Here is a 71,321-nt window from a genome sequence, read left to right as displayed (position 1 = left end):
TCCTGACGTATATTTCTTTGTTGTAATGAATCCAATGTTACGATACCTTTCGCATTATGATTGTTTATATATACTACATTATATTGCGATACCTGTAGCATCAGCATATGATTCATGAGATTATTCTAATATAAAAGTCATAGAATCCATTCTTGATGTCAATAAAAAAGACTGCAAATAGTACTAGGATAGAGGAATTGATGAGAATACGTCCTTTTCGATGAAAATGCACGCCCAGAAACTTTATTTGCGACTGTACAATTTGCATTGCTAGCATCCGCTATTGAGAATATATTGTACCGAATACATAGAACTATAGCTAGCTAGAAGGAATTTTAAACTGCCAGCAAGCGGCAGCACGTGGGAAGCGGGCCCACGAGGGAGTGTGGGAGCGTGCGATGCAGGCTCACGCGGGGAGCGGAGTGGAACGCAAGAGCGAACGGGATTTTTTGGAACAGAACACTGGGCGAACGGAACAAGAAACCGTAGACGTTTTTTTAAGTAGTACAGATTATATTGCTATAAGAAGACGATGGAATAATAGGACAAGTATATATAGTACTTAGCTTACAATTACAAATCTTGGACAACTGATGTAATATCAACTTGCTAATTATTTGTACTGTACATGAGTAAGTTGCTGGAATATATTTCATAGTTGATTTGTGCATTATAACAAGTGTAGAAAACGTGCAGTATTGGTTCGGTTATTGATTTTAATTTGGCGATGTCTTTTAGTTCCCGAGAATATTATTGAATGCTATATCACACACTCATCAATTAAACCAGCTATAGCTCTTTTAGCTGATAAATAAATAAAGGTGTTGCTTGTAGTACTCGTGATCCCTAAAAAAAGAGGATTAAGAGGGACAAGTGCCGACATCTCAATGGAGTTGTTTGTTTAATCAGGCGCATAGCAAACTAATCAACATTATAAACCTCTCACATTGATTAATAATATAGAGGGCGCCCAAGTATTCATGAGTCAGCTTCTAGAAGCTAGCAGACACAATCTTTTAAAAAGTATAAATTTAAAATATTTCCTGTTGTTTAGAAGACAGCAAGCTGTAGCATCTACGAAGGACACGGATTTGCTGCAGCGGTGCAGGGTAGCAGACAGGTGCGGCCTACGGGATCTAGATTATTGACGGTCATATTAATCACAATTTTCTAAATGTATACCACCTCCATTACCAAAATATTGGTCGCTGTCATTAATCAAATCCCAAGTTTACTCATTGTGTGTCTTATTAAGATAGGATTTTTTTAATGATATGCGATATATCCGTCAACAACGAGACGTCTGTAATGATTTCATCAATCTATAAGCTTTGTATCTCTAGCCTTTAATGTACCTTATGTGAGTGCGTGCATATGGTGATATAATTATATGCGTACATTTACGAGTTATATTGGTGTTTTAAAAAATATATATCGGTCATCATGAGATCTATCCCATATAACTTTTAAAACTTTAACATTTAATATGCGTAAGAATGCATAGACCGACTTCATGAAAATATAGAATGTACTTTCGGATGTAAATCTTATTATTATTTTACTTGTATAACTTTGTAAGAACATGGTCAAATTCTTGCATTTATGACCATAAGGCAGGAAAATACAAGCTTCTTACGCTTGATATTATGATCGATGGCTCATAATTTGAGTTTTCACTACTATAGAAATAGTTATTATTATCGATTTAAAATTAGTATCATTGCTAGTTTTTGAATCGATAGTGAATTAGTAGTGATTTAAATCAAAAACCGACAGTGACTATCTAACTATCGCTGCTGGTTCAAGCTAAGAACCAGTAATGATAAATAATCCATATGTAAAATATATTCTATCGCAAACTCTTCAGTATGAGAATGAGCCTAAGTTTGATCTCAAACTTGGACAGACCTCATGCTGAAATATTTATGGTAGAGTATTTTATATCTAAATCTACATTCACAATGATAAATATGAACTGATATTGCGAAGCTAATGTACCATAAGCTCTTCTGATGTTCCAAGTCAAATATCTCCTGATACAGTAGCCCTGCACTATCCATTTTACATCCGGCTCTATGCAAGTGATAATAGTAAGTCTAAATGAATAGCGAAAACACAATCATGTTAAAGCGAATGTGTTTTCTGCTATTCATTTAGATCTATCTATTGCTACAATCTTTAATACTCAGACTTAATGCAGTTAAGAGAGGGTAAAAACATTTTAACTTTGTGAGTTTGGATGTCATATTCACCCCATGGTCATGTAACACGTATGCACACAAGAGGCTCGCCCTAGTCTAAATTGGGACTCAAATAAGTCGAATTATGGTTTGTTTGGCAGAGCTCTAGATCTAAAAATTTCCAGAGCTAAAGTTGTGAACAAATTAGGAATGTTTAAGTGAGCTATCTTGTTCATATTTTATACTAAAAATAAATGCATCAACCACTCTCCTTTAGCTTACAACTCCATATTCAATATGAATTCTAGGGTTAGAATTTTACTAAACAGACCCTTAATGTTTGGCTTAATCCTCTTCCGGAGTTTGTTATCCTATGATGAATTAATAAATTAAATGATCGAGTTTATTTGAATGTAAAAAAGAAAAACATTTAATTTGCAACCTTAGTTGCCGTCGTGGTATCAATCAATTCTACCTACAGCGGATCTGACTCCTCTATGATTGAATTCCATACTTCCCGAGTTAACACCTTCCTGCGACGATGTTATTTAATTTAGAGGTAGAATCTAACTTTATAATACATAAAGAAGTGTTAATGTTTTATAAGGAGCACATATTCCCAAAATAACCTGTGGGCACGACGAAGCCATGAGAGACTGGCGTTGACACTTCGAAGTTGTATATGCAAGCTACAAAATAAAAAATAATAGCGCGATCATTTAGTCGAATTAAATACGAGTCTGTATATCAGGAGACTAGGGGCGGATCTACAGCCTACAGAGGGGCTGGGAGGCTCCACACAAATCCGGACCGGTTGAGTGAAGGAGAAAGAAGGGAGAGCTCTTTGCTTACCGGATTAATTTGCATCCATCACTGCAAGAGACGTCGACTATCTAGCTAGAGTGTCACCACCTCTTGCGTTTTTATAAGTTGCATGGATTAGTTCTGGTCGTAATTTCATGCATGACATAAGTCACGTACCTCCTATCCATCCATCCCTATTTGACTACTTTATTCTAGAAATAACTGATCATTACAAGCGGTATCTGGTCAACTATACATTGGAATTAACTTGTTTATGTCAGGTCGACGGCGGCATGCCTACTGGTTAATATATATATACACACACATGGTGAGTCTATTCTGCGCCTAGATGTATTATAATTTACTACTGCGTACACCCCTAATTTTTAGTTACAATCCGTTAGGTAAACTGGTTATAACCGCACGTCCAAAAATACATAATTACAATACGAGAAGCTAACAAGTTACAATCAGATACAATTAGTATATATATATATGTAAGGATCGGAGTTACATTTTAGATTATACTACGATTACAATTGTGTTTCTTAGGTTATACATCATTAGGTAAAAAATTCATTAGAAGTTATGTCCATCCATAACATAATTGTAATTCAATTTTTTTTATTTACGTCTAATTGTAACTCTTTGTCTTGCAGATTATAACTCTACTATTTTCTTTAATTGTAACTGCCGAAGGCACAACAATAATTAGAGTTGAGGCTAGACACACATTATATATATATATATATATATATATATATATATATATATATATATATATATATATATATATATAAAGTTGCTGATGATCAATTAACAAATTATTAATTGATCGCAAATTAAGCAAAATTCTGAAAGGCCATGCACTGCCAGTGTGATCGCATCCGTGCAGAAGAAGAAGAAAAAGGCTAGTAGTTCTATCCGATTGGAAGCTTTACACGCTGATCGATATGAGGTTGACACTACGGGAGGGCGGCAGCAAAGCCAAGGGATGGATGCATTTGATCTCATGATTGATCACTATTAATTAATATATCTTCTGCAATCGCAGCTGTACCCACCACACCACTAGCGAGCGAGTGTGAGTGTGAGTGTGAGTGTGTGTGTGCGCGCCCGGCCTCCCAAGCAACGTCTCGCACTTTAGTTGCACGCTTGCATGTCCTCGAAGTGTATTGGTCGATGCATTAGTTGACGTTGATCGAAGATGGTTATGCGGTATGGATCGAGAAAGAGACCAAGGAGCACGGATGGTGGTAACCTGGAAGAAGAATGTGGGGGCAGGCTTTGTGCTGATTTGCTCCATTGTCGACTTGGTGCTAAGAATCCCGGCGAGGCCGTTAACCGGTGGCTAGTCCAGCTCGTATGCATGCCCTAGTTTTTTTTTTTTTTCTAGAATACGTATGGGAGCTACGTATTTTTGTACTAAGAACAGGAACAATATAAGGTCTTTTACAACACGAGACTTAAACCGCTCGCCAAGTTTAATTTCAGGATCACATGAAATTGATTATACTAAGAAACTGAAACAACTCAGGGAGCGATGAGGGGATTGTCATGAGGTGATCATTGCCTGCCTCAGCTTGCTCAAGGCTTTGGCCCAGAGGTCGGCTTCCTCTTTGATTGTGCTGACGACCTGAGCTGCGGTTGAGGCCTTCCCGTTGAAGGTGCGGGCGTTGCGTTCTTTCCAAATGGTCCAAACTGTCAGCATTACCAAGGAATTCGACCCTTTCTTCTGTCGTATCCCTAGGCCTGCAGTGATGTAGAGCCGCCAGCAGATTAAGGAAAAGTGTCAGTAGACGGCGGGGGATATGGCCGTCCCACCCAACATAGCACATGGTGCCACACTTGCTTCGCGAAACTGCAGTGGATCAGAAGGTGATCAGCAGCAGTCTCTGGTTCTTGATCACAGAGAACACTACAAGTGACCGGACCCTGTAAACCTCGTCGCTGCCGACGGTCAGCAGTCCACACTCTCCGCTGAAGTGCCAACCACATGAAGAACTTCACCTTCAGTGGCGCCCAAGATTTCCAGATGGGTTTCGTGCCCTCGAAGCGGATGGCTCCTTGAAAGAGCATCTTGTATGCCGAGCGTGCGTGCCGAGTAGTCTTGCATGCGGTGCTGACCAGCGCCAGGTGACCTTATCGTCTACTCCAGGCTGAAGTTGGATTGCCGCAGACGCTGCCATAGATCAATGTGTTGCGTAAATTGCACGAACTGGGAGGCCACCCGTGATGTCCTGAATCCAGGGCTTGTTGTGGAGTGTGCCTGGTGGACTGTCCTCGATTTCACAGTTCACGGGCGAACCAGGCGGCAGAGGTCAGGTGCGATTGCTGATATATATAGAGGTGCCCTCTATCCAGTGGTCCAACCAGAACAAGGGTAAGAGTATGTTTGGTTTTTTTTTTTCTCATCCTTGTTTACTAGTCTTGCTTGGCAAGGTTATGCAAGGCAAACCTTGCTAGACTCAAAAGCAAGAAAATCATTGCCCACTTTATCTAAATTTAAACTAAATAAAAGAACCAAACATACCTTAAATTGCCATCGCCAATGTTCACTTGGATGGAAGCAGCAAACATTGCCTGAGTTATCCGATCCCCGCCCAGGTCAAGGTTGCGCCGTATCTGTGCGCTGCAACCACATCCATGGCAGCCGTAGAGCATATCCTATTAGTTTCTAACCTTGATCTCATTAATGCTAACCTCGATATTAAAAACCTAATCATCACAGCGGAAGCTTTAGCACATACCAGCGTTCGGAGATGCTATCAGATGAAGATGTAGGGTGTGATCGTGTCGGTGTAGTCGTGGATGGGTTGGTGTAGACCGTTGGTGGAGCTCGCTTGTAGTCGATGTGGTGGTGGCCGGCTCGGTGAAGACAATGACGATGCGGAGGAGCTCGGTGTAGTTGCAACGCCGTTGTGGTGTGTATGACGGCGGCGGCATTCGCTCCACTGCAGCACCCAGATGATCGGTCTAGAGTTTAGCAGCATACCCCCTTTATATTATAGCACTGTGTGGAACGAGACCACAACTAAGAGGTTGGTTGGCCCCCGATCAGGGAGCGTGAGAGGAAATAGACTCTCCCTCTTTCTCGGTCACGTTAGAGAACACGTCAAAACATAAGGCTAAGATCAATTCCAATATTCTCTCCCTTGATCATAATACTAACATGATAATCCCACTCTCAATGAAATAGCACACCAAGATAAAGCATTACAGCGGCTAATTAAATAACACTGAAACCCAAGTACCTATAGTACACCACTCCATCACAAAATAAAAATTCGTTATGCTAAATGGGAGTTGGTTTGCTTAATGGTCCTCTTAATCTAGAATTATAGGCTTTCTAATAACCGTATACTGGCAACATGATCACGAAAGATATGGGGGTGGTAAACCTTTAGTGAGCGGATCCGTAGGTATTGACTTAGTACTTATATACTTGATACTTAATTTTTGATCTAGATTCTATATTTCACAATATGATACTTATAGTCAATGTGGTTGACAGCACCACTCGACTTGTTGTTACTCATATAGAAAACTACGAGTTGATTATCGTAGTATAATGTAAGTGGTTTTATAATATTGTCAACCACTCTTAATTCTAAGATAAAACTGTTTAGCCATACAACCTGTCTGGTAGCCTCATAGCATGCTACAAACTCAGCTTGCATCATTGACGATGCTGTAAGTATCTGTTTGGAGCTTTTCCACGAGATAGCTCCTTCAACGAGGATGAAGATATAACCTGACATGGATTTCTTAGTATCCACACACTCCGCAAAGTCTGCATCCGAATAGCCAACAACTTCGAGGTTATCGGATTTTCTAAATATGAGCATGTAGTTCTTAGTGCCTTGCAAATAGCAAAGGACTTTTTAACAGCTTTACAGTGGTCCAGTCCTGGATTTGACTGTTATCTGCCAAGAATCCCGGTCATGAAAGCTAAGTCAGGGCGCGTACGTACTTGAGCATACATAATGCTTTCGACAGCTTAAGCATAAGAAACTGACTTCATCTGATCAGCTTCATACTGGTTCCTCAGATATTGAAATGTCTCAAACTTATTGCACTTAAAAAAGGAGCAGGCGTGGCAGAGTACTTATGTATATTGTATTTCTTCAGTTCTCTATCAATGTATGCCTTTTGAGATAAACATAATACTCCTTTGAACCGATCTCGGTGAATCTCAATGCCAAGAGCATAAAATGCTTCACTGAGATCCTTCATATCGAAATTAGATGAAGAAATCTCTGGGTCTCAACCATCATATCCTTATCGCTACTGGTTAATAATATATCATCCACATAAAGAACTAAGATAGTGAATTCCCCCCTTTAAACTTTACATAAATACAATTATCAAATTCATTTTCTTTAAAACCAAAATTTCTAATGACTTTATCAAACTTGAGATACCACTACCTAGACACTTACTTTAGATCATAAATTAATTTCCTAATTCTACATCCCAAATGTCCCTTGCCTTCCATGACAAAACTCCGATTGAGCCATGTAAACATTTTCTTCTAAGTCACCATTAAGAAATGTCGTCTTTACGTCCATCTGATGTAACTGTAAATTATAATGCGCTACAAGAGTGTAGGAAACATGCCCTTAGATTGATTGCCTAAATTACATAAGGGCATGTATGTGATTTTGGTGATTAATGACAACATAGTCAATAAGACTAACATGTTCGTCAAGTATATGCTTTAGTAAGTCTCATGGATGCAACAAAAGAGAAGTCATCGAAGCCGGAACAAAGAAAGGAATGAATTGGACTTGTTACATGAATTTTGATGTGATCAAATGGGTTGGATTTCTGTATAATTTTGTAGAGTTCTTCACAAGCTTTCAATAGAGCCCAAGATCATCAAAATCGGAGTTCGGAGCGAAAAGTTATGCCCAAAATACAAAATGCAGTTGTGCTGAAATTTGCCTCACCGGATTATTCGGTGCTCACAATGAATTTTGATGTGATCAAATGGGATGGATTTTTGTATAATCTTGTAGATCTATTCACAATCTTTCAATAGAGCCCAAGATCATCAAAATCGGAGTTCGGAGCGAAAAGTTATGCCCAAAATACAGTTGTGCTGAAATTTGCCTCACAGGATAATCCGGTGCTCAAAATCAACATAACTCCGGTGCTTCAGAGGAATATCCGGTGCTCAAATCAACATAACTCCGGTGCTCAAATCAACATAAGTCCGGTGCCTCACAGGATAATCCGGTGCTCACAAAATGAACTCACCGGACTAATTTTTGCAGAGAGCTCCAAAATGAACCTATGGGCATAGGATAATCCGGTGCTTTTGTCCGGTGTTAACTAACTCATCACAGGATAATCCGGTGCTCACAGTTGAGTTTGAGTGGGTTCCAACGGCTAGTTTCTCTGATGTACTCACAGGATAATCCGGTGCTCACAAAATGAACTCACCGGACTAATTTTTGCAGAGAGCTCCAAAATGAACTTATGGGCATAGGATAATCCGGTGCTTTTATCCGGTGTTAACTAACTCATCACAGGATAATCCGGTGCTCACAGTTGAGTTTGAGTGGGTTCCAACGGCTAGTTTCTCTGATGTACTCACAGGATAATCCGGTGCTTGTACTACTATCATCACAGGATTATCCGGTGCTCACAATTTTCTGAGCCGTTGGGGCAACGGCTAGTTGGCGGGTTTGAGGCTATAAATACTCCTCCACTCAGTCATTTGAAGGTGCTGGAGTCCAGAGAAGTTCATGTACACTTGAGAAGATATCCAAGCCACCAAAGTGCTTAAGTGATCAAATCCAAGGCGATTAAACACACCATTAGAGAGTGATTAGTGCTTGTAGGCCTAGAGAGAGTGTAGCTAGTTGATAGCTGCATAGAGAGTGGATCAAGGAGTGATCCTAACTTGTACCAAGTGGTACGCCGGCACCTTGGAGTCTTGGTGACTCGCCGGTAAGCTTGTTGACCCTCCGACTTGGTGTGGAGAGGCGGCAAGGTATTTGTACGGGGACGCGGAGACCCTTGCCTTTGTGGCTCAAGCTCCGAAGTGATCACGGCGGCGAGGAACCGGAAGAGAGACTAGTGGTGAGACCTTGCCTTGGTGGTTTGGTGGCTCATCCGGGTAGAGGCCTTGTCTTTGTGACTTGGTGGCTCAAAGGCCGTGACCGGGTGCCGACCGGGAGCATATCCTTTGTGGAGCTCCAACGTGGACTAGGGGTGGCTTTCATGCCATCGAAACCACGGGATAAAAATCCTTGTGCCGAGTTTGTTCTCTCTACCCTCTTTACACTTCCGCATTTACATTCTTGCAATTTAACTTACTAGATAGGTTGCAAGTTTCTTTAATCGGTAGAGTAGACACGCTAGATAAACCTAGAGCACATTTAGATAGAAATTGATATAGGTTTATCTTGTGTTATTTTTTTTAGCCAGTTTAGTTCTAAGTGTCCTAATTCACCCCCCCCTCTTAGGACGTCACCGATCCTTACAAAGAGCCATAATTATTCTGACGGAATCTTTATTTGATATAGGAGAGAAAGTTTCATTATAGTCGATATCTTCTCTTTGCGAGAAACCCTTAGGTACGAGCCTCGCTTTGAACCTTTCGATGTTACCCTTAGAGTCATTCTTGGTTTTGTATAACCATTTACAGCCTACTGTTTTGGCTCCATCGGGGATTTCTACTATGTCTCATACATCATTATCGCTCATAGACTTTAATTTGTCCTTCATGGCATTAAACCACTCAGGTGAATGTTCATTCATCATGACCTCTTTATATGAGTTGAGATCTTCTACCTTCCCTGTGTCATTAACATCCTTATTCATGTACACAATGTAATCATTCAAGATGGTAGGTCTCTTGTCATGTTGTGATCTCCTAATCGGTTCGTTAGGCACTGTAAGATCAAGACTGAATACTATAGGGGACTGTTGAGGCTCATCGTTAGTTGTATCGTTATGAATTTTAGAGACCTCAACAAGAGATGCACTAACGTTAGTTTCTACGGAAGGTGCAACCACCTGAGTCACAGTGATGTAGGGCTCTTGGATCAACGGTGTAGGAACATAAACTCGCTTTTTCTTGAGATCAACTTTCCTAGCCTCCAGATCCCTATTCTCAAGAAATACAATGCGTCTTGCTTCAACGAACTTAGTGATCCTATCTAGACAGTAAAAGCGATACCCCTTCGATCTCTCGAGATACCCAATAAAGTGACAACTAACTATCTTAGAATCTAATTTCTCAATATGTAGATTAAAAACTTTAGCTTCAGCTGCACAGCCCCCCCCCCCCACACACACAAATACTTCAAAGAGGGCTTTCTCCTAGTCCATAATTTGTAAGATATTTTTGGAATTGATTTACTAGGAACCCGATTAAGAATGTGTGCGGTTGTCTTAAGTACCTCCATTCACAGTCCAACTGGTAAAGTAGAATAACTGAGCATACTTCACACCATGTCCATAAGTGTGGGTTGCGTTGCTCAGCTACCTCATTCTGCTGAAGTTCACCAGGTGTAGAATATTGGGCTAATATGTCATTTTCCTAAATGAATCTAGCAAAATAACCAGAAATTTGACCGTAAGCTCTCCACTCGATCTGATCTCACTACTTTAATCTTTAGGTTGTGCTGATTTTCTACCTTATCCTTAAATATCTTGAATTTATCAAGGGACTTAGATTGATCCTTAATGGGGTAGATGAAGCCATAACGGGAGAAATAATCAGTAAAGGTAATTAATGAATCAAAATCATCCACCGATGTTCCAGTAAAAGGACAGTAGATGTCCATGTAAATTAATTCTAATAATCCTATACTCCGAGTATACCCTTTCTTTATTTGCTTAACATATTTTCCTTTAATGCAATCTATATAGTGGTCGAAGTCAGAGAAGTGTAAGAGTTGGAGAATCTCTTCCTTAATAAGACGCTCTATTCCCTCCCCCCCCCCCCCTCCAAATGTGGTCTAAACGACAGTACCATAGTTTCCAAAAAATTTCATTAATTGTACTTCTCTTTCTCTTATAGATTACATCACATACATCTATAGACACATATGATTTATTAAGAGGAAGCATATAAACTTTGTCTTATCGGATGACAAGACCAATAACATCTGAATAAAACTTAAGAATGCAATTATTGTCTCTAAAATTACAATAAAACCCATCATCATATAACATTGAAACTGAAATGAGATTCCTCCTCACAGTAGGAATATAAATTACATTATTTAGTCTAAGAGTGAAGCCACTATCAAGAACTAATAGAGGGGATCCGACACCTTCAACTTCAGCTTCCTTCCCATTAACCACTCTAAGACTTCGCTCCCTCTTTCCTAATATTCTCATAGTAAGAAATCACTGTAAGGAGTTGGTAACGTACATAGTGGCACCTGAGTCAATCCACTAAGAATTAAGGGAAAATCAGTATAAAGAGATTCATCAATGAATATTATCAATGACCAACGCAATATCTTGTAGTGGTCCTTTTTTGGCAGAAGTGGCATATGTCGTCCTTAGGTTATTGAGAGGCAGGAGCAGGTGCCTTATGCGCCCTCTGCACTGTCTTGTCGTACTTAGCGACGAAATGCAACTTCTTCTTAGAGTTAAAATCAGCAACGAAATGCAACTTTTTATTAGAGTTAAAATCTCCTTGGAAATTCCTTTTGTTCTTGGAGTTGCTAACTTAATTAACAAAATCTTTCTTTTTAGCCTTCAGCCTCTTTTCCTCTTGGACACACATCGTGATCAAGTCACTCATGATCCATTTCTCTTTCTGAGTATTGTAGTTAATCTTAAAGGGAGAAAATTCAGGAGGGAGAGAGGTTATTATGAAATGGACAAGAAAACCATCAGAGATGTCCATTTTCATACTCTTGAGTTTGGCACCTATGTCTGTCATCATCATGATGTGTTCTCTTATACCGTCAGACCTATAATTATAGGTAGTGTTGAGGGGCTTCTAAATCAATATACTGACATAAACCTTGGAGGTGTCTTTGAATATCTCCTCTATAGATGTCAAATACGTCTTAGGTTTTTCTGAGGTTAGGATTGCTCCCCTTATAACTTCTAAGATGGAGTTCCTCATAATCATTAGTGACATACGGTTGGATCGCTCCCAGTTCTCATAAAGTGTATCATAAGTTTTCTTTAGTTTATCATAATTTTGCACGCCAATGGTGGGAGTAATGAGGGCGTCAATCCTAAGTGCATACTCGAGGTACAAAACTCCAAGAATAATAGTCATTTTAGCTTTACAAGCGAAAAAGTTATTCCCCGTAAGTTGCTCTATGTCGTCAATTGTGGCGGCAATTGAGAAAGCATTAAGAGCTGGAGAGAAAAATTAGGTTAGATTAGAAATTTTATCATAAAAAAATAATTTGCACGAAAATAACTCTACATTGATCTGATTAAATTCATACAAAAATTAAAATTCCAATCTACATCACCATTGGGCAGAAATGGAAAAGAATTTAAAGGAACGCGTAAAATGATGCATAATTACAGTCAACGTTGGTTAGAAAGTAATTACGGACTTGCATAAATTGATCGTAAAATTCTCCGAATTTTTTTTCCTGTTGGTTCCAATTCGTCCAGAGAATTAATCGTAATTTGTGCATTAATCATTATTAATTTTTGGCCATAATACAGTACATAAATAGTTAAACGTTAAAAAACATTGGATAAAACATTAGGAAATGTAAAAGTCCAAAAATTAAAGAAAATGACCCAAAGGACTGCTTGGCCTGGCTTGGCCCAGAGCCGCGCACGCGCGCTCACGCGTTGTGGCCCAGTCGCGTGGCACCGACCCGATCTCTCATGCGCATGCCAGCAACGCACTCTGGCCGTTGATCAAGATCCCATGGCCCCTCGCACATTTCACCTGATCAAAAACGCAATGCGGGGCCGTTCGCCCTAACCCTAGCGTTATTTCTCCCCTCCCGTCCTGAGACCACCGTGCGAGAGAGAGAAGCGACCGAGGGAAATCCGACGATGGCAAGACACCGGCAGAGATGAGAGAGAGAGAGAGAGAGAGAGAGAGAGAGAGAGAGAGAGAGAGAGAGAGAATGAAGCCCCCATGGGTCGGTTCGCCAGAGCACACGTGTGTTGGCACACGGCTCTATCAAGTCGATCTTCGGTGGTTTCGTGAGAGCAGCAGGCGCGCATGGTGGAAAGGAGACGAGCTCCGGTAGATCTGCGACACAAGCAAAAAGAAGGTGCCGCACTAGGAGATCTGGGCCAGAGGATCCTCACACGACCAATACCGAGGAGGGAAATCTACTGGAGGCAAGGACGAAGCAACTCCGGTAGCCTCGACGGCGACAAAAAAAAAACACGAAAACGTAAGTAAACCCACCTTCATTAGCTTTAGGGTTCAGGATTTTGGGTTTTTGGGCTCGGATTGGGAAATTGGGGATTTTATTTAGGATTTGCATTAGAGTTTTTTTGTTTCCCCAATTCCCCTCCTTCTTAATGCTACGTAAGGTTTATACATGTTCTAAGGCCCACAAACCGATCCAAATAGTACAAAAGAACACACATATATGTATAAAATACATCTAATGCGAGCCTAAAAAACCCCTAATACAAGTCTACTTAGGGCTAAGTTCAGTTGATCCGAGACATAAAACGCTAAAAAACATGATCATATGCATTAATCCGAAGCAAAAGTACGTTAATTCATCAACATTAATCATGAACCTAAGCAAAATTTGGCATAATTGCATCTAATGGCATCAACAAGAACTTAGTGCGCATCTAATCATGACTAATTGGGTTCAATTCGAGATTAGTCCGGCTATGATGGCAAATATTAGTTTCTAATCTTGATCTCATTAATGCTAACCTCAAGATTAAACACCTAATCATCACAGTGAAAGCTTTAGGACATATCAGTGTTCGGAGATGCCATCAGATGAAGGTGTAGGGTGTGATCGCGTTGGTATAGTCATGGATTTGTTGGTGTAGACCGTTGGTGGAGCTCGCGTGTAGTCGATGTGGTGGTGGCCGGCTCGGTGAAGGAGCTTGTCGGAGGATGAACTCCACAAGTGGGGATCCGGAGGGACCCCTTTGAGATTCGGCCGGGGAGATAATTCTGAGTCCGCCTCGTATGTGAAATAAATGGGAGTAAATGAGATACATGTGGAGTGGATGATCAGATGCCAGAGGAAATAAATGCTCAGGGGATTTTAGACAGGTTCGGGCCGCACGGAGCGTAATACCCTACTCCTGTGTGTATGCTCAGGGAATGCCTCTCTGAGGATCTCTCTTGTTACAAGAATATTTGTCTAAGTCTAGAGCTTCGTACTTCTTCCGTCGTCGTCGTCCGGAGTTTGTTTTTGTGTGTTCCGTCTCTCTTCTCCGGGGAGCTCATCCCTCTTTTATACCCGTCGGGGCGGTTAGCGTGCCCAGAAAGGATGGCGCAAGTTTCAAGGCGCCATAAATGGAAAGCAACCATCATGGGCTGAAGCTTGAGGTGACGGGGAGGGTTGAAAACGCGCCCCCGTCCGGTCTTTGTCGTCATCATTCCGCTTTTCAGCAGGTGCAGCGGGGAGGGCCCGTCGGGCAGCCATCGAGCAGCCCCGTGTGCCCGCCCGGTCAGAGCGAGCCTGACACAGCAGGGCGGCAGACGTTACGCCTCGAGCCCTGCGACGTTATCCCAAGGCGCGCCGGATGACGCGCGATGGGACCCGCGCATTAAATGTCCCCACGCCTCCCTGCCAGACCGTGGCAGGGACTGACAGCAGGCGTGGAGGGAGTGGTTGGAAGTGAGAGGCCACGCACCCTCTTAAATGCAGCATCGGGTCTCTCACCAATTGACACCTCACCGCTGAGCCCTTGTGGGGACCACCGGCGAGTGACTTCTTAGGCCCTCAGGGAACTATGAGTGCTCAGGGACTATTGTTCATAGCTCCGAGCACTCTCTCCTAGATATGCCCTTTCTTGATCCTCGGGGAACTTGGGTGCTCGGGGACCACTGTTCATGGCCCCGAGCACCTTCTCCCAGAACTGACTTCTCTTGTCATCGGGAGACTCGGGTGCTCGGGGACCACTGTGTATGGCCCCGAGCACCCTCTTCCGGGACTTGGTCTCCTCGGACCTCAGGGAGATAACCCTCGAGGGAGGGTGCCACGTGACACTCTGCTATTCTGGCCTCGGGATTCGGAGATCTCTGGTTCCCATGTCACCGACAGAGCTCGGTGTAGTTGCAGCAGCACTGTGGTGTGGACGACGACGGCGGCCTTCGCTCCACTGCAATGCCTAGATGATCAGTCTAGGGTTTAGACGTGTAGGGGTGTATGTTACCTACGTGAGATTAATGACACACGAGCCTCGGCATACCCCCTTATATTATAATGCTGTGTGAAATGGAATCATAACCAATACGTTGGTTGGCTCCCGATCATGGTGCATAAGAGAAAACATATTCTCGCTCTTTCTCATCATGTTACAGAACACATCAAAATATAAAGCCAAGATCAATTCCACCATATCCTACTGGCTACAAGTTCATCAGACCAAACCCACCAAACTCCAAAGGTCGACATACAATATTTTTTTAAATACTAATACAACTCACGAACCCACACACTCAAACGACATACGGCATCGATCACCACCTCGTCTCCTTGCCGGCCCAGAGGAAGCCACGGCAGTGCTTGTCAATCTCTTGGACAACCCAATCTTGGTCCTTGATTGAGATGAGAGTGTGGATTGGGATGGCCGACATGACCGACTTGACGCAAGTTAGACGACCCGCGCGATTGCATTATTTGCATATGTTCGAGGTAATGTATGGCTGAGTTTCACTAACTACATATCAGGTGGGTGACTTTTTAATCACTGATGATAAGCAATTGTACCTTGGGGGAAAAATGTAAATATATATAAACTTTGCTACGCCAAGCTAGAGGCCATGCAAGCATTTTTTTTTCAAATCGCCAGCGGACTTTTCATTGCACTATGGTGTGCCATAATCTACAAAACATTTTTCAAATCGTAGGATGGCAGGACCAGCTCGTGTGCCAAAACAATTCAGAAAACGAAATAGCTCCAGCGCGATGGAAGACCAAAGAAAAAACGAGGCCCAGTGGTAGAATCACCTGGGGCTCAGACAAGGCTCATAACACAAATTGCAAGTTGGCAACTTCCTTATTTTTTTATTTTTTTGCAAGTTTGCATCAGTGCAAAGGCGATTCCTGCTGCTCGATAATGCTGTTTGTGGGATCATTTTTTTCTTAACAGTTTTTTGCAAAGGCAAATGCCATTTTTGCGAGCATCAGTGCATGTGCTCTGATCAGTTTCAGAGTTTGGTTCTACACTACACTCTTTGGGCAAGTCCATGTGTACCAAACAGAACCATTGGGCCTAGCTGTCTATGACTGCAGATTGACACGCAATACAAGTCAGCCTTGATCCACGGGCATCCCGTGTAAGAAAGGGAGCTGCTACGAGTGCGAATTATTCTTTTACAGAAAGTTCAGTCTGATGCAAAATTCACGATCTATACTTTTATAAAATACACGAGTATAATTATCATACAAAACTAGAGCTTATTCCTCCTTCCAAAAATACATTTAATCTCCTATTTTTTTTCTTTTTTATATAAACATCTAATATTTATCTTTCATATATTCTAAAAATATATTTAATATCCTATTATTTATCTTACATACATAGACATCTAATATTTATCTTCTATATATTCATCGTTGGATTTCTCTAAAGGGTGCGTAACCTCTCGCACTTCGCCTACAGTGCCAGGTTTCTCTAAAGGGTGTGCAACCTCTCGCACTTCGTCTACAGTGCCAGGTTTCTTTAGAGGGTGTGCCGCCTCCCGAACTTTGCCTATAACTCTGGCTTTTTAGAGAAGGTGCATGGCCATCCGCATGTCGGCTACCACGGAGGTAGTTTTTGCCGTGCTATCCGCACGAGAATTGTTTTCATCTCCTCACAAAATTATCCTCCATCTTGATACTCCTCATAACGTTGTTACGTATGGCTAACTCTGGACGATACGGTCACATCCATCCTCCCGTCCAGGTACTTATCATTTTCCTCACTCCTAAAATTATATGATAATATTGTGAATTTTATGTATATAAATATTTTTTTATATTATATTCTTTTATTTTTTCAGATTGTTATATTCTGGATTAACTCCGTAGGTACGAAACACAGTGCAATTGCTAGTTTGGTTCAACCCACGGGATTCAAATGGTTTGATATGAATTATGTTCGCCAAGTCCTGAAAGATTTTTCTTTCTTCTAATTCTTGGATCTGGTGGCAGATCCTCTCAGGGAGATTTCTATATATAAGTGGTATTTTTCTGCATAAATTGACCAAAGGGCAGGGCACTGAATAACAACAAAGTGAGCACTGCAACAAATTGACCATATACTATAGGGGAAAAGCAAGCATTATACTAGTATTTCTGCACACCCATGTTTCTGAACACTCCATCCATGATGGTACAGTGCAAACAAGCAGTGTCAGGGTTTGATCATTGGATCAGGCCGCAACAAGGGACCAGAACAGCATTTGAAGGAATCCCAGATCCCCAGTTGCATCCATCGATGCTGTTGTCCTACTGGATCCACTCATGGCTAAACCCCCATCACCATCTAGGATCATCATGAACAGCATTTGCATTTGCAGGAATCCCAGATCCCCAGTTGCATCCATCCATGCTGTTGTCCTACTGGATGCACATCACCATCTGCGATCATCATGCATGGACTTCAGTTTTTCCGATTAAACTGAACAGAGATTCAGAATTATCACCTGAACCTGCTGGTCCAACCATAGGTTGGTAGGTGAACGCTGAACAGCAAGAGCTGCACTGAATGAGCCTACGAGCCATGCTCCCTCAATTATCTTGGCTTCAGACAACCAATGGAGCAATGATCTGGGGCCTAAGTTTTGGAGGTGAGTTAGTTGGATGCACAACTGAATGAATTAATCAGCATGGGCCAAAGTAACAGGGCTGAATGATACTAGTAAGTAGTAATCATGGAGGGTGCAGCTGCAAGGAAGCAGCAGGACTGGCCAGACTGGATTGTAAACGCACGATCGAGCAGAAAGAACACGGGAGCTCAACGACAATGGTTGGTGAGCAGGTTTAACCTGCAAATGTGTTAGCAGCATCACAGGATCACCAACTAAATCATGGTGCCACGACGTCACATGATGTGCATGATGTGATTTAACTAGTTGCTTCAGGATCAAGGGCCTTTCAGGTTGGCTGAGCCGAGGGTTTGTTCGGAACGCATGAATCTCGCAGGGATTTGCGAGAATTTTACATGAAGCAAAATTCAAGTTGGTCCGATGACAGTTGTCAATTGTCACTTCCATTTGCTGCATACCATTGCCTTGTTGTTTTTTTCAGTCCAATCATGGTTCATTCCAATCGTCAACCATTGAATGAAAAATATGCTGTTTCATTGGCTTCTTCAGTTCGATTTTCTCTTTCGAGCTGTCAAAGCCGCGTCATTTTCGTTCGTCAGGAATTTCAAATACTCACTAAATTTATCTCCTGGAGACTGAGAGGACATGCTAAGATTTTGTAAAAATCTAATGGAGTACTACTACGTACTAATACTCTTCTACCTCATAAGCCAGCATGGTATCCTCCTGGCAGACCTTAAATATAGTTAAACTCAGCCACAAGTTGAATAACTTGCCACATGCATGCAGCATGCAGTATATGAGTAGTTTAGTACCAGTACTCATGTTCTTAATAGTGTACTTAACTGCAACGGAAAACGCCTAATCACAGATTAAAAATAAGATAAAATACTGTTGAGTTGTAACGGGCAGCTCAGTTGCTTATGTGCTTGCATTGTCAACGGTCAACACCCAACTTGCTGCCGGCATGATCTACCAAACAAGGTTTGGGATTTAGCAGAAGACAAATGTCCTCAATATGAACATTAGTCTCAACCATTTTAATTTGCCGATGTAGCACAGCACATCCCAAGTAAGCTGATGTGACATGTAACGACCTATCCGCATTTTTAGAAAATAAAAATATAGTACTATAATTAGGTTGCAATTGCATGGCTGTTTCTCTCATAGTTTTAATGCAAAAAGGAAATCTTCAAAATGTAACTTGGCAGATCTATGCTCATTGCATTATTGCCTTTCAATCAGTTCTGAAATATACAGCAAATAAAAGACATCTGAAACTTCTCCTACCTCAGTGTTAACTATTCACAACATGATAAAATACATGGATAAAGGAATAAGCAAAGACCAAAAAAACGGGTGCATGATTTATTTTCCAGGTGCAATTTTTTTGCAATAGTTGTTTGAAAATGTCTGGCGCCAAAGCTTATGCACCATCTTGAACATAAGCATTACATACTATTCAGTTGAAATCATATATTTTCTGTAAAATTTCCGTTTTCCAAATGGACGCATCATATTTAGGGTCTAATTGCATCTATAAATAGAATAAGAATGTAGCTGGGTGAGAGGTGTGGAAAGTTGGAAGAAAGTAAGTGTGTTGAGATTCGAGGGATGGAGATGGAATCGATGGGTGAAAATTGTCCTACTCGGTCAAACAAAAGCACAAAGTTGACTGTACTAGTATAAACCTTTGTCCATGCCATCTGCATCTTCTGCAGCTTCATCACACTTCAACACCTTTCACCTACTCCCATTGCTCCCCATTAATTTGTCGAATCAAAAGCACCTTCCTTCTCATCGAGGAGGCGAGAGGGGGGGAGAGGGAGGCAAGAACAGCAGCCCGGAAGGCCGGAACCCAACAAAAATTTAAGAGGGGGAGCTAAAAAAATTGCAATCTTTACCGACACCACGCGACCACGCCGCATCCAAATCTCCCTGCCGGAAGCAACAATGGCATCGGGCGTTTCTTCTTCGCTTCCTTTCTTTCCCTTTTAGCCGTTTGTGCCCCGCGTGTTAGCTGTCATCCTTGGTAGAGTGAGAGAGGAGGAGAGAGAAGAGAGGCTTAGCCCATTGGCCGTGGCGGCGCATGGTGATCCCCCGTGCTGACCACCATGGCCGTGTCCTAGCCTCCTAGGGGAGAAGTAGCCGAGAAAAGCAACAGTCTTTATCGCGGAGAAGGATCAGGAGCGGAGAGTGGAGAGGGAGAGCCAGTGTGGGGCCAAGAATGGCGGCCGCATTGGTCGCCGGCCTTCTTCTTGCCCTAGCGTCGGCGCCGGCGGGAGCTAACACCGACTCCGCCGACGGTGAGAACCTTGGCCCGCGCTCCCGATTCCCGGGTTCTTGCGTGTGATTTTTAATGGTTCGGTTTCTTGCAGCTGCGGCGCTGGGGAATCTTTACACCTCCTGGAACAGCCCGTCGCCGCTGGCCGGCTGGTCGGCCGGCGGCGGAGACCCCTGCGGCGCGGCGTGGCAGGGCGTCACCTGCTCCGGCGCTGGCGTCACCGAAATGTAAGATCCCGTGACACCCGCATCAAAGTGACCAACTTGATATCTTGCGCAGCCGTGTAGATTGATTGCCTTCTGAGTTCCATGATTCATCTCAAAGTCAGGTAGGTTTAGTGATGGAGATGACCCGAGCTTTTTTGGCTGGTTTACGGGTGTTTGATTCTGGTTGTACTTAAGTTTGCGGGAGTTGGTAGGAATGTGTATCTTGGAAGCACCTGCTGTAATGATGTGGTATTTTCTAGCATCTGCATTTTTTTAGAAGTTTATTTGTTGATCTTTTCATTCATGCTTTGCAATCTTAGTTGATGTTTTTCATCACATTCTTATTTCACTTGCTTCTTTCTTGGCAATTTTGTTCATTGGTGTCTCAACTCCTTTATTTACTTGTGTGGCTATGGAAATTCCTGAAATGAAACTGCTCAACACTCTTTATTCTTCTTCTTTCATATTATATAGCAAGCTTCCTGGTATTGGGCTGGATGGTACTCTGGGATACGAACTCTCCAGCCTATATTCATTGAAGACATTGTGAGAGCTAACAACTTGTCTGTATTCTTCTTTTGTTTTATGCATTGTTTTGATCCACAATTTCATAACATGCAGGGATTTGAGCAATAACAACTTGCATGGTTCGATCCCTTACCAGTTGCCACCGAATCTTACATATCTGTATGTGTCCCTCCTAGTATAATTTGTTCTGTAGTAACTGGTGTTTGTAGTTTCACTGAGAATAATGATTCAGGAATCTGGCAAGCAACAATTTCTCTGGCAACCTTCCATACTCTATATCAAAAATGGCTTCAATTGAGTACCTGTAAGCCGCTACACGATGTAACTTCGTTTGTTTTGTTTGCACAAGTATTATTGCTATATTGTGCTGGCAAAGTATAATTACACTTATTTCGGTGCAGTAATCTCAGCCACAACTTACTGTCTCAACAAATGGGTGATTTATTTGGAAGCCTCAATTCACTTTCAGAGTTGTAAGGCCTTTCGGAACTTCGTTGTTCATTCTTCACTTCAGGACTTAAACTTAGATTTTTACCTCATTAATTTCTTTTGTTTCGTATACCATCCATCTTTAGTCCCAGTGACCAATGAACAAATGGGTTGCGCTTGTAAAATGTAGCGGTAGCACATACTAAATGATGTAGGCAAATGTTAGGAAGATGTAGCCAGCTTTTCTCGTAACCCTATAACATCAAATAAGAAAGAACTTGCTCCCTCTCTTAAAACATCAAATGGAAAAGAACCGAGTGTGTGAAGGCAAATTGTTCCATTATCACACTTTTCGGATGCCTTTTCCGCAACACCACCTTCAACTTAATTTTACGTAAACCATCTAATTCAAATTTTCTTCTTCAAAAGCTTTATGTAAAGCTCCATAGAACGTCAGCTTTGTTTCACAGTCCATATGGAGAACTAAGATCTAGAAGTTGACTAGGAGATGAAAGGCAGGAGCAGGACCAATGGGCATGATGGTTAGAATTGGAACTTCGGGTAGTTTCATGTTTTTTGTACTGTACAAAATCTACACACATATATTGGATGGAATGGATAGTGTATTTTTTCCTCAAATAGTTAACACCATTTCATAACCTAAATTTTTAGAGGAAGAACTGATAACTATTTACTCCCTAAAGTATAATACGTCCAGTACAAGATAAGAATCTCTTCCTTTCCCAATAAAGGCTTAAATTAATGAGCCATGACTGACGGAGTGAAAACTTGATATATGCTTTATATGCAACTGTCCCTTGAAATTTTTAACCTTTATAATGGTTGTCTGAAGTAGAGACTAACATAAATACTCTCTCCTTGGTTTCTTGAATCCATCTTATGCTATTTATACTCCTTGACAGAGATGTGTCTTTCAACAAATTGACAGGGGATCTTCCCAATTCTCTTGGTTCTTTATCAAATCTTTCGAGTCTGTAAGTATTAAATAATCTCTTCAAACGAAACTTTTAACTTTTCTGTTTAAACTTTTTGGCTATGATAGATCCATGCTTACCCTCTTTGCAGTTATATACAATACAATCAGTTAACAGGTTCTGTCAATGTTCTCAGTGGCCTAAGCCTTACTACATTGTAAGTGAATTTTCAGACAATAGCTTGACTTCTATTGTTACTTGCTTTCTAACTAATAAGTATTTTAAACAGAAACATTGCAAACAACAATTTCAGTGGTTGGATACCAAAAGAGTTCAGCTCCATTCCAGATCTAACGTATGTTCCAAACAATGTCATACTGCACTTTTCTATGGAAATTGTTGTTGGCACGTTCTAATGACTTGCTATAACTGCAATCATAGACTTGGAGGAAACTCATTTGCCAATGGACCTGCTCCTCCGCCACCACCTTTTATGCCACCGCCCCCTCAAAGGCGACGTAATCGTCCTAAGCATCCTCAAGGGCAAGGAGATGCTCCAAAAGGCTCTGAGAGCCCCACTGATCAAAGTGACAAGAAGCAAGGTCTTCGGACAGGTCCGCTTGTGGGGATAGTTGTTGGCTCGATAGTTGCTGCCTTATGTGTGCTTTTGCTTTTGGTATGCTGCATGCGCAATGTTCAGAAAAGAAATGATGATGCCAGCAGCAAATCAAAAGATTTTGTAGGTCCTCTAACAGTAAACATGGAGAGAGGTATGACACTTCTTATGCTGGCATGTTTTCATGTTCAGTACTCTTCTTGGTTGATACTAGATAAATATATATTGTTCAGGTAGCTAAGATGCTACTTTTAGTTAACGGAATAACCTTGAACTGAACCACTGCTTGATTGGTCTGGGAACCACATAGTGAAGGCATTGGTGATGATGAACCATGTAACATAGTTGAATTATGGCCAGTAGTACAGCTTAAACAACTGCTATTTGCTCACTTTGCATGCATGTCCTTGATCTCAAGATCAGTATAATTGTGCAATCTAGTTTTCTAGTTACAACAGACATACTGCAGTAACGGAGAACTGGAAAACATGGAATTTTCTTAATAGATCTAATGGTCTGATTGAGCTCTATGAAATAGTGATGTTCTGACGATATAATCAAAAGAGATAACATAGTTGCTGAACTCCAATGTTCCTTTCCTTTGATAATTCATATTTTTCACTCTTCTCTATTTTTTGGCATTGTAGCTTCTAGCAGGGAAATCCCAGAGCAGAGTCTTGAAAATACCTCTACAGCAACAGTGAAGCTGCCACCTGCTGAGAAAATTACTCCTGAGAGGGTTTACGCTAAAAATGGTTCTATGAGAAAGACAAAGGTCCCCATAACTGCAACACCTTATACTGTTGCTTCTCTCCAAGTTGCTACTAATAGCTTCTGTCAAGATTCCCTTCTAGGTGAGGGTTCACTTGGTCGTGTTTACAAGGCTGATTTCCCAAATGGAAAGGTACAGTGTGCTTATTTTGTATTAAAAAAATCTATGCATCAATACCTTTCTTGCTAATACTCAACTGCAAACTATTCTATGCATTATGAAACTGTATATTGTTCATTTATCACTAGATCAGACCTGTTGCTTTATCACAGTATAAATATATCAATATACCAAGTCTTAATGGTTTCGTTATTAATTTCATATTAAAAGCAGTGGTGCGCAATCTTTTTAGACCCTGTGACTATTTTTTCTTATCATGCTGTGCACTGCACCTGAGTTGTGTGTTGTGATTACAGGTTCTTGCAGTTAAGAAGATAGACAGTGCTGCCCTTTCGTTACAGGAAGAAGACAACTTCCTTGAGGCTGTATCGAGTATGTCACGACTAAGGCATCCAAATATCGTGCCGCTAACAGGATATTGTGTTGAACATGGGCAAAGGCTTCTTGTTTATGAGTACATTGGAAGCGGAACACTGCATGATATGTTGCACTTCTCTGATGAGATGAGCAGGAAACTTACATGGAACATCCGTGTAAGGATAGCACTAGGCGCTGCTCGGGCACTGGAGTAAGTTATTTGAATCATACAGTACTTTCTCTTTTTCAAGGTTATGGCAGAGGATGCATATAAAGTCTTCCAAATCTTCTCGTAGATACCTGCATGAGGTGTGCTTGCCATCTGTTGTTCATAGAAACTTTAAGTCTTCGAACATCCTACTAGATGAGGAGCATAATCCACACCTATCTGACTGTGGACTTGCTGCCTTAACACCCAATACGGAAAGACAGGCAAGTAATACATCGCCACTGCTTTTGAATGGCCCTATTTGGTTTCAGTAGTTGTTACTTGGTCCATGGGCTAACTATTTGGCTTGTTATTCCAGGTTTCGACTGAAGTGGTTGCTTCATTTGGATATAGTGCCCCTGAGTTTGCCATGTCTGGAATTTATACTGTAAAGAGTGATGTGTACAGTTTTGGAGTAGTGATGTTAGAGCTATTGACAGGGCGGAAACCACTAGACAGGTATATCATCTAGCTTATATCCGATTCTGGTGCACTACATCTTATAGCAAGTTGAAATGGCCCTTGGATGGTTATTGCAGTTCTAGAGAGAGGTCAGAACAGTCTCTTGTTAGATGGGCTACCCCGCAGCTTCATGATATCGATGCACTTGCTAAGATGGTCGATCCAGCACTGAATGGAATGTACCCAGCTAAATCGCTCTCCCGTTTTGCAGACATAATTGCGCTCTGTGTTCAGGTATATTCTTGCTTTGCAACACATGTTCAGTTATTGATGTGTAATGACCATTAAGCACTCATGGTGACCTTCAAGAAACCTGAAAAATCATGTGTGGAATAAACTATCTTGCAGAGTAGTGCCTAATTTGGTTGATATTTCAAGTGCTCACTTTACCACGTTGGTGTTGGGTTGCTTTGTTAACCACACAAAATCATGTGCAACAGCGTTTTTATTGGACCATTTTGGCTCATGTGTGTCCTGTCAGGAGCATATCCTAAGAATACTTTGTCTTGTTTCTGCAGCCCGAGCCAGAGTTCCGTCCACCTATGTCAGAGGTTGTCCAGCAACTTGTACGCCTGATGCAGAGGGCTAGCATAGTAAGGCGCCAATCAGGAGAAGAACTTGGGTTTTCATACAGAGCCCCAGAACGCGAAGGAGACCTGAGAGACATTTCCTTCTAAGCAAATCCTTCCATGATACAAGCGCAAAGCAGCTCAGATGCTCAATTTACAAGGGCAAAATACGGAACACACATATGAATTGGAGAACTTGAGCTGATCATGGCAATTCAGGATCGAATGAATTTGAGGAGATAATTTTGGTACTGATTGTTCAACTTTGTTCATTCTTCTACATCCCTTTCGTTTTCCAGTCAGTATACTTACTGCTGGATCTAAACTGAGACTCATATCAATGGTGGTGTATAGCTGGTTATTGGTAGAGAAGAGGGAAAAGAAATGCAACCTGATCCATGCTCGGTTCTGTAGACCTCACTACAGCCATTTACATATACAGGATAACTTTCTTTGGTTTCGATCCATACAGTATGAATCGTTACCATCGCAGTTCACTCCAATTCGTACCTACTGTTCTTCACTAAATTCCCGAAACACGAAGAACAGGATATCATAATACACAACTGCCAGTTTCATGTTTTGCCGGAAATTTGGCCTATGTTTGGAGACCATGACATCTGATACATGGGAGTGTCATAAAATCCCTCAGTATGCAACTATACAGCCTTCAGTGTGACTGTAATCACCGAACTAAGTAATGTTCCAGCAGCTATTGTTATCTCTCCCAGAAGGTCCTAAACTGCTGTTGCTAATGGTGTTTTGTAAATCCTTCTTTGCAAATCTTAAATACACTGAGCAGCAGCAATGCCAAAATCAGAGATCCAATGGAGATCTTCAGGTGAGAAATGCAGATACATACCCTCCTAAGCCCTCAGCTATCTCTGTCTTGTATCAAGTTGCCAATCATCTTGGCAAGAGGCACGGTGCCCTTGGCCATGATCTCCAGCCTCGACGTGTTCGAGGCATTGCCGAACAGCGAGAGCCCGAACATCAAGAGCTCCGGCAGGAACAGCCTGGACGACAGGAAGCCATGCCAGTAGTGTGGCTCGAGGTCGAAGAAGGCGTCGAAGAACCGCCGCGTCCCGTCAAGGTCCAGCTTGAGCAGGATGTCCATGCCAAAGCAGAAGAACTCCCTCTGTCGCCGCCTGTTGGCAGGCCACAGCTCCTTCCACACCTCGGCGGTGAGCGCGTCCCCAACAATGCCGCCCGTGCCACTGCCGGTGTCAAGAAACCGCACGATGGACTCCGCCACGATGGGAGCCGTCGCCAGCGTGCGCGCCACCATGTACCCCGTGGACGGGTGCACCATCCCTGCCGTACCGCCGATGCCGACCACCCTCTGTGGCAGCACGGGCAGCGGTCCGCCCATGGGTATCACGCAGCGTTCGTCCTCCTCGACGCTCCGGACGCGTATCCCCAGGTGCCGCAGGCGCGCAGCCATGCGCTCCTGGATGTCGTCCATGACGAGCCCCGGGCGCGCGACCAGCGACGTCTCCTCGAGGAAGATCTTGTTGGGCGAGAAGGGCATGGCGTAGAGGAACGTGGGAATGCGGCGGTTGCGCTCCTTGATCTCCGATCCCTCGGGCAGGTGGGAGTCGCGCCAGTCCATGAAGAGCATCTTGTCGATGTCGAACGGGTGCCCGTCGACCTCGGCGAGGATGCCGTACGCGACCTGGTACCCTGGGTTGTAGGGCTTGTCGTACTGCACGAGGCAGCGTGAGAACCCCGTGGCGTCGAGGACGACGGTCGCCTGGACGGTGACGCCGTCGTCGCAGATGAGGAGGGAGGAGTCCTCGTAGTGGACGGCCTTGGCGACCTTGGCCTGGTGGAAGACGACGCCGTTGGCGACGCAGCGCTCCATCATGGTGGACTTGAGCTTGCGGCGCGCGACGCGGGCGTAGGGCCGGTCGAGCGACTTGGCGCGGCGATCGTCGATGAAGACGGAGGCCGACGGCCAGACGGCGTCGAGGCAGTGGGAGAGGCCCATGGCCTCGAACTCGTCCACCCACACGCCGTAGTTGTTGGGCCACACGAGTGCAGGTAACGGGTCGATGGCGCACACCGAGAGGCCCGCCTCCGCCACGCGCTGGGCCACCGCGAGTCCCGCAGGCCCGCCGCCAACCACGGCGAGGTCCACGGGGCGGGACCGCGCCGGGTCGTAGCGGGGCAGGTCGAGGGACAGCAGCTCCGGTCGCGCCGCCGGGGCCAGCGACCGCAGCGCCGCGGCCGCGGCCGCCCCCGCCGACGTCGTGGCGCGGCAGAAGACGGGCGCGCACGGCGGCTGCGGCTTACAGGGGTGGTGGTGGATGCGGAGGAGGAGAGCAGTGGCGGCCATGGTGGTGGGAGGTGGGGAGTTCGGGCGCGGTGGAGCCGTGCAATCCTGAGCCTGAGACGGTGGTGATATGCTGCGGCTTATTGAGTGAGAGCACCACTGACAACAGTGGCAGTCTTCACCCAAAAAACACCTCAAATGTTACCATTTTGCTACCAAGGACTGCGAATTCGCACAATGCCTTACTAAGAAATGTACCAAAGATATCTTCGGCGAGACGGGCTATTGTCGTGTGATTATATATGGATAATTTACGAGTTAGACCTGTATTCAATTTCCGGTGAACATATCTGAACTGAAATATTAGTAAAGAGGTCTGAAGTGAAAATCGACTAGAGTGAGCTTGTACATATTCCATGAAAAGGGCACATATCAAGTATTTCTATTCTTTAACTAGGTGCTTAAAATGATTGAAGGCATAGCTTCGTGTTGCATTTTCTATTATGTGTGGGTTATGTTTCTTGTTGATGAACGGACTAGAGTGATTTACTGGTGCCATCGTATGACTCAATGTGATGGATGGGAACATGACAGCCAAAGCAAAGGGAGTAAATTTTCCCGCGTTGGGTTTTGATGTCCTGATTTCGGGGGAAAAGATTTCAATTCCTAAGTGGCACCGGTACACCGCCAATAGTATTTCTTTTCTAGGTTCTTCTGATCTATTCGGGCAATATTTGAATATGGTCGTCTCCAAGAATGGCCAATATCCAGTCGATTTCAACCTAGAATCATTATTCATAAACACTAATTAAAAGTTCAATTTTATAGTTCAATGCTCGGGGGCTTGTATTGTCCTTATTATACACTTGAGGAACACAAATGGCCAGAGTTAACAATAAGTTAAAACCTAGTTCTACCTACTTCTGCCCGAAGGAAAGTAGCTTAAAATTGCTCCCTCTCAAATAGGGGTGATAACAGATCGAGTCGGGGCCGGTGGTGCAAGAACACATCCAACACAAAACCCGAAATATGAAACCTGACTTAGACCTGAAAATCAAACTGGGTGTAAAACCACACTCACCCCTGGCCCCGGTGGGAACCCAAGATCTGATGAGAGACCCAAACTCGACCAACATGCTACACACGACGAGAGCCTTATCTCTTCCCCACTCCTTGTCTCGGCCACCCATTAGGCTAGCTCTCCTCCCTATCTCCTAACACTAGCCCCAAATCCTGATGGGAACACACCAAAGATCCTTGCCAGAGCAGATGATTAGCCGTGGCGGCGGATCTGCCCTCCTCATATACACGCACAGCCTGTTCAACGAAATGCCCAGAAAGAACTGTGTGAATGGGCCAAAAAGTTAATGGGTCTCAAGATTTCGAACCCTGTGAGGACACTCACGGGTGCAAAATACGATCTAGACCTAAACTCGAATCGACGTGGCCCCAACCCGATGGCCCTGTGAGGCGGTTTTTACACCTGAACCTGCCCTGTTGGGTCTGAAACCCGCAGGCCCCGATCCTACCTAGCCTACTGCCATCCTTACTCTCAAACGTACTTCACTCTATAGATTATTTTGTTGAACTAATTAAGTTGACAAAAAGAATATTTTTGTAATAAATGACAACATGATCGGTGCACAATTTACACAATATGAGCCGTGTTCCTTTCATTTGAATAAGAAGAAATAGCATGTGTACATATCATCAAACTGTATCTTAGAAAGGGCATCCATCCTTCGACCTGTTGTGCAAATGTACAATATATCATTTTGTATAATCAAATTTATAAAAGAGATATTTGTGATAAATCACAATCTGATTGCGACATGAAAGAACACACTATACCAACCATTCCTGTTGAATGAATTGGACGAAATAGCACGCGTACACGTTTTAGAATTGTACCTTGGAAAGAACATCCCTTGGTCTGTTGTGCAGCGCACAAATGTGTCAATGGCTCGATGCCTGCACCAAGTGACCTGGGACATAATACAGGGGAAGTTCAAGGGGAAGTCTGCGAAAACGCTGTTGCTGATTCCACCAGTAGATCCTGCGCCGGCCTCTCGAGGTAAGAGACGACAGGTGGAGGGAAAACATAGGCTCCACAGCCACGAGCGGCACGGCATTGAAGAAGGATACCACCACTACGACATGTCACTTTTCAAACCGTCCAAATTTGTTGCAAACACCGAGTGTTTATTTTGGCTCTACAAGGATAGGATTTGAGCAATGTTTATTAGACAATTCCAACGGTTTTCTTTTATTTATTTCCCTTTTCAATTTAAAATTTCTTTCGAAAGGATTATCTTTTTAGACTCGCTCTCTTTACTTTCATGCACTCTAACAGTATTCTCTTCCCAACATACTTTCAATATTCTATTTTTTTTTATAACTACCACGACACATACAACACGATTACAATACCTAACATGTATATACTAGGTATGCCTTAAGAAAATATAACGTCGCTACAAGACAACTGAGTTGTGCTAACACATGAATATACATGAGACACACTTAAACTAGCGAGCAAATCACCGGTGTAGCGAAAATAACTCTATTAGGCTATGATTGTGATTTTGATGATTAATGATAGCATAGTCATTGAAACTAACATGTTTGTCAAGAATATATTGTTAGTGGGTCTCATAGATGCAATATATAAAGAAGGCATCACAGTTGGAACAAAGATCGACTGAATTGGGGAAGTTCTAGAAGAATTGCTCTCACCAGATGGTTCGGTACTCTGCGTATTGAACTCACTGGAGTATTTCTGACAAAGGGGGAGAAGACTGAGAACCTCATCGGATAGTCTGGTGATCTACACAGGGTAACACCAAAATATTTCTTACAGAGAAGAATGCAAATGTAGAAGACTGAAGATCAACCTACTGGATGTTTCGGTGCTTAGTTTGTGCACACGGATTATGGCACATGAGTATTTTTTACAGAGGCAACTACAAGTGTTGAAGAATGAAGAATAACACATCGAAAGTTCCAGTGCTCTGAACATGAATGCACCAGAGTATTTTACACAGAGAGACTGCAAAGGCTTGGATGGCACAAGATAACTCACCGAAAGGTTCGGTGATAGGTTTGAAGGTACATCGGAGTGTCCAGTGTTCACAGAGATATTGAGTGGAGTTCTAACAGCTAGTTTCTGAAGATGTACTCATCGGATGATCCGATGTTAGTACTACTATTCTCACCGGATCATCCGGTGATTAACAGCTTTTCTGAGCCATTGAAAAACAACTAGTTAGCAGGTTTAATGCTATAAATATCTCTCTACTTAGTCATTTGAAGGTGTGGCATGCTGTTGGAGTCCACAGAAACTCATATACACTTGAGAAGACATCCAGGCCACCAAAGTGCTTAAAGTGATCATCCAAAGTAATTAAGCACAAAATTATTGAGTGATTAGTGATTAGTGCTTATAGGTCTAGGTGATTGTTGCCTAGAGAGTGGATAAAGGAGTGATCCGAGCTTGTACCGAGAGGTACGTCGATGCCTTATAGTCTTGGTGACTCACCAGTATCTTGGACCTTGGTGGCTCAAGCTTGTTGACCCTCCGACTTGGTGTGAAGCGACGACAAGACACATGTACGGGGATGCGGAGACGCTTGTCTTGGTAACTCAAGCTCTAAAGTGATCACATAGGCAAGTGAACAGAAGAGAGGTTAATGGTGAGACCTTATTTTGGTGGCTTAGTGGCTCATTCGACTTAAGACCTTGCCTTGGTAGCTCAAGAGTTATGACCGTGTACCGACTGGGAGCATATCCTTGGTGGAGTTCCAATGTGGATTAAGGGTGGCATTCATGCCATCGATACCACATGATAAAAATCTCTTGTGTCGATTTTATCTCTCTACCTTATTTACATTCTTGCAATTTACGTTCTTGCAATTTACGTTGCTAGAGTAGGTTGCAATTCTCTTGAGAAGTAGAGTAGACACACTAGATAAACCTAGAACATATTTAGATAGAAATTAAGATAGATCTATCTTGTGAAGTTTTTGGATCCAATTTGGTTTAGGTTTTTAAATGTCCTAATCCCCTCTCTTAGGATGTCACCGTTCCTCACAATTAGTATCAGAGCCTCGTACTCTTGATAGGCTTAACATCCTAGAGTTGTGACGTTCAAGGTTAGGATGGATACACATAGCGCTCCACATTTCAACGACACTAATTTCTCCTATTAAAAAATTCTAATGACTGGTTATTTGCAAGTTAAAGGTTTATATGTTCGGAGGGTCACCGAGAAAGGGATAAGACCTCGCATCACCAATAAGGAGAGGCAGTTAGATGCATTGACGAAGAGTATCATTTTATCATCTTTCAAATGTTGATGCATTTAATCGTGTTTATTCTTTCAGTAATGTATATGGTATTTGAACTAGTCTCATTAAAATACATGATGGCACAAAGAATGTGTGCAATGAGAAATATCATATGCTTGTTACTAATCTCAATAGCGTCAAATAATTTGCCCATGAAAATGCTAATGACATGTAATCACGTTTGAATAGGTTTGATGTAAATTGATGATGATCAAGTGGTACGAAGAATACTTCAAGCTCTTCTTACGAAGTATAAATTGATAGTCTCCATCATATACGACAACGACGACATCAAGAAGATGACTCCAAGTCAAGTGATTGAGAATATCACCACCAATGAGATGACTATGAATATAAGGTGGAAGCCTCTTCCTCATTTGACACCAAGAAACTTGCTCTCACAAACAAATAAACACTATGCTCACACATGAAGGTGAAGATGAGGAGGTAAGAGCAATAGTCAAGCTCAAGCGAAGATAAAGATAAAGAGAGCAATGAAGATAATGAGCAAAGCACATCAAGTGATGAAAAAATAGACTCCAAAGTCGCTAAGCTCATATTTCAAGTAGAGAAGAACATCAAGAAGATTAATGTCAAGATTGATCACTAAATTTGTATGAAAGACTTGGTCAAAACAATTGATCGCATCAAGAATAAGAAGAAGACTAAGAGCAAGAGGGAGACAATGAGAATAGCCAAAGTATTTGCAAGCATGAAAATATGAGTGAGTGAAGATGAAGATTCAAGCTCAAGTGATGAGAGCTTCGCCACCCACTTCTTCAAGAGAAGTTCTTTCTCAAGGTCATCATCACATAAATCATCATCGCGCAAGTCATCACACAAGTGTCTTATGGCCAAAAGTATAGATAGCGATGTAAGTGATGATAAATCAGATGAGAATTCTCCATCATATGATGAACTCCTTCATTTGATCAATGAGCAACAAAGAGACCTTATGAAATAATCTAAAGAACTTAAGAAATTCAATATCCTCAATGACATTCATGCTACATTTGTTTCTGATTATGAGTAATTATTGAGCAAATTTAATTTGCTAAACAAAGAGCATGAAGAGCTTAAGACAAAATTTAAGTACATTGAATCTCAACCTAAGGTATGTATTTAATTTTAATCCTAAGATAGATGCTTTGTCCAACCTCCTCAACATAACCATACTACCATGGTGAAAAAGCTTACGGAGAGGTCCACCGTGACATACTTCAAATATTATCAAGAAGGTCACAAGTACTTTCAATGCAAATAAGTCAAGAAGGAGATCAAGAAGAAGAAGAAGACCATGCACATCTCCAACAAGACCTCCAATATTGACACCAAATCTAACTATAAGATCAAGATCAAGAGCAACCACCACAAGCTTAAGAAGAAGAACAATAGCAAGGTGGTTGCATATATGGTTGAGAGAAAGGACCGAAGCTGGAACCAACGTATTTGGGTGCCTAAATAAGTCATCATCAACATGAAGGGTCCCAATCAGTTTGGGTTTAAAAGAAGACTTAAAGTCCGAGACAGCTATAGGGATTTGGAGATTTGGCTCATAAAATGAAGTGAAGGTTCAAGTAAAGAAACAAAGTGTATAAGATTGGGTGCATTGATGATGATCATGACCAGCATATATCCAAATCCCTATCCAGAGGTAAAAAAGGTAATAGAGCTAGATGCAAAATCTTTTAATTGTTGTAACTCATTTATCTTGCCTAGGATTGTATGTGCATATTTCAATTTATTGCAATGCCTAGTACATATTTTTATATGATAGTTTGCTTGTGTTTCTCTATTTCTTATGAGCAACCTACATGATTTATTAGTTGAAAGTTTCTTTTATAGCACTAGTTTCATAATTGGTATCTTTTATGTGCCATGAACCAAAATATAGGGTACCCTTTCTATTGTTATTAATAATAAATGCATATATCTCGCAAGTATTTAATACTTGTATGAACACATTTAGAGGGAATATGTCTTATAGGTTACGATTTTGAGACTAACATGTGTTACTAGATATATCTTTTGTAGTCTCATAGAGCTATCAATAAGTCTTCAGAGGTATGTAATGTTTAAAGGTTTCAATTGGTATCATTATCAATTTATTTCTACATTTAAGCTACCTCGATGCATGATATGACTTAAACTTCTTACCTCTACTTATTGTTTAGATGTGCATATATTGCTACATTTCTATAAGTGGTATTTACAAGTTGATCTCATTTTATGTATGCACATATAAAGGGGGAGTTTAGATTACATCATGTGAGTTTCATGAATTATGATCCTTGTTTGTCATTTCAATTGATATCAATGTCTCGTATCCTTACAATTGATATATCTTTTCAATTGGTATCATTTCATTAGATCATGATTTAAGAAGCTTTCTCCTATGTGCTCTAACGATTTTCCTCGAGTTCAACATGTGTTTATAATCCTTTTTGAGATTATTGACTAAGAGAGAGAGAGAAAAAGAAGATACAAGAAGCAACATGAAACACCTAGGTTGATAAAGTGGGAGAAGTTCTTGTATAGGTCGATCAAGAAAGATAGTGGCAATGGAGAAAGGGGGAGTCACAATAATATGGGCACTAAATGGTAAGAACATGCATCCAAGTAATGTGGTAAGACTTTGTGGTCTTTATGATTTGTATCATTTATTACTCGCCACTTGTTTTGGTTGTATTGTCATCAATCATAAAAATGGAGAGATTGTAGCAAAAATGACCCTATTAGATCATGATTATGATTTTGATTATTAATAATAAATAGTCATTAGGACTAACATATTTGTCAAGAATATATGTTAGTAGGTCTTATAGATGCAATACATAATGAAGTCACCACAGTCGGGACAAAGATTAACTGAATTAGAGAAGTCCTAGGAGATTTGCTCTCATTAGATGGTCTGGTGCTCTGTGTGTTGAACTCACCGAAGTATTTCTGATAAAGAGGGAGAAGGCTGAGGATCTCACCGGATAGTCCGGTGATCTGCACAGGGTAATATCAGAGTATTTTCTGCAGAGAAGAATGCAAGTGTAGAAGACTGAAGATCAACCAACCGGATAGTCCGATGCTTGGTTTGTGCACATCGGATTATAGCATCGGAGCATTTCTTGCAGAGATAACTGCAAGTGTTGAAGATGAAGAACAACCCACCAGAAGGTCCGATGCTCTGGAGATGAATGCACCGAAATATTTTACATAGAGAGGCTGCAAAAGCTCAGATGGCTCAAGATAACTCACCGAAAGGTCCGGTGATATATTTGAAGGTACACCGGAATGTCTGGTGTTTACAAAGGCATTGAATAGAGTTACAATGACTAGTTTCTGAGGATGTACTCACCGGATGATCCGGTGTTAGTACTACTATTCTTACCAAATGATCTGATGATTAATAACTTTTTTGAGCCATTGTGAAAACAGCATAGAGAGGGTGTTGCTAGGTGATTGATGCCTAGAGAGTGGATCAATAAGTGATTCGAGCTTGTACCAAGAGGTACACTGGTGCCTTAGAGTCTTGATGACTCGTCAGCATCCTGGGTCTTGATGGCTAAAGTTTGTTGACCCTCCGACTCGGTGTGAAGCAGCGATAAGACACGTGTATGGAGACAAAAAGACCCTTGCCTTGGTGGCTCAAGCTCCAAAGTGATCACGGAGGCAAGTGATCGGAAGAGGGGTTAGTGGTGAGATCTTGCTTTGGTGGCTCATCCGGCTTAAGACCTTGCCTTGGTGGCTTGGCGGCTCAAGAGTCATGTCCGGATGCCGACCGGGAGCATATAGCTGTAATGTGGATTAGGAGTGACATTCATGCTATCGATACCACGAGATAAAAATATCTTGTGCTGAGTTTGTCTTTCTACCTTATTTACGTTTCCATATTTATATTCTTGCAATTTACGTTACTAGAGTATGTTGTAATTCTCTTGAGCGGTTGGGGTAGATACACTAGATAAATCTAGAGCACATTTAGATAGAAATTGAGATAGGTTTATCTTGTGAAGTTTTTGGAGCTAATTTAGTTTATATTTTTAAATGTCCTAATTCACCCCCTGTTAAGACATCGTCGTTCCTCACAACTAACCCCTTGATTATAATCAAATAAACATGTGAAATGTACAAAGATAATACAATCAACATGAGCACAAATCAGAGCTTCACTAGATATTTTTCTTTAATGATGATACATTGATGCCTACTTCCTAGCAATGAAATCAAATGGGTAAATGATCATATGGAGGAACATCAGGAAATGAAAATTCTATCTGTAAGAGCTGCATTGGCAAAATTCGAGTAATTGATATCAACAATAGCTTCTCCAAAATCATATGCATAAGTGTTTAAAAAAACAGTTAGATTATCTAACATTTCACTGACAACACATGTTATGTCACAACGACAAGAAGAGTACCAGAACCAAATATTCATATATTGTTCTTACAACTTGAACATAATCACGTATCATCTCTTGATAGATAATTCCACCAGGATGAGCATCCAAAACAACTAAGACTCCTGTGGTAGATTGCAATTTTTAACCATAAACCTGACTACCAAGGGATTCAAGATCTTGTAGTGACAGGAATCCTATGGCAACCCTGAGATAAAAATTGGCTTTACTCAAGCTCCATTAACCTGACTACCAAAGGATGCATATCTAGTGTCTTCACTGGTATATCACAAAGAAATAATATGTGATGCCAACAAAGCTATTTGCAGCACTTACTAAAAGGATGTCTGAGCACTGAACATCAGAAAGTTTTGGGAACAAAGCTTATGCAATAATTCTAGGCACTTATAGAATTCCAAGCCTTCTAGGATCAGATGCAAGGAAAAGAATACAAAATATGAATTGATCTCCTATTAATAACACAAAGCATGTGAACAGATTGCCCAACCTATAAGTTAAAGAAAATTCAAGTACAACTGGAGCCAAATCTGAATCTTGTTGGCAAAGCTCCATGACCAGCGCTGACGGCCACATCACCACCTCGTCCGCCTCCGCCGCATCGCCTCCTTCCAGAAGAACCTGTCGAGGATATGGGGCATCTGAAATTCATCAGGGAGCGATGCAAACATGTCGAGGATACCACCCCCTCGCACCGCCTATGCGCATGTATACAAATTCATTCATTCATCGGAATCCTCCCTAGACTTGAGTGGATTGATTCCCAATCGTCGAAGTCAGAGGGTAGGAACCTGGTAGATCTTGCTATCGTCGTGGATAGCACGGAGGAGGTTACGCGCGGCTCCTAGGCCATCGGCGAGAGGCAAGGGGGCGCCTTGCTCTTGTTCTTGGAGCTGTTGGAGGAGGAGCACGAGGAGGCTGATGTGGATGACATCGAGCAACTTCTGCGCGGGCCCTCCGTCGACGTCGCAGATCTCCTCGAGCAGCTTCTGCACGGGCCTTAGGAACTTGGACCGGCCGATCACTGCCACGTACCCTGTGAAGGGCCCGTACGACCCCATGATGGCTCCGGTGGCGAGCTGCCTTGGTGGCGCACTGCCTCGGTGGCACGTGCGGAGGGTTTGAGGACGCCGAGGACAACGATCCCCTCACTATCACCCCCAACCTTCCGCCGCCCTCCTCACGCGGGCCGCCGTCACCACCCCTCGCTTTCACCTCTTTCGTCCCCCGCTCGTCGTATCCACAAAGGGATAGGAGAGAGGTTCCTGTGAAAACCTCTCTCTTATCTCGTCTCGTATCGACCCCTGGTAGAAAGCCTTTGAAGCACTTTAGCTATTACCGTCATACTCTTTTTTCCATTACGAGAAGAACAGGAAGCGCGAGGGAAACTCTTGAAGATGGTCTTAGCAAGGCATCCATGCCAAAAAAAAAAGGACCCACCAGCGATGAATTGATTTGTTGCTTAGCAGGAAGGTAGGCATCGGTTGTGGGATCCACCGTCAAAATAAATAAAAATTCAACCTAGCCTTTCTCTTCTTCCTGTTGCCAAACCGAATCGGTTTGCCTCCAAACTAACTCAATCCAGTAATCCACCACAACTCGAGGCCAAATCGATCCAATCCCCTCTCAAATCGTTTACATCGAGCTCCTGCTACTCCTCCTCATTGTTGTCATCGTCGCCTCAACCAATACCAAGAATCCAAGATCACATCGCCGTCCATGACCGTGGCGGTAGACGCCAGTGTCGGCGGCCCTCCCCCAGTGCCGACGCTGTGGCCTGAGCAATTCATCACGGTGGTCTTCACCAACCTCATCGAGAGCAGCGGGCGGCTGCAGCTGATCAACTCTGCATCTTGCCGCACCGTGCGGTTCCCCGTGGGACTCCTGTCGCCCGACTAGCTCGCCGCCGACGCCATATACCTCGGACGGGATGCCGTCGACGGGTTCGACTACCACGTGTGGACCAAGGTCGACTTCGTCTGGTAGGTCCTCTTTGCTGCAAGGACCTTGCCTTCGATGGAGAGCTCGACTCTGAGGAGGGACACGCAGCAGAGGAGAAGACGGAAAACAATATTCTATTTTGTGGCATCGATGCAAGTTGATGCGCCGGTGCCAGCATTTTTCTTCCAAACATCGCCCCCTGCAGTACGTATACCGATACGGATTCGGGGTGCTACAGTGTTTACGGTCTACTGTAGCATCTCCACGGATCCTGTATCCAGTGCTACATTGTCTCTACAGTATTGCGGAGAGATCATTGAGCTGTGAATTTGCTGGATCACTGTAGCACCGTAATTATGTAGCATCACTGAAGCAATACTTTTTACCGAGGCTGCCAGTGGGTCCGGAGGGAAAAACACTGTCGGGTTACTGTAGCAGTACTGTAGACAGAGGCTGACAGCGGGTCCGAAGGGAGGAAAAAGAGTATTAGAAAGTAAGAAATAGGTTAGCTGTTGGAGATGAAAAAATAGAGAATACTATAATAGTAATAAGAGATGCTGTAATAGTATTTTTGAGGATGAAAATTTGAGATAGCTGTTGGAGATGACCTTAGGAGATATGTCTTGGCTTATGTGTGCTAAATTGGTATCTCGGTTCATTATTTGGTTATCCGCCTAGAGGCTATATTCGATTTTCATTGTTAAAGGGGTGCATATCCGGCGAAAATATGTATTAACTATTCCATATATACGAAAATGACATGTAATGTTGCCATAACAGGTTCTTTGTTTAAAAAAATTGCTTCTTTTTTTGGAATAGAGTGTTTTTTTATCCACTCAGGGTTTATTAGAAAAGCCTTTTTTTTTACTAATTCTTTTACTTGCTTGGTTGTTTTGGGCTAGGAATTGATCACATGGCCTCTTGCTTACCAACTCGGGCTACTACCACTAGACTAGTTTGCTTGGTAAAAAAATGTTTCTGCAGCCCCAGTGTTGCACTTTGTAAAAAAAAAAACTCTCTTCTCTGTCAATGAAGTAGGCACAATTTTATGCATGTTCGTTAAAAAAAGAGTATGTTATGGGTCCACCCCATTGGTTAACAATCTGTGTTCACGCTCATGTTTAGCACCCAGTAGTCAGTACATTTTACAAAAATCAGAAGCCAAAACAAGAACATCGATCAGCAATGCTTTCTTTCAGGAGAACATTGCCACACAGACCGCATTCAGACAAAAATGGCACAACATACAGCTTGCATACGTAGTATATATCACTACTAAAGAGCTAAAAACTAAAAGCTACACACAAAAAGAAAAATAAAAAGGATACTATTTAGAAATATTCAGAGACGAGAGAGCTAGTTATCGCTAGTGCTAGCTGTTGCACATATCTAGCTCTAGTTGTGCTTGGGCGGGTGCCTGTGAACAGGATGGTAATCGGCAGTGAAGGGTATGCGGCCACTGAAATGAACCTGAGATGGTATCTTCCTGGTTCCGAAATGGCGGCAGTCGACCCCCTCATTCTTCCTCCTGCTGCCGATCACCCCGTCTGTGTCCTTCACGGCCGATACCGGAGCATCGCTTAAGGTGTTCGCAACTCTCCCCTGATCAGGTCCTTGGTCGCCGCCGATGGCCGCCATTAGCAGCTCTGAAAAGAGATACATCAGATGCATGCGACGCGTCACATTGGTAGCAAGAAGCAGTTGAGCTTCAGATGAGCAAAAAAACTGTCTGAACTCTGAAATGAGAGTACGATTATGGCAGAAGGATATATACGATATGGCTTTCTGTGTTTACCTCTGGGTGCGGTGGCAACGACGGGGCTGAGCGCGGCCAGCAGGACGCTAAGCAGGAGCAGCAAGCTGACGCAGTTCAACTGCTGCATAACTACCTGCCTAACTACTATACCAACCTGCCTATGGAAGTCTGAATATGACTGGCTGAAGTCTGAACTCTGAAGGGAGAGGAGGAATGGAAAGTCTGAACTCTAAAGAGATGGTTTTAAAGGGGTTCAGGGGCACACACCATTGGTCAAAGCTTTCGACTCCATGGCGTGCATGCATGGGGTTCTGGGACTAATACAATTAACCAGTTGGCCAAGGCGTTTTCAGAAGCCAAGGAAAGGCATATGCCATTGGCAGAGCACCGGGCAATGTTCCCGATGATTCGGTGCCCCCCAAAAACCGTACCCTGGAACCGTGAACCGCGGAATAATCTGTGGCGGCGAGCAACGAGCCCTGCCGTTGAATTCTGGAAGCAAATCGATCGGTTGGTTGGGTGAAGTGAACCCATCGTTCTCACAGGGGCAGTCGGCACGCGAGGCTTGGCAGCGCACGAAGGCGTTGTGTATTGGTTTCGCCAGATTCATGTGTCCATGGTTTGGTCTCTCCAGGCCTAGCTATTCGTGCTAATCATGGTGAAATGATTCCACAAGCACGAGCACTTTGATGGGGCCTGGACACTCTTCTTACAAAACGGACTTGGACACCGAGACGTGTTGGTTGTTCCGGATTACGAGGAGAGGCCGTGGAACAGCTAGGGCGTAGGCATCTGATCCTGGTCTCAACTCCGAGGAACCGCCAAGTGTTTTGCACGTACTCCGATCGATCAGACAGTCAGCTCGGTCTTTTGGAAGGAAACCCCGATTTCGAAATGTACCAGCCCCTTTTCCGTGTCAGGAGTGGACCTCAGAGTACCGCGCAGTGTACACACTACCGTATCACATGGGCCTGTATCCGTACGTTTGATACGCACACGGTGTACGCGTGCACCCGTGCATGTGGCTGCTGTAGCCGGTAGACTGGAGTCGGGAAGAGAGGATTGTTCACGCTGAAAATACTGCTGGTACGTACGATCTACTTGGGTGCGCGAGTGCGTACTTGCTTGGGTTCTCGTATCGTACCCCGAGCGGCAGCCGGCAGGGAAGGTGCGGTTCCTCGCCCCCGCTAGCCGCTTGGTTTCTGCAGTGTGCACCACCGCACGGCGGCACGACACCGCCGCTGCCGCGATCCGCGAATCGATTGGTAGGCACAGGCACAGGCACAGGCACATGCATGCCATACCGCAATGCAGTGCCACAGCCGGAAGCAGCACGAGCACCGACGAGGAAGGAGGCAACGGGCCGACCAGGATAGTGGGGTCGGACACCCGGTCCCATGCTCCCACGCGGCGCCTCCCAACCTGAACACCAGCCGCCGGGATCACAGGGACCGCCGCAAAACGTCCTCGACCCCGCGCGCGAAGAGGAAGCAAAGCACGCGTCAGAGGGCGAGCCTGCTCGCGCGCTGGTCTCGCTTCCGCGTTCATCGATCGGTCAACGTTTTTTCGAGGGACACGAGGGCGTGCGCGGCGATCCAAAAGCCCCCGTCCTCGTCGGTCGGCGCCCAAGCGAGGGCGCCGAGCTGCCTTGTTCACTTGGGCGGCGCGGCAGGTTCTCTTCGAAGCTGTGCTCTCCTCCCGCCGGGTGTAGAAGCTGTACACCGCAAGGAGAATGATCTTCCTGCCACTACTAACCCAATCCAGTAAAACGAAAAAAAGTGGCCAGTTTATAAAGAAAGTAATCAAGTTTTGATTCTTGTGTTTGTTATAAGAAAGAAAAATGAGAAAAAAAGATAGTTTTTTTATTTATTGCAATATGACTATTGCTTTCCAATTAGCTGTTTTTATCATTTTGCATTTCTCGACAAATATAATCTGTTTGTCTATTCTAAGTGGTTCTTTTTTTTCTGGGTAAAGAGGAACTTGTCATTGAAGGCAACTTCAAATCCATGAATTTTGGCCTCTGTTAGCCATAACTCAGGTATCACTCGGCGGGATTTCAGCTCAGATTTCGAATGCTCCACCGCTCCCTTCAAAATTATCCAAACAACAGGCTCAAGTAGCCCTAGCCTATGCCACTGGTCAAACAGAGCTCTCAGTTCGGCTTCTGGACTTTGAGTGCTTCAGTAAAGAGCCATAGTCGTGAGATAGGTGAAAATGATTTTGCAATTATAGTCAAAACGGCCAGAACTATCTTTACCTCATATTAGGAGTAATATCACTAGGTGGACAACATAAAGGCTTCCTTGCCCACAGAGGGCTTACTTCTTTCCAGGGCACATCTCTTATGAACAAATTATTATTTCATCTTAAGAGAACAATTCAACGGAAACAATACAAGCCCCCATTGTATGAAATACACCTCCTACAGCCAAACCAATCACCCAATTGAATAAGTTACACAAAGGGTCCCAACACTAACCTTTTAGGTATTTTCAGCTCCCAGAAGTTGCTGTCACTTTGAAACAGTCGATATTGCACAACTTGACGGACTTCATCATCCCTCCAAAGCTGTTACGCACACCATTTGATCACATTAGTCAATACTCAAGAGAACTGAAAACATGTGATCTTGTAACAGAAATTCAGAAGCCACCTTAGAATTAATTAAATGAATACAGCATGCTATTAAAAGGAAATATTTGGTACGTTGTAAAGGTAAACTATACCGGTCAATGCTTTTCCTTGGCCTATCAGATTGATCAACACTAGCCCGCGGTTTCTCAGGATGGTCCACACTCTTTCTGCTTTTGTCCCTCCTATCTGTACTGCCCCTTGGTTTATCCCGCCGATCTGTACTATGCCTGTGATCTATGCTTGGCCTTGTTTTTTCCCTGCAGTCTGTGCTTTTCCTTGAATCCTCTGTATATTCAGATTCTGTTGGAGTACGATCTGATGGACTGGGCGATTTCTCTATGGCTCCAACAAACTTTTTCAGATGCTTAATATATTCTGGGTAGAGTTCCAAATTACAGTGATTTCCTTCTTTGATCCATAGCGGCTCAAACTTCACTTTAGCAAGTTCCCACAATGCCCTCCCGTGGGAACAGTCAACAACCTCATCAGCTGTACCCTGAGAGAAGATATTATATTAAAAACACTGCCATGTGCAAATAGGTATTGCAGTACTTCAGTATCCAGTTTCATGAATTCTTCTACATCTTGACTAGAATGAACAGATTGTACATCAGAAGGAAATTTTAGCAAATTAAAAGATGACAACACAAATAGTACAAAAAAATAGTCATGATAAAGTTGTGTCTGCTAACTTGCTAAGAGAATAATTGTCCCATGTTTCCAGAATATTCTATTTAACTGCGGTTCATCTTTTTATCTCACTTAACCAAGAAAATATTTTGTCCGCATCAGTATGTCTTTGTGCCAGAAACAGTAGCATTGATAGCCCTATGTGTCGTGCTTGCTCGAGGGCTGTTGCCTAGCAGGTTTATCAAAAATCTACCAAATATAGCGCGGATTGTAATTTGTAAGCAATCATACATTTATTGGTGACAATTAAGTAATTAACCACAATATCCATGAGGGGTCAGTGTTATAAGTCTATTCCTCTTGGTAATGGCTCAGTTGGATCTGGATGATGCTCGCTGTGCTGGGTGGTGAGAAAATGTCATGGGTCATGGCCCATTAGGACCAGCCAGCCCAAAAGCCCGCTCAAGGGCCCAAAAGACTGGTGCGAACAGTACCACGCGTACTGTAGCACCAGCCCGGTCCACACTGTTTCTTGGCTATTAAGTAGATTAGGGTTTTCCATTACTTTCCAAATTGTAATAGATTGCTTATGGGCTAACTTAGCATCTCTCAAACCATCAATAACGAGATAAGAATTAGAAGGGAAACCCTTCTTACTGTCCATGCGTCTGGCACCTGGCGGACCCTCGCCTTCTCTCTCTCACACCGCCACCTCCTTGCACCCAAACCCTAGCAGCTGCCCACCATAGCTGCCGGCGACCTCCATGGTCACCATCCCCCTCCCCTCCTCCCTCCAATAAACAACCACCATTACAGAAAATATTATTAGATGTTATAGAAGATAATGCGTTTCATATAGTAATTATTAATGGTGTGTTTTCAAAAACTAGTGAACATAACAAGTTCTAGTGCAAAAAATAAGATCTTAAAACGCATTACCTAATACATAAACCAGATATGTAGGTAACTATGTAAACAATAAGGGCCTGTTTGGATAGGGGATTTGGACCAAATCCTTCCTAAAAAAATCCTGGACTAATACCCCTCATCCAAACACCCCACTAGGCGCTAGGCACTACGCGGGTGGCAGACCATCGCCTAGAACCTAATCGGCAATTAGACAGGCAAGGCTAGACAGACAGCCACCTAGGCGGGATTTAACGTGCTAGGTGGCTAGGCGAGAAGGTATTGCCTAGCGCCTAGGCGGGCTTTGACATGCTAGGTGGACACATAGGGCAACACTACCCCTAGGTAGCACCATAATCCACAGTTTGCCACAAAATTAACCACCAAGGCCATTTTAAATTATGCACAATGGCACTTGCTTGGCATTCTCCATTGGGTAGCCTAATTGCCATAATGCTAATGTACAAGTTCACTGATGCAATACCAAAATAACAGTATGCACATATGCGCCTGCAGTGGAAAAGCCATAAAATCGCAAGCGTGCATTGTGCACAGAAGAAAAACTCAAAACGGGTAAAAACATGCATGTCTTTAAAAGTAGAGTCCAACTCTATATGATAGATTTGCTATAAGAATGAAGAACACTCACATGTATCACTAGCACGGGACACCTGACTAATGGAATTTTGTCGATGTTCTGTAAAAACAAGACAAATTTAGATGCAGTTAAAGTGCTAAACAAGATTGAGAACAAATGTAAATTGATTACCTTGTATATGTCGAACCAGTATGTATGTTTTACAGGATACATCACTCTTAAGCCAGACAAAATTGGGCTATGTACAACAACTGCTCTCAAACGAGGTAAGCGGGAGGCTAAATCCAAAGTAGGACCACTGCCCACTGATTGACCATAAAGAATGATATTTTCCTCCGAAGATCCATAGGTTTCTATGAGACATCTGTAAACAGCTTCTATATCAGCATAAGTGTTTTGCTCACTAGGCTGCAGTATTAGATAAAACATAAAGGGTTAGCATCACGCAAATAGAGGAGATTAAAGAAAAAAGGTTTAAAAAATAAAGAAAAGGCATCTACCTTCCCGGAAGATTGCCCGTAACCAGAATAGTCATAGCTGAAAAAGAATGGCAGATGAGCTATTATTATTTCATCAAAATAGGAGGAAAAGGTGAAAAAAGTCATCCTGTGGTTTCCAAATGTAAGGAGCTTAGGAAATGAATTCATCTGACATATACTCATATTTGGATTACAAAACTTCCAAAACATAAGGTGCTAATATCATAGAGAATAAAGCACAGCTGCAAGCCTGTAACACTGAGCCACGTAAATTGGCAACATATGGATCATTTAAAGTTTTGTATCACCTATAGTATCATACAACCACGAATGGTTAGGATAGTTAATAAGATTAACTTGGACATGACCATATTTCCCTGTATATGGAATCTTGACCTCTTAATGTGGTTATTCATGCATAAAAAATAATTGTACTTAGCTCTTTGATGATAAGACTCCATATAGGGCATATCCTTTTTGTGTAAGATGCTTCTTTGGGTCGCATTCTGTTTATAGCCATGAAGTCACGACTCGCCTTCATCTTTTTCTTCATTGGATGAGAAAATGAAACTCGCAGCAGATTGTGTATCTAAATAAGTTCATGCAAAGACATTTCAGTTTGCTATATTTTAGGAAGGCCTTTTATCATTACTCAGTAGTAATGGTAGCTGATGCCTAAGCTATGAATGGTATCTAGTAATCATGCGGTAAATTGTTATTATACTAGCTGCAATAGCCCACGTCAGCAGGAATCCTCTGTGATGCTGAACTTATGACTCAGTCAAACAGAAGCACCTAGTTATAAAGTAACCATGCAAAACCAATGTTTTGTGCCAAAATTAATGGCCACGGAGAGGACAAAAGTAGGTTCAAAGGACAGGGCAATAACAAAAAGGTAAAGAAATGTTGATTATATTAGTAACCAAGATTATAAAGCAACTAAAATCTTGTCTTAAAGAAAGGAGCAAAGGACAAGCCAATTAGGCAATTCCTCCTAACCACACAATTTTAAATTAGCTAGAGCTGCTAGATTCACTGAATCAACCAATGATTCTCACATCCACAATCAACCACCAGACCATCAATCAACTGACCCATTAGGCCAAGCTTTATTTACTTTCTTGATTTCCTCCCCCAAAACATGGACCCTAAAAGAGTAGTGTCAAATGAAAATTTAAAAACAAAGGTTCCTTAATCCCTGAGCTGTTACACCCAAACAACAGGAAGAACAAAACAAATCAGCTAAAGCGAGAATCTTAACCAAAGATTAGCCATTTCCATTTGAAGAACAAAAATACAACGATTCATTTTTTTTTTCTTCCTAATTTCCTCAGAGAATGCATGATAGAAGATTTGCAGCATAATTCCTCAAATGATAATTTTGATCAGAAATTTTGGTATTAAAACTTTTATGAGCACAACAAAAATGGACAAAATGGCATGCATGAATTAATTTCATGCAACTGAAAGCACGTGATAATTCTGCAAAACCATCGCTATAAAAAATCTGATTTTGTTTCCACCACACCACATTGGTGAACAGTTCTAATGAAACCAGGATAAAAGAAGTATGGTAACATCTAACAAATCATGTGAACAAAATTGTCCAAATTTTGGCCAAAGGTAGCACCAAATAGAGTGTCCCCAACATTACGCGCAGAATCAAGAAAATCATGAAACACCCTATTACAGTAGATACCAATAATACGAAGATCCTTCATGCTACCACAAATTGAATCGACTCCATAAATTTGTAGCAATGACCTTAGGCAGACATGCCCAGCCATCTTGAGCACCAAGAAAATAGTTCAAAAATCCAAAATCAGCAATTTAACCAAATCATTAGACAGAAACAGCTTTCCAGAATATCAAAATGTCGATAACCACTCATCAGCTAATCCAAGAGTGTGAAGCACTATTCTGGCATTAGCGCAACTTCATACTCAGATCAGGAAAGCCTAAAACCTATCAGATGCTCTGAACGGAGGGTTGCATCTATCATCGAAACTACGAGGCAACAACCCTACTGATCCGCTCAAAAGTCCTAGCATTTCCTCCAAAGGCATACGAGTCTCATTCCTAACCTCAGATAAAAGTACAGCTCTGATCCGTATAGACACGGTCAGTAAGATCCAAGAGTACACTGGTATCCAGCGTCCGAACAGCACAGCATCGCATCCCAATTTGACCCAATCCAATCCAACCCGACCCAACCCCGGGACAGCGCGCGTGCGTACCCCATGAGGTTGACGTTGAGGTGCGCGCTGAGCTCGACGAAGAGCTCGTACATCTGGCCCAGGTCGGCCGCGTTGCCGTGGGAGTAGAGCAGCGCGAGCCTGGCCCCGGTCTGCCGCACGTACATCGCGACCACCTCCGTGCCCCGCTTCGTCCGCAGCCGCCGCGCCTCCACATTGCCCCTCCCCGGCACGCCCGTGAGCTCCACCACCGCCCCGTCGCCACCCTTCTGCCCCTCCTCCGCCCCCGCCCCCGCGGCGGCAGCAGGGGGCGGCTGCACCCCGTACGACGGCGGGCTCGGCGGGAAGAAGGCGAAGCGGGCCGCAACCGTCGAGGTGACGGCGCCCATGCGGGCAGGGTTAGGGTTTGCGCCTGCAGACCGAGGAGGACGCGGGGGCGATGGGTGGGAGGGAAGAGGAGCGCGTCGGTTTTGTTTGGCGTCGTTGAAGGGAAGAAGAAGGAGAGGCGAAAGGGGAGCTTTGGATTATTTATTTATTTATCTATTTATTTATTTTGCAGGGCAGGGTTGCGTAGCTGTTGAGAGCCGAACAGTTCTACAACAACCTCAGCAGACAATAACAGTTTAGGTGAACATATGGAAATTACTTTGCGAAATTTTGGTGAACAGCATACGCACTAGGGTGACAATGAGTCTAATGGAGATTAGGTGGAGCAGAGAGCACACCCCATTCAAAATCTGAGATAACAAACTCGATCTGGTCCCGAAATATTTATCGGGTGTAAAACTAATCTCGGCTTTGCCCCTTATGGAGACCCGACACCCGACTGGGGACCTAAAACCCGAGGAAGAGCTGCGGCCAGATCTAGATCTACGACGACGCTGCAATGGTGTGCGATTGGGCGGTGCGGTGACAGCGTGGCTCCCGGTGGCCAGGCGACGACGTGCGGCTATACGGTCAGGGTGCAGCACGCTGCCTAGGCGCGTGGCGAGGGCACATGCAGTCTGGGTGCGGTGGGACAGGGTGCATGGCCTGGGCACATATGGGCGCATGTACACAACTGCGCTAGTGGAGGCCGACAACGGCATGATGGGATTTCGAGACTTGTGGTGGAATGGGGCCTCGAGTTTCGATGCAATGAGCTTCTTTGAGCTTCGGGTTTAAAGACTCATGGGGTGTAAAAATAAATTTGAACCTGAACCTGAGTCGGATCGAGGTCCCGACCCGATGGCCCTATGGAGCTCTTTTGACACTCGAATCCATTCCCGCCAGGTCTAAAACCCGTGAAACTCTAACTCGATCCGACCCAATGTCACCCTTAATACGCATCTTAGAACATCTTTAACAGTATAGCTAGTTACTATCTGTTATTATTTCTACATCATTTATAGATAGTGTAAAAGCTTACCTCTCTCATGGTTGATCTATACCATCCAAAGGGACTGGAGCATCGACTCTGTCCACTGTTCCTTGGGCCTCCACTTGTGCTTATGATGAAGTTTTGGTGATCAGTGGGACTTGTATCTTGCAGTGGTAGACCGATGTCTGGCAACTAGAGGAAGAGGTTAGGAGCATCCGGCTTTTTATCCACGAGTTTCCTTTTGCTTCCGCCCTAACGTCATAGTTGGTTTTTGAAGAGTAGCTACTTTTAGGAGATAAAAATAGTAATGGAAGAGGTATTACGATAGTGAAGTTGTCAATAATAATGTGAGATCCACGTGGAATCTCAAAAATGTAGATAATCTAATGATACGTTACTTCTAAATATAAACTTGTATACTTAGCTCCTTCTAGGAGTCCTATTTGTTTAACTAACATCCATTGTAGATTACTCTTGTGTGGCATACACCGTGGTACCAAACTGAGGTTCTAAGTCTTTGACGTTAAACCAGTTATATCTTTAAAACGAACCGACATGAGAATTGCCTATTGTATGGAATAGAGAAAGCTTGATGAGCAAAAATTACAAAAGGACTCAAAAGAGGTAAAGAAAGGCGGGCAAAGGCCTAGAGACAAGGATTATTATCTCCTAATAAGGTGGCCACGAAACCACATACCAACTAAAGCTGAAAGGGCTTCCTCCTCTCTAATTTTCTGTACAATCTTACTTGTTGGGTGCTCAACACCATGAAACGTTATGATATTACGTTCTTTCCATATTTCTCAACACATTAGGATAATAAATAACGTGAGATCCTACTGGGAGTGTTCGCTCTTACTTGAAATGTTCGGCCTGGAACCTATAATAGATTATTATTGGTGCACCGAAGTTAAAGAAGTTATATTGTAGATAACAAATTTATAAACAGTATTGCAAACCAAGAATGCAACTAAAACGGTGGCAATGATTTTTGCAAAGCACAATGCCTCAAAATAAAGTCTATAAATCTCTGAAAGTGAAACAACATAACACCTAAAATAATATCACCGATAGCATATACATTTCAATATATATTTCATTCCTTTTTCATACTTAAGAAACCTTCTTTGATCACGGGCAGCAGAAAAAAGGCCGACACCATGAACGCAACATCGCGAAAAGCCGAGGGACCAAATCGCGCAACAACCATGAGCGAGCTCGATGGAGACGCGCTGGATAAGCTGGAGGTCGAAACCAGCTCTGGCCATGGGCCACGGCGACTCCATTATTTTGGACGAAGAGATCGATGCTGCTTCACCATGGCTCCCTGTCCCCACAACTGGCTCCCTCTCTGACAAGCGGGGCACACTTGTACCCGGGCCCACCGCCCAGTGTCAGTGGGCGTAGAGTGCAAGATCCAGCGACCAGCGTGTCAAAGGGTAGACGGAGGAGCTGTCACATTATCGGCTAAACCAATCGATGTCCTTTCGTTAATAATCTGACGGTCTCACCTGCGGGAAGTGTCGCTTTTGACGTCTGGGCAGAGAAGAGTGGTGGATGCGGGAAGGGATTTTCTAGTCTTGTAACTAGGTTGTCACTATTCTAATTATCATATGTTCTACGTCCAGATGTGAGCTAAGTGTTACAAGAAAATAAATATGTATAATAATTTATACTAATACGTGAAGCCTACCGTACATATACTGACCGGTATAGAAAAAAGGGACCAACTCTCTCTCTCTCATCTCACTCATTTTCCCACTATCTCTCTCCTCCCTCTCACCTCCTTGGATCATCTAGCTCTTCTCTCCATGGTGTTGAGCTCACTGTCGGTGAGCTGGTACGGAGCCATGCAAGAGGAGGTGACAGAGATCTATGGAGGTCACGGCCATCCACGGTAAGGCCGGTACAGGGAGCTCGTCGCCGGCCATCCACGGTGAGGCCGGTACAGGACCTCATCACTGACCAGATCTACACCGTCTCCATTTCGTCAGCCCTCGACAGAGTTCCTGACAACCAGATCCACCTCTCGCATTGCTCGATCAGTACGGGGACGGATCCGCTCCTCGCCAGTGGCCAAGAGGGGGCGGCTCTAACGATTCTGTGCGAAACAGGCGTACCAATCAACGAATCCATGCTGCCCCATTCGCCGACTCCAAGAGGGTCGTCTGCTATCTCAGGAGGGCTCCGCTAGCTGCCTACACCGACTGAAGAATGGTGCCTCGTGGCTTATATTTCCACGCGGCGGATATTGTCCCTCATGGCGGATCCAAGGGAGGAGTCTGACTGAGCTGGGAAATAAGATTGCAAATCGAATAGGCCACGGCGTCGAGTTCCAGAACATGACTCTCTTTGTTGTGGGAGACCAACTTGCACGGCCCACCCCTCTGCTAACTGACCTGCCTTTCAGAGATGATGCCATTATCATCCTGGTGTTCATGTATTTCAGTTAGTGTTCTGTGAATTCAGTTTCGCATAAACTTGTCTGAAACCACGTAGTACATGGCTTGTTGCCTCATGTACCGTGGTGATGTGGTCCCCAAGGATGTGAACGCCGTCGTCGCCACCATCAAGACCAAGCGCACCATCCAGCTCTACTTCGCTGAAGCCGTGTTCGTCTGTTCATGTTCTCATGTGTGATATACATATACAATTTTCATATAAATCTAGTCTGTTTATGTTCCTCAGTTTTTCGGTTGTATGGTGTGTAGAGGATCAAATTTGTGAGGTGGTGGAGAAAAATGTATGTACATGGGTTGAACCTGAATGTCCCGTGTGGCATTTGAACGAATTCCAAACATTAAATGTATATTATCATAAGTGTAATACATGGCTGATCTATAAATTATAGCTAATCATTAAATTATTTATTTTACTGTTACCTATCTTTGGTTTATTTATTAGTTTATATAACTACACATTTCTTGAAATATCAATATGTGGTACATATCTTATTTTTTCAAATTTCAATAATGCAAGACATATTAGTATTATGTATTCAAAATCTTCATGCGCCATGTACTGTACGTGCACAATTCTGTACCTGAACACAAGCTTGGACATGTTCGATGACACGATTCTGTACCTGAACACAAGCTTAGACGTGTTCAATAGCACGATTATGTACCTAAAGAATAGCTCTCTCCGGCAGCAAAGGATTCAAAATTCAAAAGATTATACCCAGATCCGGTATTAGTGGAGCAAAAAGGTCCATAAAAGCATGAGTGGCAGGACCTGTCATGACTGTGGTTTAAAAATCAAAAGTGAACTCCTAGCACCCTGATCTGATTCGAAGCATCAAGTCCATATCTTACACCTTTTGTTCCCTGTGTTAGGACGCGGTTGTGATTCGAAATTCAAAAATGCATTGAATGCCCTGGCAAAAATCTTCTTGTTCTGCTGGTCTCCACCTACTTCCTTAGTTACTCACATCCTTTATGTCCTATCATATCTGTCATGACACAGTTAAAGAAAAAATACAATACAATCAAAATACAAAGATAGGACCTATTTATAACTAATCTCAATACAGAATGGATGGACAACATACCGGCCACAGGAATTATCAGGAACAGAAATGATTTTCCTCGAAGGTCAGATAGGAGGAACTCCTTCATTTCTCTCTTCTTCTTTTTTTCTTTTTCTCAGTCTCCTTCCTCTCTCTTGTCCATGGCCAAAAAAAAAAAAAAACATTAGCAGACTTCCACGAGGAGGCTGAAGCGCCCCTCCCCCGGATCCGCCCCTGCAGGGAACACTAGGTCAAATCGGCGGGGCGATGAAATGGAGGTAAAATTCGCCTGTGCTCAGGCAACTCAAATCGGCGTCGACTGGAGGATGGTAAAACCACGCGTACGAGACGACCAAACATGCAGGAAAGATGAAAGGACATGGCGCTCAACTCGACTGCTCGAGACTGACGAGTGAGAGTGGCGCGATGGCTCTGCCTAGTTCGTGCCTGAAATATGCTTTTCTAAGCAAGGTCCAGCCAGATCCTGCAAGATGCTGGAGGCATAAAATGGAGTCCTTTTCCCATCAATTATGCATCTCAAAACTACTTATGAAAACTTTTAGAATCCAACCAGAAGAGGTAATTTGCGGACCACAGGTAGAGGGAAATATAGGCTCAGGGCAAAGATAGAACTTGCAATTGATAGCCTGTCCAGCGCAAGTAGAGGAATACCAAGTTGCATGTGATGTAAAATCATCCAGCTCAAGAATTTTAGTGCCAGAGGCTTCAACTCCGGTGTCTCCACGCGCCATTGACCAGTCTCATGCAGCCGATTCCATGAAATGAAAATCTGCAGAAATCTTGGTCGAATGGGCACGGGAGAGTGCCAGTTCAACCACTGCTTCACAGGTACACAACAGGTACAGGTTTCTAGTGGAACAGTTGGCAACAATTAGGGTCCGTAAAATCCAGTAGATGCCATCCATAAATTTCCTGACGCCAACTCTAATCATAGGAATAGCAAATGACAAAGATCTTGATTGCTGGCTATTTGTCACTATGATACAAGTAAACGTTTGAAACGTTAGCGTGTACATCATTATTTTCTCCTCCACAATTTTACAATTTTCTTTGATAAGCTCAAGTGTCAACAAAAGAGCAGCAGAAGATTCACAACATGTTCTGGATAGGAATCATTGGGTAGAAGAAATGTGATAGGCAGATACTACTTTCTTTTCCAAGAGAGCAACATGCTTATCGAGCATGGACACCACTGCCTCAAACTCAACCACCAGTTGATCTATTGCATCAATCTGTGATATACATTCGTCAAAACCTTGATTTTTCTCATTTAGCTGCTCTACAAAGACCCGCAGGCCAGCTGAAACATCTCCATAGTTGCTGTATTCCTGTGCTATACGGTCATTCATCTTTTCAAGAAGAGCCAGCTGATTGTTAGTCCCCTGAAAACAATGAGAACCATGCCAGAAATCAAGTCTTGGTGATAACAAACTGAAATAAAAAGATGCTTACAACAGCAAACGAGTGTACAACATAACCAGTATATCTTAACCATATCATCCTACCAAGGAACAATAACGAGGTTTCGATTTTCATACTACATAAGAGGAGAAAAACTCCAATATATTTTATTTCAAATCCCAGATTAAGAAACAAAATGTAAATATCTCCAATATACCACAACAAGAAGTTAATAACCTCCATCCCAATATCATTGTACTTTGTACATCAAATTTGATTGTTTCGATCCAGTATGTCAAAGAAGAGAAAATCGATGTACTGTGACTTGTGACAATCGGAATTCATGCACTTGCACAGCCATTCCTTGCCATGTCAAAGGAAACATGATGTCTTGCTGTGTAAAGTTGTGACTTGTGAACTGCGATCAATGTGGACATCCGTTGCTGTTTTGGCCAGTCTCTCAAAAATGCAAAGAAACTCATTGCAGGCCTCACATCCTAGCTCCCCAATCCCAAAATCAGAATCGTATTCACCACCCAACTGGTACCATTTCCCAGCCAGTTACCAGCAAAAATTGCAAGGAAAAACAACAACTGATTCATGCATTTTAATCCATAAATGTGAAGCAAATTTGTAAACTGCTCTGGTCTGTAACCAGTGGTTATTAGCTGCTAGCGGTGCCAAAGAAGTCCAACCAACAATCATCCACTTTGACGCACCAACAATGCAATATCCTCTTATCTCTGTACCAACTAAACTGTAGATACTTCCATTTGCCACCAAACACCAAGAGGTTTGAAGGATTCGAGCTACAACCCATCACTAGAACCCAAGTATTAGCAAACCAATGTGAATACAGCAATGGATACTCCTGAACATGGCAAATTTAGCAAGTATCTAGCCAGCCAATAGGCAATAGTGTTCTTTAGTCAGCCAAAACATGCATCAATGTAACTAAGAATTTTAAAATAACTGAGACTGCCATGAAAGGACAACTAGGGTAGCAAGATTCTACACTAGGGTTCCGGCATGAGTGTTTTTTCAAGAACAAGGTGCGGCATGACTCATCATTTCATCGCGTTATCTTATCAACTCTAAAAATAGCAATTAGACATGTACCGTTCAAGTCTCGCTTCTCCTATGGCCCATCGTACAATTGCAATTCCCCATCAGGAAACCACGTTTTAGTAATCTAGAGCTACGAGCGGCGCGGAAGTTGCAAGACCGTGAGAGATTCGAGTCGGGGGGAACCTGGAGCTCGCCGCGGACCGTGAGGGAGACGTTGGTGAGGAGCTCGGACAGCGAGTCGGCAAGCTCGTCCCGCTTCCCGGACGCCTCCGCCGCTGGGGTCGCCATCGCCGGCGCTAGCTTCCTAGTTCCTCCCGCGCTGCGCCGTCTGTCCGTCTCGGATCGGTAACAGGCCTAGCGTTTGTTGGGACATGGGGCTTGGACTTGGGCCTATGGGCCTATGGGCCCGTTTCGCTTTTGTTCTGGTGTTCTGAGCAGGGCCCGACCCAAAAGGCCCGTAAGGCCCAATATGTGGTTCGGGGTGCGAGGCCACGTACAACTCTCGTACGTGGCCTGGCGCTCGCGGAAGTTAATTTTCCATGCCGCCGTGGAGCTTCATGCAAAGCGCTTGCGGTCGCGTCGCCGCTCGCAAAGACGCCCGACGGTTGGAGCGAATCTCACGTGGGAACGAACTTTCCTACGAATGCTGACTCCTAAGCTCAATAGAAATCTCAATTTCTTCCTGCATATTGACGAATTGAGTGGGGAGTACATGTTGATTAGCTATTACATCGGAGACTAAAGGTCCGTTTGGATATAAAGTGGTTTCATAGCTTCTGGTTAGTTGAAGAAGTGGTTATGACGATTAAATTTTAGTGATTGATTTTTATAATAATTTTTTAGTATTTTAGCAGACTAAAAATTAGAGAAATCAATCAGAATCTGTTTTTTAGCTTTTAGTTCATTTCAACCACAGTCACTTCCTCAGCCAGCCAAAAATACTGAAAACTGAGACTAAAAGCTAACTGTTTGAATAGTTTCTGATTTTTTTCCAAAAAAAACTAAAAAAATATCCAAACGGGAGGTAAGACTCTTATGCAGATGCTTCGCCGATTCCTCATTAAACGTCTATTTAAGCGTCTTTGCATTATATATATCATTAGTGTGCTTCCCAGCCTCTCCGTTTCGCTTACTCGCTCTCTGCTCGTTAGCGGCACGACGAGCCGAGAGTGGAACAGAGGCCGCTTTCGACCGCTAGAAGTGCTCCAGGAGCCGGGAGACCCGGCGGCCGTGGTCAGGAGGCCAGCAGTTACAGTACAGAGGCCCCTCCACTCAACTCCTGGTAACATTCTTCCCTTATTTTAATGTCAAGTTACCAATTTGCGACCGTTGAAGGCTTCAAGTAGGAAGTTGAGACGAAATTGCAATACGAACTTCCTTGAAATTTAATTTTCTTCTCCTTGTGGGTGTAGATTACAATTTAAACTGGCTAACGTTCTGTTTGTTTTTTTTATTCTGATTATAGATTATAACCCTAAAAGCAAAAAATCAATAGTCATAATATAAAAAGCCGATTCTCAAAATTCACAAGCCAAATTGTATTATAAAATCACATAATCTATAATCTAATGGGAATGAGTTTCTACGAATTATATGGAATGAACTGAATTCTCACAATCTAAAGCTAAAACAAACATGTTCTAAATATTACAAGAATGATGAGTGATGTTGAATTTATTTGTTGATCATGCCCTGCATGGTTTGATTATAAAAAAAAGAATGTATTATGAAGAAGAAATGAACTTAAATTGAGCCGAAGCAGATTTGAACTTAGGTGGTGGGGTGTACAGCCACACCTTGCACCTGTGTTTACCAATCTTGAAATCATTGTCCCTTTTTAATGGAGCTGGCTAGATTTCATATTGATTATTCCTGTTTCTAATAGCCTCTTCTACATGTGATGATGCAAGCACTTATTCCCCTATGAGGCTCAATTTTCACCATTAACATCGAGGGAAATTGATCCATTGCTCTTTTAAATGTTTTACTACCTTGTACTTAATGGGCAATGGTAGAGAAAAGTTTGAAAAGCGAGGGAAATTGAGTTGTGGAGGTATAATGTAGATGCCACAAAATAGTTTTCTTGTAAGAGACAAGTGGCATTGAGCCTGTTCTTTTTAGGGATTGGGACAAGACGTTTTGCTCTCACTACAAATGAGCAAATATAATGTACTATTGAGATAAGCAAGTAGGTATTTTGACAATTCATCGTTAATACTACCGAAATAAACAAAAGCCTGGTACGCCAACATTGACGATTCGGTGAAAACGTAATATATAAGAACAAATACAGATCCTTGGCCGGTAAATATTAATACTATTACTAGTAGTAACAAATGATTGATCATCCATGACTTCTTACACGCGTATTCCTGGGGTATGGTGCAGCTTCATCCTCCAGTTGTCTCTTTCCCACTCTATCTTCAACATGGAGACATTGAGTTTCTTGAGTGATGCAACTAGATCCAAACCTTTAGGAACTTCTTGGAGAGGCGTGAGAGACTGCAAATGTAGCACTTCCAGCCCGATAAAGTCACCTTCCTTAATGAACATCCTCCGTGGATGTTGCATGTGCCCCAAGTAAAGAGTTTCTTAGCCCAACATCCCCCGAGGATGCTCAAGAATATCAGGTTAGGAGTGGATTGGCATCATTTTTACAAAAAGCTATAGGATTTGGAGAAAATATCACTCTCTTGTTCTCATTCCATGACTATGGGTACATATATTACATGCTAAATGGGCCTAGGCCCTTACACACACATATGCCAACACTCTCTTTCAAGATGGGTGATAGATATATATCATTTTATCAGCCACATGCTACATTACACTCTTTGACTTCTAAACCCTTAGTTAAATAATCTGCCACTTGACCACATGAGTTTATATAGCTCAATTCTAGTATACCATCATCTAACTTTTTCTTAACAAAGAAGCGATTTGTCTTCGCGTGCTTCGTTCTATCATGTTGAATTGGATTGTTAGCGATGTTAATAGCTGATTTGTTATCACACCAGTCTCTCAAGTGGCCTTTCCTTAGAACATTTAATTTAGATATGAGATTTCTTACCCATAAAATCTCACTAACCACATGAGACATTGCTCTATACTCTACTTTTGCAGCTCAACAAGATACAACTGATTGCTTCTTACTCCTCCATGACATCAAATTCCTTCCAACAAAAACACAGTAACCCGAAGTTGATCTCTTATCGTCAAGGCAACTAGCACAATCATCATCACAATAATCATCCACGTTCAAATGACCATGGCTCATGAAACAAAGCCCTTTCCCATGATTACTCTTTAAATATCGTAGGATACGATAAACCACATCCAAAGGTCCACTCATAGGATCATGCATATATCTGCTCACAACATTCATTGCGTAAAAAATGTTAGGCCTTATATGACATAAATAGATGAGTCACCCAACAAGCCTCAGGTACCTCTCTTGGTTCACTGGATCACCTGATTCAACATATAGTTTGTTGTTTTGATCAATAAGTGTTGATGCAGGCCGACACCCAAGCATGCTAGTCCCACTGAATAAGTCTAGAACATACTTCCTCTGTGAGAGAACTATCCCTTTTTGAGATTGAGCAATCTCAATACCAAGAAAGTACCTAAGCTGGCATATGTCCTTCACTTCATACTCTTTGCCGAGATTCTCATTTAAATGTTTGATCTCCACTTCATCATCACTCCTGATGATGATGTCATCCACATACACGGCCAAAAATGTTATCTTATGCCTCGAATGTTGATAGAGCATAGTATGATCCTCATTGCACTGTTTATAGCATATGCTACACAATGCACATCTAAATTGGTCAAACTATGCAAGTGGAGACTGTTTGAGCCCATATAAGGACTTCTTCAATCTGCATACCTTCCCAGCTATTTCAAGATTAGAAAATCTGGGTGGAATCTCCATATACACATCCTCCTGAAGATTTCTATGTAAAAAAGCATTCTTGATGTTCAATTGATGCAAGGGCCAACCAAAGTTATCCGCGCAAGAGATCAAAGTTCTTACCATGCTCATCATATAGTCAATAACAAGTCTTGCATTCTGGGTTTTGCTTCACAGTGAAGACTCATTTGCATCCGACAGCTTTCTTCCCATCTGGTAATTTTACAAGTTCCCAAGTTTTGTTCTTTTCAAGAGCTTTTAGTTCCTCCTACATGACCTCATGCCACTTAGAGTCTTGCTTTGGTTCTTTCCAGCCTTTGGGAATTTCTATAGATTGTAATGATGCAACAAATGCTCTATATGTAGGGGATATGGATGCATAAGAAACATAATTACTAATATCATGCTCAAACCTATATTTTGGTGGAGGCACTCAGGCTTGAGCTCGTGTACCTTTTCGTAATGCAATGGGAAGATCATCTGAGGAGTCATTTTCAACCTCAATTTATGACACATCAACAATCATCGGTGGGGTTGGTAAACCTTGTTCAGAGGTCAATGATGGAGTCATTGTAGGAGCCTCTGCTTGAGATCTAAACTTCTTTCTTATATACACTTTCAAGGCTCTTTTTTCTCATTGCTCCTCACTGATAGAGCTATTATCATGGCAAAGAGTTGGAGTCGAAAAACCAGTCACCACCTCCATTCTTGGTTGAGTTGAGCCACTAATCACTAATTCTATTACCCTCAACAGTTGTTCAATTGGACTACTAATCACATCATTGTTCTCCCCTCTCGACTAAGCACATATGTACTTGCTAAGTCGGATTCAAACATAAAACTTAGGTCAGTCTTCTCTCCATAATAGGGCATTGACTCCCTGAAAGTGACATCCATGCTTACAAATAAGCATCGCTCACTAGGACATTAGCACTTGTATCCCTTCTGTCCAAAAGAATACCCCATAAAGACACACTTTACGAGTTACGACACATGGATCTAGCTTTACCATTGAGGGTCTATGACCCCTCACAAAGCATGTACGTAAAAAAACTTCAGGTAAAACCACAAACTCATTCTTTAGGTGAAACCCAGTCAAGTATTTTAATAGCTCCATTGATTTCTTGGTTGCTTCGACAGTCTTGAGACTCTACAACTGTACTAAATCGAAAATTCCATCTAGAAACTTCACACCATAGAAGTGGCATAATTGTTATCATTCAGGGTCAGCTAATTTGTTAGTAAATATGAGCCTTAGCTTCTTGAGCTTGGACATCTCTTTTGGCAGGGTTTCAATGCCAACTGACTTTAGGTCCAGGGTTTCCAAATTGAAAAGTCTTTTAACTGTTCTTGGAAGGGACTTAACACATGTTCTTTTGAGGCCAAGGTAGCGCAAGTTGAATAAGTCTCCAATATTGTCTGGAATGTTGTCAAGGGGCGAGTCTCTCAGCTCCAGAACAACAGAGTATTTAGACTTGGAAACTAATAGGCATAACAACTGATATTTTGCAATTACGTTGGTTGCAATGAATGTTCGAAGATGTCGAAGATCCATTCTTGATCTAATCAACGGATTCACCTTATTAGAGTTTGACACTAGTAACTGGTGAACATCGTCCTTGTTGAATATGTGTCGAATATATTGTACGAGTCCAGTTATGTTGTGACTTTGAGTTGGTATTGGACTCTTGTAACCCGATCTCCACATAAATATGAGAGGACCATTGTTGTAACCGGTATGCTGACATAGCGACAAGCTCCTAGGGGAGAGGCGACGGTTTTGCCTGGACCTTGGAGTAACCGGTGTTGCAATTATGGGGAGGAGAGCCCATAGTCATGTCCCAGCGATGTAGACTTCGGCTGAACCTCGTTAACAAACATAGTGTCTTTAGTGTCGTCTATGATCTCATGCACGTCATCTCAATATATCAATTGCTTTCACATGTCTAATTTCTAATAGTCCTTGTGCTTGGTTTCTAGGTTTGTTATGTCTGCCAGACCAAATCTTTCCTTCTTAGAAATGGAGAGAGCTAATTCCTGCACTATGTAATGAATCCTGCAGGTGACCACTCTGTTGATCTCATCATACTCCACAAATTTCTAACATTCTTGCAGCATGCTTTGATGGATCAGCTTCGTAAAGTAGCCATCTCTACTATCCAAAGCTTGACAAGCAACTCACGCATGAAAAGATAATCTTGTGGGAACATACTACAATACAACAAGCAGTTCTTGAGGTGTCTTGCCTAGGCCTAGGGTTGTCCTCTAACTCACAGTTAAATTGATTATCCATTATTCTCCATATTATCTCTTCGCACTTTCTAAATTTTAGATGTCTAAAATTTAGGAGTTAGGATCAGGCGACGAATTCCGACGGCCGGCGGTGGGATTAGGGTTAAGCGTTTCGAGATTTGGGTTCTTCCATGGCTTTCAAACTTAATGATCGGTGGGCGAGACTGGGATGGGGGCAAGTGAAGATGAGGTTAGCAAGAGAGGGACAACGGCCGCGGATTTGGCGAGGGGGCCGTCGTCGGAGACGGCCGTAGGAGGGCTGTCACGTACCGAAACTCATAACCACGTAATTAAACATAATTATGCTTCATAGGCGTCATGCTTAATTTTGAGCCGTTTTGTTCTGAAGTACTAGAACACTTCGTTTTGATTCAATAGGATGAGAGAAAGAAATTTAGCAGAGAAAGAATCAAAACTTGCATTGAAAATATCTTGTCTCTCTAGCAAATGAGGGCCACATGGGTGGGCCAACCACCTCATCTCTCAATGGGACAGAAACCCCACCCACCCACTCCCTCCCTCACTATTTCCCGTGCTCCCTCTCCTCCCAACTAGCTAAGAGCAAGGAGCTCTCCCTCCCTCTATAGCTCTCTCTCTTTCTCCTCGGATTCCTCCCTCAAGAAGCGAAACTGAGGTATGCATGTGGTACCCATGCGATCACTAGCTCCTAAGCTTCCTATCCAACCAATTCTTTTGCATGTTCCTGAAGGATTCGAGCCGTTCTTGACTCGTTTTGGTGTTCTTGGTTGAAGAACAAGGAGCACCGGTCTTTTTCCTCTTCCCTAAGCTTTTCCCCAGTTTTCTCCTTCAACCGATGATCACCAACCTCAGCAAAAAACCTTGGGTAAGTCCCCTAGGCATCCATGGTGAGAATGCGCATTTTGGTTGGATAGATTTCGAGTTTGTAGCTTCGGTTGTGAAGTTGCAACGTGTCTCAAGTTCTTGAGCTTTGGAGCCGATTAGAGGATTTTGGATGAGTTTGAGCTGGGAAATCATGTGGTTGTGTTGGTAGATGGAGTCTAGAACCCATGAGTTAGTATAAAGCCCTTGTACCTTTGAATTGGTGAGGCGTGCAATCAAATCGACCAAAGTTTCCCTTCGAAAAATGCTCTTTGCAGTAACCCGGATGTTCCGGGTAGCCCTGAGAAATCCCCATTGAATTATCCTCGGGAATCGTGAGGATTTAGGATGCAAATTGAGTCTAGAACCCTTTGTATAGTGCATATGCAGGTTTATGTGGGGTAGATTTAACAAGTGGGTTGAATCGATTGAGGAAAATCATTGCGAAGCTCAAGTCTGCCCAACCCGGAGGTTCCGGGTTAGAACCCAGAAGTTCTAGACACCTCGAGTTAGGTTTAACAGAGCCCTCTCGCTCAGATCCTCACCCGAAAAATCCGACCACTTGGAAGTTCCGGATATAGCCCGAAAGTTATGGGATAAACGGAGCAAAACCAAATAGAAAGCCCTCACCTGTAAGCTAACCCGGATATTCTGGCCCAACCCAGAAGTTTCAACTTGACCTGGAACTTCATAGTTAATTTAGAAATTGCTAACCGAGGATCCCTGTTCGAAGGTCAACCCGAAAGTTCCGAACCCGGAGTTTCGAGGTTGAATCCGGAACTTTTGGATTATGTCTGAGTTTCCGAAGTTGTTTAGATCGCAACTTTGTTATTCTTCTGCATGTCTTGTACTTTTAACTTAATGTTATGCATCATGTCGCATACTTCATTCCATCCTTTTCATGCACATCATTGCACGCATTCTTCTTTAGTGAACAAAGGACCAGAGTGTGATGTGGGCACGACCGAGGGTGGTCCGAAATTCTGTGAGTGTTGCGCGGGCAGTATCAGGCAGGCACCGGAGAAGCAAAGCAAGCATCTAAGCATACTCTACCTACTACTTTGGATCATGTGTTGTATAATTTGATAAATTATGCTCTATGTATGTTTGCATGAGGGGTGAGTCGAATGTCGGGAGTCTTATGGGTAGAACCTATGTTGATGCATTACTTCTACCTTGATTTTGTTAATTATCCTTATCCTTGTAATCCGGGTATAATATTGTTGATGTCTAACGTCAAAGGTTGACCGAAATGCTTAACAATGTATAGGTTTTTGATAGAAGTCGATCGGTAGTTCAACTATCGTTTGCAAGCTATAGGGCTTATCTAATTCTTAACAAGGATAATAATAATGTTGGAATGTATGTGATGTGAGGATGGGGTGAGATGATGTGAGGATGGGGTGAGATGTGGGTGGTGCTAGTGGTAAGTCGAGAGAGGAACTCGGATGTCATAGACCGCTTACATCGGTTAAGTATCGTTCATCGGTGCCGTTAGTTTTTAGCACCTTTCGTACTAACCACATGTCAATCTAATGGTAAGACAAGCCGACTATTATACGCCGTGTTAATGCTTATCGTGCGTCCCTATCATGCATAGGAGAAAAAGAAAAGGAGAAATAAGGTGACGGGGAGCCTGAGGTTTCAGGGATACACTTGTGGTAACCCTGGTGCTATAGAGGCATGTGCAAATGGGTAGTTTCGGGTATGAGAAAGGTTGACACGAGCACCCCTTGTGTGGGCCTATGTGGTCACGCAAGTCGAATGGTCCTCGAGTCGTATGGGTAAAAATGTATCTCCATATAGGGTGTAAAAATAATTTGAATTGGCGCGCTTTCAGTCATGAGCATGCTTCTATCCATCCGCATCGATCGTAGAGTCACGAGTGTGGGATGAATGGTATTTTGAGATTTGGTAGGTGATGATATTTGACTAACTATTATGTTCCAGTCACATACAGGTTCATGTTGATGAATATAGTATAGAAAGATATATGTGGTTAAGTTAGATGCTCACACATTGTGTCAAATGGCTTTTGCATACAAATTTACTTAACCTTGTGACTGACTCCTTGCTAATTAACCAAATACATTCTCCTTGAAGTCGGGTTATTTATATATATATCTATTATTGATTAAGTCTTGCGAGTAACTTCATACTCATACTATTTTTCAGGTGCTACTGATTAGGAGGAGCTAGTGTTTGGCTAGTTCATGTCTGCTAACGGTGGTGGAGGGTATGAGTAGGCAATTATTCGGGTGACTTTATTTTGGGGTGGAGCCTACGGGCATATGGCTCCACGTATCTTTTGTTGTTCATAACTTTTGTCTTCCACTGCGTAGTTTTTTTATTGTCTAGGAGTTGATCTATTTTATTGTCCTTCTAGCTCTCTTTTGCTATAAATTATTGTAAATTGTTAATACTTAAGAACTTGTAATATAATATTAATTACTTGCTCTTTATTAAGTTTTCTTGTGATGGCATATATTGGAAAGACATGTGTTCTGATTTTAGATACAAAATGCATGCCGGGACTATCAAAATGGTATTTTAGTTAATCATTCTGGTCATGATTATATAAATAACTAACTTAATGATTAATTAGAATACTATTTAGATATTTTCTCGTAAGGGCGGAGGCGAGGGAGAAAGCCAGGATCAGGCGCGAGTGGCATGAGGTTGAAGACGGTTGTGTGCTGTTGGATGACTATCCATCTGCTCACAGTCATTGTCTAAAAAAAATCAAGCATCTGGAGAAAAAAAAAAAGAAAGCACCCCACTTATCTCTTTGGTCCCTCAACAGCCACAATCTGCCTTAGTGGCAATCCTCCACACTTGCTCACAATCTTCCTAGACAACTTCTTGAGATGAGAGGTGCACTCCATGTTGCTGTATTGGAAAGTCCTTCTACAAAAGAGTTCAAATGCATCGTCGCTGAGTGGGCTTAGCTTCATCCTGTACATCAATTGCATACATGCATATTCATCGTTGTAAAGAATGTATGATCAGTCGGTCTTTTGCATTAGTGTGCACAAAACACTAACTAGATTCGATTGGGATTTTACTTCCGAGATCCTTCTCGCTAAACTATGTGTTTGCTGCTAAGTTTTCTGTCACAGGAACAAGCTAGATGACAACTTACGATAAAAATAAAGCACCTGTTGGTAGCACGAAGGTGCAGATATAATCTTATGATTGGTTATGATACATCGAATCAACATATATTTTAAAAAACAAAGGCAGGTGCGATGAAATCATATTAAATGCTAAGAGATCAGGTAAGCGAGAATCCTAACGAAGAAAGTAATGAACTAGGGGGAAAAAGGAACAGCTAGCAAAATTAGAAGTTTTGAAGGCAAGCTTGCTTCCTTGCAAACTATCGAAGAAAGAAAGCAGGAACAAATTTAATCCCCATGTACTTCTTGGCTGGCTAATATTTTGCCAAGGTGTTTATAGCGCTTGAGAAATTTCTAGACACACCTGACGCGATGGAAGATCAGGGAGCACAAATCTAAAGAGGAAGTTCAATGATGCAGTGCTGAATTGCCATAGTTGAATACTGGAGACGCGAAGGAATAAGCAGAAGCATCTCTGGTCAAGGCGTCCTTCCATCTGTTGTTGTGTTCGGAGCTATTATGCCACTGCTATTTCTCAATGGTCCTATTTTTTTTAAAAAATAAAACTTTATTAACTCTTATTATTACATTAAGCTAATACAACTACGTAAAAGTTGCCTCTGCATAATAATGCACACAGGCAAAAAAACAAAAAACAAATACAAAGCACAAAAAACAATGGTCCTATTAAGATAATAATTTATGTATGTGGAGGCTGGTGTGGCAGGAACGAGTCATCTGTGGAGTAGGTGAATAAGGAATTATCCAACTATCCAAGTATCCAACTGCCATGAGACAAATGGAAACTAGGCCTATGCGCACTCGTTGCTGGGCACTGCAATAACAAAAAAAAAATCACCGAAGTTTTGTATTTTGTATTGGAACTATCCAATTACCAAACCTCTGGGAGAGATATGGGTTTAGTTGCACATTTTGTCGTAGAAGTGGTAATCGTGCATCTTTCAGCTGCATGCCTCCTCCATCACCGGACAATGATTCATGGTCGCTCTCAATGGCATGCAAAGTCCCCTGGTCAATGTCATGACTCGGGACACTCTTGCGTGAAAGCTATTGGTTGCAGGATTCTACGTTGATCTTATTATCCTGTTGAAATTACCGTGGGTTTCAGTTTCAAATTAGTACTGCTAGTTTCAGTTTGATACTGCATCTGAAGCTGAAAGATACACGCCCATTGTAATTCCGTGCCGCTTATGGATACGTGCACGCCTTGTTCTGTTGTCTCAAAATTCTGGTGTTCCAGTTGCACGCCTTGCACATTTTTTGTCGAAAATTTATCTCAATTGCTCAGAAGAGAAGTTGCTGCCAGCCAGGGGTGAACCTCCCTTGATTATATGCATGTGTATTTGACATATGTATAGATATGCAATCAATTTGATGCGTATGACAATGATCATTTGTTTGCCTGTTTTATCCTATAGACTTCTCAAACACAGATTTTGTGTGTGTTAGTTATCAACTTAGACTTTTTATTATTAAGATATGCATACAGATAAAATAGTTAGAAAGGTGAAAAATCTTAGTGAGCTTTTAGTCTCCTTGCTAAAACAAATAAGAGTCTCATGTATCCTATGTATCATATTGTTTACTAGTTTTTCAAGTTGGTGTTAGTTATTTCTATTGCAATTGTTAGTATTAATGAATCATGTGAAGAATAAGTTAAGAACTAGAATAAGAGACCAATTGCTAAATGACTGGTTAATATTCATTGAGCAGGAGTTTTTCGAGCAAGTGAAGGACGGGGCTGTGATATCACGCTTCCAATTTGTGAAGAAGCGTATAGTTAATTGTACTAGTTATTGTGTATTTTCTGTTAACTATTTGAGTTTTTCTCTAATACAAACAATTTATGTTGTATTATGGAGTTTGCGAACCTTTTTTCATTAAATACTTTATGCTACCGGCGAAGTTTGAATACCCAGGCAAGAGAAGTCGCTGCCTGCGATTTCGTGAGTTCATTTTCTGTTCTCTTCTCCTTTTTTTTTCCTGACAAGGCTGGAATGACATTAAGTTTCATCATTGGCACTGACGTCCGTTGCAAGACTTTTGAGCTGGTCTGATTATTCTGGTAACGTGTCCAGTTGTCACAAATTTGCACATCATCACGTCGTCTCAAATGGCTCAGTCACAACCAAAGCTTACTCGACCTTCAACTCCATCCACAGGTTTATCTCAATCCAGAAACAAAATACGCGCCAAACACAACCAAAGCTTACTCGACCTTCAAGTCTATCCACAGGTTTATCTCAATCCAGAAACAAAATACTCCATCCGTTCTAAAATAATAGACATTTTTTAAATAGTGATCATATCTATACTGTCTTTATTAAAGGGCTGAGACTGGGTGCAGGATGGGAAAAAGAATCCCCGCCGGGCTTGACTCTACCGTGAAGTGTTGCCCTCACGCTCGTTGCATGTCCGCATGGGAACCGGGAAAAATCCCGAGGCATACCCATGCGAGCTTCCACGCTCGAACACGGGCTGGCTCAGACTCATCGGCCGTCCTTGCCAACCGAGCCAACGCTCGGATGCCATAGACGTATTTTTTAGGCTCGATCTTCAAAGTTAGATTTTGATTAATTTTTTTTATAAAATATCATTTATAGCTACAAAACTTATAGTGTGAAATTATTTTGAATTATAAATTTAATTGTAGAATTTTATATATTAGATATTCTTATAATTTGATTTAATATTAATCAAAGTACACAAAGTTTGGTTTTTTCAAAATAAAATACGCCTACTATTTCTAAACGGAGTACAAGTTACAACAGTTGCATTATTGTTTCTAGTTTATACACATACTTTTCAGGCCATACGTTTCAAGATGACCGAATAAACAACTACAGCAAACAAAAAAAGTTTTCTTTCTGCCATGGATACAATCACGGGCGATCATATCACAAACGGCTCATCTAGGTGTTGAACCAGCTTATGCTGAGCAAACAGACGAATGCAGCAAACCAAATCCTTTCAAGTGACCAAAACAAAAATTACTGGCCTCCATGAAATCATATTGGGTCGCTGCGTAATAATCACTCTTAACTGTACATACAAGTTCTTTCCCTTGAGGTACGGACTCTAGGCTTCCTCTTTCCTGTAAAAGATGTTAAGCGCATCGCTGTATATGGCCACAGAATTCGAGACCACAGCAAGCACAATCATGGTTACAGCCAAAACCTTGTCGCGCTTGGTTGATACGCCATAAGGATCCCTACAGAGATAAGAAGCAGAACGATTATCAGGTGATGGTGAAAATCAAATAAACCCACAAATCAGGCATCATAATTATATATTCATATATCAGACGAAGAGTATAGCAAGTTACCTGAGTATAATCATGGCAGGAAAGATGAAACCAATAAGCACAGCAGCTGTGGCCCCAGTGAATTGGAATGCATCCCAGATGCTCGGTACGAAGATGGCAGCAAAATAAATCACAGCGATGAGTGAGACAGTTATAATGGTGAACCTTCGGTTGTCACGAGAAATGTGCCTTGAGGTGGGGAAGAGCAGACCATCCAAGTTAAGTCTAAGGGCAAAGAAGACTATAGGAAAGACGAGCATGACATGGACCACATAGCTCACTCTCACTATGTCATTGAAGACAGAGCTGAACGGAATGCGAAGGTCGGAGTCAAAATTGGCGAGCACATCGGCCAGGGTTGCCTCACCAAAGAGGAGATATGCGAAGAAGCTCGTTGCAATGTAAACACTCGAGCATAGTCCCAGTGAGGTTTGCACAATGGGTTTAATCTGAGTTCTGTCCTCCAGCTCATTGTCGATGCTGTGAACTGCACAAGCATGAAAATACATGTTAGTATCACATAAATGAATGGCAGAAAGCGCAAACCAAGTGGGCGGTAGGAGACACACCATTGTAGTGGCAAATATAGGCAGTAACAAGTACAGGCACAGCCGTGAACAATTTCAAGACAGAATTAATTCCATCTATCTCAGGAAAGAGTTTGGGTATCTCCACAGATCCTTCAATGAGTCTGACAATAGCAACTCCAGCAGTGATGACAACAAATACCACAGCAAGAGCAACTGATAGCGCAGATGTGTATCTCAACGAATCTGTGGCCAAAGATGTACCAATGACTAAATAGGTGACCATAAAGCAAAAATAGCATATTGCACCTTTTCCCCCCAAAGGAGAACATACTTACCCAAACGCTTAAAGCTCACCAATGGAGCAAACACAAGAAGAGTTGTAGCAAGGAGAACAACGGGACGAGAATTCCATACATGAGGTCCAAACCACCCCTCAAAGATGCCACTGTGGTGAACACCTGTTGTTGATGTTCCTGATAGGACGTCGCCTAGAACAAGATGAACCAACAGTATTAATAATAGTTTGATCTGAGCCACATGGCCCTTTCAAGGATATAAGTAATTCCTGAAGGAGCAGAGGCAATCTGGCAATCTCCAGCACTTCATTCTAATGAGCACAAGTGCAAACTAGATGGAAATCAGATTGTTGCATCTTTTGCAAAGTTATAATTGAACATTTACATAACCTTAATTGGTATGAGAAAAGGAAGCCCTACTCAACAGAGAAAAAAAAAGAACTACTTTTAAAAATCAGGGTAAACACTTATCTTTCCATTTGGAAGCAGGGGTTCAACCTAATAAACATAGTTATGGTCATAAGCTTTATCACCAAATATGGTGTTCCTGTGAGGAATTGTTCAACATGCATAGCTGAGGAACTCGTGAACTTTCAAGTATTTCTAAGTTGCCCATGATTGAGTAGCAACTAAAAAGTAGCACTTAAACGTATACTACCGGCACCAGTGTCCAATATTCAAGAGCACACAGAAGTAGGCATAACAACAATGATCATGTTCAGATGCTTACCGATTATAATCATGTATACTATCAACACGCCAATGTTGTTTATCACCACAGATGCTTGCAGCGCAATCCTCCCCCATAGTCCAAAAGTGTCACCCATCAGCCACCCGTAGGATGTAATCTTGCCCTGGTGGCTGCACCTGACCAGCATGTCAATGGATGCCTCAGTGAGCAACGCCACAAGGATGATCATCAGAATACCAGGGATAAGGCCTAGCATCTTGATACTTGCTGGCAGAGCCATGATTCCAGCCCCTACAATGGTTGTTGACAGATTGAACACCGCACCAGAGAAAGAGGCTCCATTGAACTCATGGATGGTGTCCTCCTCTTCCGTCTTGATTGGGAGAAGTGGCACAGTCTCATCTTGCATTGCTTTGTGTGATGCGTACTGCACATCACTCGCTGATCCATTCCCAATCCCCATTTGTTTCACTCACCTGCATGTAATAAACTTCAATTAGTACAATTGAATTCTGAGTTCGAATTCCCATATAGTCGTCTTCAGTAATTCCTTAATTGTTTCTAAATTAGGACAACAGAATTCTGATTTAATTTATCTATAGATCGGGAAAAAAGTAGAAACAACTATTCAGGATCCATGGTTTTCGCCAACAGTACCAAGTGCTAATTACAGATTAGAAATAAGCTTGCGAGTCGCTTATGTGCAGCAGACTGCAGATACAAAGACAGATTGTGATAATTACATAAACGATGTTTCAGTAGAATTCATACCGATAAACGAGGTTTCAGTGCAACCACCTAGAAACATTCCACGCATCATCTTAAAATGGGTTGGGATCGGCGCTCAGATAACTCAAAAGGCCAAGCAACGATTTCCAACCCCACCACGGATTCACACCAAAAAGATGAACACACGAGAGGAAGGAAAGAACATACCTTTCCGAAACCCCAAATCGTCCTCAACTCAACACCAAAACCCTGAACGAATCACCGGAGCAGACAGAACCAAAGAGAAGAACTTGTGGGTGGAGAGAGAGGGAGCTCTCCTCCTCCCACCCCCGGTCTTCTTATAGGCCCGGGTAGGTGATAGGATAATATCTCTCTCCGCCTGCCAAGAACTGGCCACCGTGTTCTTGCCGTCCCGGTTCGCCGCGGCCCCGTCCCTTTCCAAGGAAAAGGCCAAACCTTCCAACTCAGGTTGCGTCGCTGTCTCGCCTTCCTTCTGCCGTAGATTCTGTGGGTAACGCGGCCGGTCTTTACACCCCTTTTCTTTTCTTTCCTTTTACTTGCCGGATCGAATTACTCCACGCCGGTCGCGTGCCGCAATGCCTTTCTTGGGACGAAAATGGCTGGCCTTATCCACGGGAAGACGACAGAAAAATGGCGAGGC

At 42.6% G+C, this 71,321-nt stretch overlaps 6 protein-coding genes across 6 annotated transcripts in view; 1 reads left to right on the top strand and 5 right to left on the bottom strand.

Moving 5' to 3' along the window:
* Window positions 1-19,625: 19,625 nt before the first annotated feature.
* Window positions 19,626-25,664, top strand: LOC133922501 (protein STRUBBELIG-RECEPTOR FAMILY 8-like). Its single transcript, XM_062367862.1, has 16 exons — window positions 19,626-20,213; window positions 20,286-20,418; window positions 20,872-20,943; window positions 21,019-21,084; window positions 21,158-21,229; window positions 21,327-21,398; window positions 22,278-22,349; window positions 22,441-22,506; window positions 22,579-22,644; window positions 22,731-23,059; window positions 23,553-23,809; window positions 24,094-24,365; window positions 24,451-24,586; window positions 24,682-24,821; window positions 24,902-25,058; window positions 25,343-25,664. The coding sequence occupies exons 1-16, from the start codon at window positions 20,135-20,137 to the stop codon at window positions 25,499-25,501; spliced, it is 2,148 nt and encodes a 715-aa protein (XP_062223846.1). The 5' UTR covers window positions 19,626-20,134; the 3' UTR covers window positions 25,502-25,664.
* On the bottom strand, window positions 25,630-28,025 carry LOC133922502 (lycopene beta cyclase, chloroplastic-like). Its single transcript, XM_062367863.1, has one exon. The coding sequence runs from the start codon at window positions 27,729-27,731 to the stop codon at window positions 26,268-26,270; it is 1,464 nt and encodes a 487-aa protein (XP_062223847.1). The 5' UTR covers window positions 27,732-28,025; the 3' UTR covers window positions 25,630-26,267.
* Window positions 28,026-39,543: 11,518 nt separating this feature from the next.
* Window positions 39,544-40,682, bottom strand: LOC133920673 (uncharacterized). Its single transcript, XM_062365269.1, has 2 exons — window positions 40,162-40,682; window positions 39,544-40,012 (listed from the first exon to the last, which is right to left on the bottom strand). Exons 1-2 carry the CDS (start codon window positions 40,247-40,249, stop codon window positions 39,762-39,764), a joined length of 339 nt encoding a protein of 112 aa, XP_062221253.1. The 5' UTR covers window positions 40,250-40,682; the 3' UTR covers window positions 39,544-39,761.
* A 1,728-nt stretch (window positions 40,683-42,410) lies between these two features.
* LOC133922500 (uncharacterized) lies at window positions 42,411-48,079 on the bottom strand. Its single transcript, XM_062367860.1, has 6 exons — window positions 47,610-48,079; window positions 45,394-45,430; window positions 45,065-45,301; window positions 44,945-44,992; window positions 42,852-43,255; window positions 42,411-42,693 (listed from the first exon to the last, which is right to left on the bottom strand). Exons 1-6 carry the CDS (start codon window positions 47,954-47,956, stop codon window positions 42,618-42,620), a joined length of 1,149 nt encoding a protein of 382 aa, XP_062223844.1. The 5' UTR covers window positions 47,957-48,079; the 3' UTR covers window positions 42,411-42,617.
* Window positions 48,080-53,364: 5,285 nt separating this feature from the next.
* Window positions 53,365-55,270, bottom strand: LOC133922499 (biogenesis of lysosome-related organelles complex 1 subunit 2-like). Its single transcript, XM_062367859.1, has 2 exons — window positions 55,109-55,270; window positions 53,365-53,838 (listed from the first exon to the last, which is right to left on the bottom strand). The coding sequence occupies exons 1-2, from the start codon at window positions 55,211-55,213 to the stop codon at window positions 53,569-53,571; spliced, it is 375 nt and encodes a 124-aa protein (XP_062223843.1). The 5' UTR covers window positions 55,214-55,270; the 3' UTR covers window positions 53,365-53,568.
* A 12,592-nt stretch (window positions 55,271-67,862) lies between these two features.
* The window catches only part of LOC133922498 (amino acid transporter AVT6A-like), a 3,461-nt gene continuing 2 nt past the window's right edge, over window positions 67,863-71,321 (bottom strand). The window contains exons 1-6 of the mRNA XM_062367858.1: window positions 70,868-71,321; window positions 69,971-70,407; window positions 69,280-69,432; window positions 68,984-69,187; window positions 68,436-68,901; window positions 67,863-68,321 (exon numbers count right to left, since the gene is read on the bottom strand). The exon at window positions 70,868-71,321 is cut by the window's right edge and continues 2 nt beyond it. Coding sequence (XP_062223842.1) covers window positions 68,189-68,321; window positions 68,436-68,901; window positions 68,984-69,187; window positions 69,280-69,432; window positions 69,971-70,394 — 1,380 coding nt within the window. The 5' untranslated portion in view covers window positions 70,395-70,407; window positions 70,868-71,321 and the 3' untranslated portion in view covers window positions 67,863-68,188. The remainder of the gene's footprint in view (window positions 68,322-68,435; window positions 68,902-68,983; window positions 69,188-69,279; window positions 69,433-69,970; window positions 70,408-70,867) is intronic.

Source organism: Phragmites australis, chromosome 6, assembly GCF_958298935.1.
Source record: "Phragmites australis chromosome 6, lpPhrAust1.1, whole genome shotgun sequence".
Lineage (NCBI taxonomy): Eukaryota > Viridiplantae > Streptophyta > Magnoliopsida > Poales > Poaceae > Phragmites > Phragmites australis.
This window is presented reverse-complemented; position numbering and strand designations above follow the sequence as displayed.

Excerpts from the sequence above, each read along its gene's own strand:
- LOC133922501 (XM_062367862.1), top strand. The coding sequence starts at position 20,135 with ATGGCGGCCGCATTGGTCGCCGGCCTTCTTCTTGCCCTAGCGTCGGCG. Across the intron at positions 22,350-22,440 it reads TTATCAAATCTTTCGAGTCT|TTATATACAATACAATCAGT; the intron begins GTAAGTATTAAA and ends CCCTCTTTGCAG. Across the intron at positions 24,822-24,901 it reads GGGCGGAAACCACTAGACAG|TTCTAGAGAGAGGTCAGAAC; the intron begins GTATATCATCTA and ends TGGTTATTGCAG.
- LOC133922502 (XM_062367863.1), bottom strand. The coding sequence starts at position 27,731 with ATGGCCGCCACTGCTCTCCTCCTCCGCATCCACCACCACCCCTGTAAG.
- LOC133920673 (XM_062365269.1), bottom strand. The coding sequence starts at position 40,249 with ATGCAGCAGTTGAACTGCGTCAGCTTGCTGCTCCTGCTTAGCGTCCTG. Across the intron at positions 40,013-40,161 it reads CGTTGCCACCGCACCCAGAG|AGCTGCTAATGGCGGCCATC; the intron begins GTAAACACAGAA and ends ATCTCTTTTCAG.
- LOC133922500 (XM_062367860.1), bottom strand. The coding sequence starts at position 47,956 with ATGGGCGCCGTCACCTCGACGGTTGCGGCCCGCTTCGCCTTCTTCCCG. Across the intron at positions 45,431-47,609 it reads CTCAACGTCAACCTCATGGG|CTATGACTATTCTGGTTACG; the intron begins GTACGCACGCGC and ends ATTCTTTTTCAG. Across the intron at positions 45,302-45,393 it reads ACGGGCAATCTTCCGGGAAG|CCTAGTGAGCAAAACACTTA; the intron begins GTAGATGCCTTT and ends CTAATACTGCAG.
- LOC133922499 (XM_062367859.1), bottom strand. The coding sequence starts at position 55,213 with ATGGCGACCCCAGCGGCGGAGGCGTCCGGGAAGCGGGACGAGCTTGCC. Across the intron at positions 53,839-55,108 it reads CGGTCCGCGGCGAGCTCCAG|GGGACTAACAATCAGCTGGC; the intron begins GTTCCCCCCGAC and ends CATTGTTTTCAG.